This window comes from Prionailurus viverrinus, chromosome C1 (assembly GCF_022837055.1).
Source record: "Prionailurus viverrinus isolate Anna chromosome C1, UM_Priviv_1.0, whole genome shotgun sequence".
Lineage (NCBI taxonomy): Eukaryota > Metazoa > Chordata > Mammalia > Carnivora > Felidae > Prionailurus > Prionailurus viverrinus.
The window spans coordinates 189,535,126-189,605,072 of record NC_062568.1 but is presented as its reverse complement, the minus strand read 5'-3'; the positions used below and the strand labels follow the sequence as shown (position 1 = coordinate 189,605,072).

General features: G+C 48.0%; 3 protein-coding genes, 2 non-coding genes and 1 pseudogene across 7 annotated transcripts in view; 3 read left to right on the top strand and 3 right to left on the bottom strand.

Annotated features, from left to right (window-relative positions):
* Positions 1-3,204, top strand: part of HPCA (hippocalcin) — a 5,764-nt gene extending 2,560 nt beyond the window's left edge. The window contains exons 2-4 of the mRNA XM_047873732.1: positions 2,112-2,217; positions 2,339-2,450; positions 3,127-3,204. Of these exons, the coding sequence (XP_047729688.1) occupies positions 2,112-2,217; positions 2,339-2,436 (204 nt within the window). The 3' untranslated portion in view covers positions 2,437-2,450; positions 3,127-3,204. The remainder of the gene's footprint in view (positions 1-2,111; positions 2,218-2,338; positions 2,451-3,126) is intronic.
* A 46-nt stretch (positions 3,205-3,250) lies between these two features.
* TMEM54 (transmembrane protein 54) lies at positions 3,251-9,388 on the bottom strand. Its single transcript, XM_047873731.1, has 6 exons — positions 9,203-9,388; positions 6,433-6,626; positions 4,574-4,633; positions 4,242-4,430; positions 3,960-4,094; positions 3,251-3,538 (listed from the first exon to the last, which is right to left on the bottom strand). Exons 1-6 carry the CDS (start codon positions 9,216-9,218, stop codon positions 3,464-3,466), a joined length of 669 nt encoding a protein of 222 aa, XP_047729687.1. The 5' UTR covers positions 9,219-9,388; the 3' UTR covers positions 3,251-3,463.
* Positions 9,389-20,912: 11,524 nt separating this feature from the next.
* Positions 20,913-21,074, top strand: LOC125174317 (U1 spliceosomal RNA). The gene has a single exon (XR_007155426.1). It is a non-coding gene; the product is annotated as a U1 spliceosomal RNA (small nuclear RNA).
* A 12,645-nt stretch (positions 21,075-33,719) lies between these two features.
* On the bottom strand, positions 33,720-55,644 carry RNF19B (ring finger protein 19B). 3 transcript variants are annotated; one of them, XM_047871381.1, is made up of 11 exons: positions 55,236-55,639; positions 55,070-55,159; positions 53,670-54,776; positions 43,912-44,117; positions 42,376-42,520; positions 40,777-40,939; positions 40,215-40,329; positions 39,018-39,158; positions 37,853-38,060; positions 35,363-35,494; positions 33,720-34,553 (listed from the first exon to the last, which is right to left on the bottom strand). In XM_047871381.1, the coding sequence occupies exons 3-11, from the start codon at positions 54,299-54,301 to the stop codon at positions 34,091-34,093; spliced, it is 2,205 nt and encodes a 734-aa protein (XP_047727337.1). In that variant the 5' UTR covers positions 54,302-54,776; positions 55,070-55,159; positions 55,236-55,639; the 3' UTR covers positions 33,720-34,090. The 3 variants fall into 3 exon arrangements, with proteins under 3 accessions (XP_047727337.1, XP_047727338.1, XP_047727339.1); XM_047871382.1 differs by having other exon boundaries at positions 42,376-42,517; positions 55,236-55,638; XM_047871383.1 differs by having other exon boundaries at positions 34,470-34,603; positions 42,376-42,517; positions 55,236-55,644.
* A 3,431-nt stretch (positions 55,645-59,075) lies between these two features.
* On the bottom strand, positions 59,076-59,182 carry LOC125174186 (U6 spliceosomal RNA). Its single transcript, XR_007155314.1, has one exon. It is a non-coding gene; the product is annotated as a U6 spliceosomal RNA (small nuclear RNA).
* A 5,265-nt stretch (positions 59,183-64,447) lies between these two features.
* Positions 64,448-65,354, top strand: LOC125171774 (epidermal growth factor-like protein 7; annotated as a pseudogene).
* Positions 65,355-69,947: the final 4,593 nt, after the last annotated feature.

The following is a 69,947-nucleotide window of genomic DNA, read 5'->3' as shown; positions in this document are numbered from 1 at the left end:
TCTGGTGGGAGAGAAGTCTGCACTGACTAGCTAAATGTGGTATCTGGAGTCTAGGGGACTGAAAGGCAGGGAAGGCCTGAGGATGTGGTGGATGAGTAATGATTATGAGCTGCTGTTTGCTGACCACTTACTCCAGCCAGCTACTATTCTAACTACAACAGTGTCTCATTCAATCGTCTGGACAATCCTAATGAGGGAGAAATGAGGAAACAGGTTCACAGAGGTTAAGGACTTGTCCAAGGCTGCACATAAGGATTTGTCCAAGGCTTCCACATTAGTGGAACCAGGATGCCACTCCAAGTCCATCTTACTTCAAAATCCCTGCTGGTCATCACTACCCACAAGCATCTATCCCACAACTCTGAAGGAGTGGATTCTAATTCAGTCTCTGCCGTCAATTCCCTTTCCAAGCCTCCATTTCTTATCTGGAAAATGGGGGTCACGATACCTGCTTTTCAGGGCCGTTGTGAGGTTAAGAAATAATGCATGTAAAGTACCTGGCACACGGCAGGAGCCTGATAAGTGGTAGCTAGTACTATTATTCCAGGAAGAGGCTGTATATTTTGGGAAACCTGAAAGGCATGGAGGGGTTGGTTGTGGCAGGGTCACTCACCAGGGGAGGCCTGATGATGGAGAGGTCAGCAGGGACCAAAGGAGAAGTACCTTGAGTGACCAGGGCTGAATGGTTTGGACTTGGTACAGAGGGCAGTGGGAGGCACCAAAGCCTTTTAAGCCGTGGAGTCCCTGCCAGATGCCAGGCACTGTGCTAAGTTCTGAGGATATGGGTACTAGCTAGATATCCATGATCTTTAGCTGTATGCTGGAAACTAGGTGCAATCCTACAAAATTACTTTCAGAGAGGTGTCCCCAAAGGAAGAGCCCAGGAGGCTCTGGGCCAGCATATGGACCTTGACCCAGGCAGGATCAGAGAAGGCCTCCCTAAGAAAGCGCTATGTAAGTGGAGTCCCAAAGAAGAGTGGGAGGCAGCAGAAGGAGCGTGGGGCAGCATCCAGAAGGAGCTGGGTGCACGGTGGGCCTGGAGGGAAGCCTGTGTGTGATGGGAGCGAGGCGGCGGCCCACTGGGCTGGGGACGTGGCGGTGGAGATCTGTGTTTGGAAAGCTTTCAGAGGCAGCGTGGGGGACAGATGCGAGGGAAAGAGGCCGGAAGAGACCAGTACGGAGGCCGGATCTGGATCTGAGGCAAGGGAAGTTTATGGGATGGGAGAAGGGAGGCTTCTTGGCAGAGGTGTCAGTTGCAAAGAGCTGGAACATCGGGGGGGATCCGTCTGGTCCTTGAGTTCTGGGGCGCCAGGACCCAGTCTATCCCACAGGCCAAGCCCTATGTGCTCTGCCTACATTTAGCACAAATATCCTCCTTCGTGTTGCCTCCAGAGATCCTGCACGTGGCAGCTGCAGTTCTGGGCACAACTGAGCGCATGCTGTCCCCGCCTCTGGCAGATGCTCATTTGCGTTTATTTGCATAATGCCCCCGCCCTCTCTGGGCCCTGCGGCCTCGAGCCCTACAGCCCTTAGTGCGGCTCTGCGCCCCCTGCCGGCCACACAGGCGCCGCAGCCCAATGTCACCTCCTTCGTCCAGCGCCCCCTGTAGGCGGCCGAGCGCGGGCTGCCCAGGGCCCCGAAGTTTCAGAAAAGCAGCCCTAAGCCGGTACTCATCCTGGAGCCCGCAGCACCCCGCACCAGCTCCTAAGCCCGATGTTCTAGCCCCTTCGCTATCTGGGTCCCGATATCCTCCAACCTCTCTCCTGGCCCACTGCACTCAGCCACCCCCAAATTCTCGGCGCCCACTCAGCTTCCTGCTGCAGGTCCTTTGTACGTGCAGATTGCTCTGCCAGCAATGCCTTTCCCACCTGGCGCTCCAAGGGAACTTGGTCAGGGCCCGCTCCAATAGCCCCCTCTTCTGGGAAGCCTCTCCAGGCACTCCTTCCTAAACTAACCCCCCTTCCCGTTCCCCCACGCCTCCGTGACCATCTCTCCACCTCACCCAAGCGGGGGCAGCAATCTTCTGCGTGTGTGGAGGCCGTTTTGGATGCTGGGAGTGGGGGGCTCGGGCAGGCTCCTCTCACTCCCTGCCTCCCCCTCCCGCCCCTCAGGCCATTTACAAGATGGTTTCGTCCGTGATGAAGATGCCGGAGGACGAGTCGACCCCAGAAAAGAGGACCGAGAAAATCTTCCGCCAAATGGACACAAACAACGACGGTGAGGGGGCAGGGATGGGGCGGGGCGGGTGCCACTCCCCCTTCCTCTCCCGCGGCTCTGCTCGGCCTCCTCTCGCCGCGCGGCCGCCTTCTCCAGCATCACTGCTCCCCTCGCCCCGCAGGCAAGCTGTCCCTGGAGGAGTTCATCCGCGGGGCCAAAAGCGACCCGTCCATCGTGCGTCTGCTGCAGTGCGACCCCAGCAGCGCCTCCCAGTTCTGAACGACAGGACCCAGGTTCCCCCTCCTCCCTGCCTTCACTGGCCCTCTCCCGGCTTCCTTTCCTTGTGTCTATCCAGGCTGGGGGTCAGGCTGGTCGCACCCCCCCACCCCCTTGCCCACACCCCCCACCCCCAGGGCCTGCACTCTGGGGTCTATGGAGAAGGCAACCCTACAGCAAGCAAGCGGTTAGCACCCTCAGTCCAAAAGGCAATATCTCCCTTAGGCAATGATTGAGACGCAGGCTCTGGCTGGGTCTGCCCTCCCTTACCCAGAGGGAACTTCAGCCATTCTCCCCCGCCCCCACCCGCACCCCGACTCACACGCAGCCTCGAGCTCCTCCCCCAATCACCGGGCAAGCTCCCCCACCCCGCCCTTGTAGCTCTCAGCCTGGGTGGAGGGCGGAATCATGCCCAGGTGAGGAGGCTGTCTTCATTTGGATAGGAGGAAGGATTCCGGAGGTGTGGGGGTTTGAGGAAAAAGCTTCCTTGAGTCGTCCTTTCCTGCAGGAGGGCCTCGACCCTTCCTGCTCCACAGCTCTTGTTGGCCTGGAGGCCACGATGCAAAAGGAACCCCCCCCCCCCCCCCAGTTCCAGGCTCCCAGCTGTGGGTCCGTCCCATGAACCCCCACCTGCCTTTCAGCACCGGATGAACACAGACCCACCGATCCCTCTGTATATTTTTCCTCTCTCAGAAAGACACACACACAGGCCCACGGATGGGCAGACACATCCAGAGCCCCAACCACAGCATCCTGTGTGGGAAAGAAGCACAGGGCCCCCGGCCGAGTCCCCTCCCCTGCTGCATGCATCCACGTGGAGCATCTCTGTTCTTTTTAATAACTTCAGAATAAAGTCTCATTTCAGTGCAGTGGGCTGGGTAGCTGAGGGAAGGGGTTGAAAGCCCCACCCGGGCCCCTGAGTGACCAGTGAAACCTCTCGGGTCTGTTCCAGGAATCCTGACCTGGTCACAGTGCAGACTTGGTTGCAGGGGGCCCCAGTGGTCACGGGGCCTGGACGGGCCGCCAGCTCTCAGAGGGTCAGCGGCTCAGAGCTGGTGCAGCTCAGCAGGTCATGGCCCTCCACGGGCTCTGGGCTCTCCTGCATCTGCAGAGACACAAGAGGCTGCCGGGGACTGGGTCTGCTCCTATAGGACACCCAGGGGAGGGGATGAGGGGAGGGCTGGGAAGATCTCTGGGGCAAAAGAACCTCACTACCCCCCCCCCCTGCAAGAGCCAGACCATACCTTTGGGGTGCCCCCAGATTGAACCCAGATACTCCTCCCTCTCCCTCAAGACTCATCCTGGGCCTTGGGGGAGCCAGGTTTCAGCTGTGTGACTTAGCTGGGAGATCTGACCTCTCTAAGCCTCCGAGCTTCTCCCTTTCATCCTGGAGGAAAAACTACTGCTCCAGTTCTCAAGGCAGGGGCCCCATGCAGAGGGTAGGGGCAGATCAGCCTGGGCTTCCCAGCAAGGGCTCCCAGGAAATATGGGGAGTCGGGGCTGATGGAGGGGGTGGCGGGCCTTACCATGTGGTGGCTGCTTTTCCCCCACCAGGGCCTCAGTTCCAGCAGCTGGTGGGCGAGCTGGGCACAGCGCACAGCAAACACGCTCTCTGCCACGCAGAACACTAGCGAGATGCCCCAGAGGCACAGGCTGGAGCTCTGCAGGGGGGGCACAAGGGGCAGGATGCAGGGTGGGTCTCCAAGAACCCTTCCCACCTCTGATGAGCCCCTGGGTGTCACCACCCATCCCCCCACTCCTCCAGCCCTGCCCTACCCCCTCCTGCAATCCCAGGCCTGAGCACTCACGTAAATGCGTGTGGGGTCGAAGGGACAGTCAGGCACCAGTACGAGCAGTCCGGGGCTTCCAAAAGTGCAGGCAGCCAGCAGCGCCCGGCCTTGGGTGGCAAAGGTCATGGCGATGGAGGCCAAGAGGCCCAGGGCACAGGTCAGAGAAAGAAGGGCACAGGCCGTGCTCGAACTAAACACTGTCCAGCGCTGGATGGGGGAGGCCACCGGTCAACGGATGTCAGACTTGGTCCCAAGGGGTCAGCCTCACTCCCTCCGGGCAAGCTAGGCCCTTTGGGGTGGCTGCTGCCCCCACCCGACCCCTACAGCCCCTCCCAGGAGGAGCCACATACCAGGGGGGTGCTGGGGAGGTAGCGTGACAACACGATGGCTGCAACGCCTGAGGTGATGACCTGTGGGGAAGGAGAGCAGGCAGGTGTCAGGGGCAGCTCCGGGGAAAGATTCCACCGAGGCCAACTCTAGCCCTCCAAGCCCCCGGCCCCTCATCTCCGCTCAGCTTTGGCCTCACTACCTCCATCTGCACAGAGGCACTGCCTCCTCACGGTCCAGCCCCGAAGAGATGTTTCTAATATCCGGTAACTCCCTGCCTACAACCTTCCGTGACTCCCCACTGCCTGTAGGTGTTTAACTCAAACAGGGACCTGTGTAGCCCAGGGCCACAGGGCCATGTCACAGGCTATACATGACATGTCTCTCTGGAGTGGAAAAGATTTGGGGGTAAACTAAGTAAACTCAACTGGCAAGGAACTAAGCACAAAATTGTTATTTTAACAAGTCAGAATGCTTCATGGAGGAGAATTCAATGGGCTGAGCCCATGGGAGGCAGGTGGTCTGATGGCCACCCAGCAATGGCTTTACTTCACTGAACAGCCCCAAGTAAGTGCCCCAAGCTCTCTGGGCTAAGCCCCAGTCTGCAGGATGAGCTCACAGAAAGGACACTAGCTTTGGCGTCAGACACAAACGGTTTCAGATCCAGCCTGGCGTCTTTGTATCGACAGGAGGTTGGGTGAATCCTCAGTGTTGGTTTCCCCCTCTGGAAAGCGGGGGTAACAGACGCCCCCTGTTGCCAGATGCAGTTGAGGATTAACGGAGGAAATGAGGGCAAAGCTGAAGGGGTCCAGCCCAGAGCCCATCCCCGGTGGATCTCCTAACCCTGAGCTCACTGCTCTCCCGGAGTTCCTTACAAGGCTGGTGAGAGGAACACTGGGGTCACTGGGGAACCCCAGGGGTCACTCCAGGGGACACTCCACACGTCTGCACAGCCCGGCCCGTCCCACTGACTGAGGCTTCTCCCGCTTGCTGGGGCATGTGATCTCCATTCACCTAAGTCTTGACGCCAGCGGGCTGTTCGAGCTTCACTTTGTAGAGGAGAGACTAGGCTTAGAGAGAGGAAGAAGTCCCTCAGCCGGGAGGTGGCAGAGATGGAACTCAAGGCTTTGATGGATGGATGTTGCCCCAAAGCTGCAGCCACCTCTGCTAACAGGTGGGAAAGAGCTCTGTGACCTTCAGAATGCCAGGCCCCTTCATTCGTGGATTCCTCAAACAGGTACTGACGCCTAGTCATAGCCACGGCCACCATTAATTGAGCACCTACCATAGACCGTGCCTAATGCTAAGTTCCTGCCAAATTTGTTTTTTCGGTGTCCCCAGAATAGATCTTAGCCATTCCCACCTCCACACCTTTGCATCTGCCATTCTCTCTGTCTCTGGAATGTCATCCCAGCTTCCTCTCCTACTTGCTGGCCCCAGCGTGCCTCCTATGTGGGCTATGGTAATTGCAGCCTATCTTTGAACTCCTACTCATCCGTCAATATCCAGCTCAGGGGCCTCCAGCTCTGTGAACACTCCTGGACCCTCCCAAGCTCAGCTGATGCTCCTTCCTTTTGTCCAGCACTGCCTTGGTTACTTCCTTGTCATCATAATAATCCCAGTTCGCAAGCGTGAGCACTAACCATGCGCCAGATACCATGACACGCACTTTACGTGGATCTCATTACGTGGATCACTTTACGTGATCTCATGCATACTCACGGGGACCCTCTCAGGTGGACAATGCTACCATCCCCATGTAATAGACAAGGCAGCTGAGGCAGGGAGAGGTTGAGAGACCAGAGGCTCGGGGCTCTCTCCTTGCCCACCCCAAGCCCCCTCCAGCTCCCTCTCGCCAGTCACCCTCCCCGCCTGGCCATACCACGATGGCGGACGTGACAGAGAGGATGTTGACCACGCAGTACTGCAGAGCCACGGCATCGCGTGGGGCAACCACGTAGCGCAGCACAGTGCCGTGCAGAAGAGCGGCTGCAATGAAGCTCACATGGCCCAGCACTACCAGCACCAGCCCTGTCTTCATCAGCACCTTCCGGAAGTCCCCCACACTCAGGCCACCTGTGGGGGACAGCCAGGTCAGGGCCATGGTGCGGCTCAGCCTCTGGCAGAGGAGAAGGCTGAGGCCCTGGCAGGATTAGTGGACACTGGGTGCTAAGTCTGTTTCCGGAGGGCTTGGGGTCAGTGACTTGTCTTCTCTGAGCCTCAGTTTCCTCATTTGGAAAAGGGGTTCACAACACCTTCGTGAGAGTCTTTGGGGCTCTAAGGCTGGAAAAGCACACAGGTGGTACTTAATAAAGGGCAGGAGTTCTTGTCAGTGCTCAAGGTTATGCGTGACAGGGCCACAACTTGAACCCAGGTCTCTAGCTCTAGGTCCATGATCTTTCCATGAAGCTCCCCATTCACTGATTTATTCATTCAGGAGTTTGTTACTCAAATGCTCAGAGTGCCTGCTCTGTGCCAGGCCCTAAGGTACCACGGCGAGTTTGACAGTCACTGTCTAGGCCCCAAAGAGCCCCTAGTGCACTGGGCAGGGATCAGATCCTGCTCGGGATTCAGTTTGGTGGGTAGAGCCTAGCACATAGTAGTCAACTCACAATTGCTGAACTGACTTGGGGCAAGAAACTCAAGCCTCTGAGGATCCATCTCCTCATCTTGAAAATGGGAAGAGGGGTACCTGGCTGGCTCAGTCCAAAGAGCATATGACTCTTAACCCTGGGGTCGTGAGTTTGAGCCCCACGTTGGGTGTAGAGATTACCTAAATAAATAATTAATTTAAAAAAAATAATGAAATGGGAAGAATAACCCTTGTCTCCCAGTGGAGGAGGGTCCCAGGAGGAGACAGATGGGAAGGTAGGTGGGGCATACCCTGGGGGTGCTGGGAGAAGCAAGCTCTTGGTGCAGGGAGACTGGACAGGGACAGGGCAAGTGGGGGAGGCTGGGACCAAAAGAACATCAGAGACTCCTCTGCAGATTCTGAGTGGCCAAGTGGCTACGCAGCCCCTGTCTGCACACCTCACTGGGAGGGATCTCTCCTCCTTGGGCAGCTCAGGCTGTTCCATATCTGCTCTTTGGAATGTCCCCTATGGGTCCTGGCTTGGCCCCAGAGGACACACACTATGCCTCCTGGCCCTGTCAGCCCCCTCATTCCAGCCAGCTCTGGGAAACTGGCCAGGCCTCTAAACTAAGTTCTAGGAAGTCCCTTCCTACACCTCAGTCTCCTCATCTGTGACAGAAAGGGTTGGATCCTATTTCATATATGGGAGCCCTGTAGCTAAAAGAAATGAAAGAAAGAAGGAAAGAGAGCGAGAGCGAGAGCGAGAGTGAGAGAGAGAGAGAAAGAGAAAGGGACAGGGAGGGAGGGAGGATGGGAGGCAGGACGAGAGAGAAAGGAAGGACGAGAGAAAGGGAGGGAGGAAGGAAGGAAGGAAAAGAAAGGAAAGAAAGAGGAAGGTAAGAAGGAGGAAAAAGAAAGACAGAAGAAAGAAAGGAAAAAGAAAGACAGAAGAAAGAAAAGAAAAAGAAAGAAAGAAAGAAGGAAGGAAGGAAGGAAGGAAGAGGGAGGGAGGAAGGAATCACTAGGGTGGATATTCTTGGGGGCCCTGTGCCAAGAAGCAGTCCCTGGGAGCAGCAGGGTAGGGCCGCTGTCATAGCCCTTCTGTGTGACCTTGTGGTATATAAACTCGGGAGGGGCCAGCGCAGCTGGTCGCTGAGACACTTGGGGCCCTGCAGGACCCTCTGGAGCAGGACTGGGTCTCAGAGCAGAGGGCAAGTGATGGCTGGATGGGACCTTGGAACTGGGATGGCCTCATGAAGATTAACTGCTAGTCAAACAGGAAGCTTTGTCCCAAGGGCCTGACCCACCTCGCCCCATCCACCCACCTGCCTGGCAGCCCAGACACCACCTGGCTCAGGGTTGGGCTTACGAACAACAACCTCCTAGGACCAAGACTTGGTCAAACTGGAGGGACAGGGCCAGTGTGGGGCTGTGCCTGGAGCCCCGGACAGAGTGTCAGGGCAGTCCTGACCTCTCCTGTCTAAGTGATCATTCTTAGAGCACTTAGCAATGTGGTTGGCACTTCACTCTCAGGAGCCAACTTCATTCCCACAGCAGTCCTGGGAGGTGGTGCTACCACCCCCATTTTACAGATGAGGAAACTGAGGTTCATGAGGTCTCTTGGCCAGAAAGCGGGGAGTCCCCGGGTCTGTCTGATGCCCAAGAGCAGCATCAATCACTGTGCCCAAGGAGTGAGGGGAGGAGACACACCAGTCCCGCTCTGTCTGGATCCTGTTGGAGGAGTGGAAGGTTGGAGGTGGGAGGCTTTTGCGAGGCTGAGGAGGCGAAAGGGCAGGGAGCCTCTGGCTCAGGGCTCCCCGGGCCCTGGGTCTCCCTCCCTCTGCTCTCCTTCTGGGCCAAGCGCGCGCTGCTCTCTCCAGCGACTCTCCTCCCGCCTGGGGGTTCCCTCCTCCGCCGGAAAGGAAAGTGGGGACGGAGGGCCGAGGCGCTACCCCACCTCGAGAGGATACCAGCGGCCCTCCTCCCTCCACCGCATTGCTGGGGAAACTGAGGCCGAGAGCGGAAAGTGACCCTCAGAGAAGGCGGCGGGGGCCTCGCGGGCCGTCCCGCCGCGGCTCACCCAGGCGCAGACACATCTCGGCTCCCGCGCGGGCTCTCCGCGGCCGCTTCAGCGGGGCTCCGGGTGCCGCGGCCGGCCGCGGGGCCCCGCTCCCATCCCGGTCCGCAGCCTGGGCGCCCGCCCGCGCCGCGTCTGGGTCCCGGGCTCGCCGGCGCCCGGCCGGCCTCCCTTCCCGTCACCCCCCGGGCGGCCCAGCCCCGGGCGGGCCCTGGAGGCTCGTTTGCATCCCGGGCCGGTCCGACCGGCTGGGCAGCCCTTCCCCGCCTGCCCGCCCGGCTGAGTCACGGCGCTGGCCCCACCCACCCGCCTGCCCGCCTGCCTCGGCGATCCCAGCCCTCCCCAGTGGTCCCATTGCACAGATGGCCACTGAGGCTCCGAGGCGCAGCCGTCGTCCAGATGGGGGCCTTACGCGTGTTGGCTGTGGCTGCCGTGACCTGGTGGGCGCCTGGTCTGGCAGCCCCAGGGTGAAGGTTGGGAATCTACTTCTTTCTAGAAGATGGGTGGTGCAGGAGCACTACGTGGGAGACCAGAGTCTGTTTCCTGACTTACTGTAGGACCTCAGGCAAATCACTTTCCCTCTCTGGGCCTTAGTTTTACAGGGCAAAGAATGGGCTCTGTCCTGGGAGTCTTTGGTCCTCCAGGCTGAGCAAGGCACTTTATTCCCCTGTCTTGGAGGTCTCTGTTCTCTCATTGGAAAATCAGGGATAATAAATCCTCTATGCTGGTGATGAGACAGAATGAGATACAAAAATGAGATAAGAAAACACTTTGAAAATTCTCTAGAGTACCTTCAAAGACAGAGTGTAGACCCAGCGGGATCACGCAGTAGGAGCTTCACATATCCTGGCTACTGGTTACTGAGCCTCTTTAAAGTGCCAGGATGGACCCCTGCCCTCCTGTGTTTTGTCCTCAGCATCTGGAAGTGGACTTGCCCAAGAGCACCCAGCTGGACGTGGTAGAGTTAGTGGGAACCCAGATTCCCGCCCGGGTCTCCATGCCCACGTTTCCCGTTGTGGCCGAGCTGGGGCTGCCTCCCAGGGCTTTCTCAGACCTCAGAGCAGGCCTCTGGGAAGCACTTACGTGGCATCTGGGCAGTGGCACTTCATCGTCCGCACCCCCCACTGCACTGGTCAGTGGCCTTAAGCGCAGGAGCTGGCTTGGTACTTCCGACACCAGATGTCCACTGAACGTGTGCCTTTCTGCACGCCTGTTACTGGTGGCAGCTGTGCGCCCTGTGTGTCTGACACCTGGGTCAACACGCAGAGCCTCTGGAGTCTGGAGGACGTTAACACCAAAGGAGGGAGTGGAGCCGTCTGAAACTGGGTCCGGGAAGCCCCTGGGGGTCTCGGCAGGCTGCCCTGATAATCCCTCAGCAGACATGCTTCCCAGTTACCTGCTGTCTGACGGGGGAGCGGTGCACGGCAGAGACGGAGTGGGGAGAAAGACTTGCAACGTGGAAGGCAAGTTGCGGGGGGGGGGAGGTAGGGGGGGACAGTTCATGAAGCCACTGGGCTGATGCTCCCCCAGGCTGGCATTTGAATTTTTATGTCCATGGAGACAACCTTTCAGTAGGGCAGTTGGGCAGGAGTTATCCACATGGTAAATGGTCAGACACTTGTACCTGTGACCCAGCAATTCAATTCCAAGGTCTTTACCTTACACACCAAAAAGTGCAAAGATATGTGGGCGTCGTTATGGACAAGCTGTTCCTAATAGCAAGCGGTAACACCAAAGTGATAACCAAGAGAGGTGTGGCTCCCACGGAGAGGGAGGGAAGGATTTTTGCTTTTTGTTTTATACGTGGCTATATTGTAGAAGTCTCACAGTGAGCATTTATTCATGTCTTGCTTTCGTTACAAAGACAGAAAGAAAAGGACCCCTTGTCACCACCACGCTACCCCACTCCACCAACAACTTTCTGATGACAAAAGGCCACCTACCTCCCAGGGGCCGCCCTGGAGGGCACATGTGGTCACGTGTGTGAGTGCATTTGGCTTCCCATCAGTGTCAGGTGGTTCCCCTGACACAGCCCATCTGGGCCTTCTTGGAATTAGGCTGGGGGCCTGGACCTCTTAAATGCCTCTGCTTTCAGATGCATAGATGAGGATTCTCTCTTTTTATTCTTGGAATAATACTGAGTTAAAGATTATTATCCTGTTTTAAAGATGAGAAATTTGAGGCCCAGGCAGGTGAAAGGCTTTTCAAAAATCACACAGCGTGGGGGCGCCTGGGTGGCTCAGTTGGTTAAGCATCCCACTTCAACTCGGCCCAGGTCACGAACTCACGGTTCTCAGTGATCTCAATGATCTCATCGTTCGTGGGTTCTCAGGTCATGATCTCATCGTTCGTGAGTTCGAGGCCCATGTTGGGCTCTGTGCTGACAGCTCAGAGCCTGGAGCCTGCTTTGGATTCTGTGTCTCCTGCTCTCTCTGCCCTCCCCCGCTTGTGCTCTGTCTCTCTAAAAATAAATAAGCATTAAAAAAAAAAAAAAAAGATCACACAGCGTGTATCAGTGGTATGGGGCTGAGACCTGTGTATTTGTAAAGGCTGCTCCTGAGTGAAGGAGGGGACTGTGGGGATGGGGCAAAGGGGAAGGGGAGCCCTAGCCTCCAGGGATGGGCCTGGCACCCTCCCAGGAGGGTAAACTGCCTGTCTGTTTCTTCCCAGATAATTTCCCAGCCATGGCCCAGCCTTAGCTCCCTGGTTATTTCCATTTCTCTTCCTTATTGCCAAGTGGTCAAAGTCCAAGCCACCCAGTGTCCCTTGCCTCTTCCCCACCCTTCTGCACACTGGCCTGGGCTTCCGGGAAGAAATCTAGGCAAAGCTCCAGTCCCTTACCCTCTACCAACACACTGTGACACACTGGCAGCTTACTGCCATTCACCGGACCTCAGTTTCCCTGTCTGTCAAATGGGGATAATGATTACTTTCTCTGCCTCCTAGATCTCTATAGTATAAATAACTTGAGAGACATGAGAGTGGGTAGAAACCTGGCCAGAGAAATGCAAGCAGTAATCCCCCTCTTCCTGGAACATTTAACAACCAGGTATGGCCCAGTGCACTTCAACTGAAGGCTGGGTCTTCCCAGGGCATGGCCTCCCGGCTGGGCTGCTCAGCTGAAGAGAGGGTTCAGGCCTCTTTGATTATTCGAACACGTCCTCCATGTAAATAAAACAATCATGCACAAACCCTACCATATTCTGGGGTGCCTAGGTGGCTCAGTCTGCCGAGCGACCGACCCTTGATTTCGGCTCAGGTCAGGGTTGTGGGATCGAGCCCTGCATGGAGCCCCTTGTAGGGCTCCACACTGAGCATGGAGCCTGCTTAGGATTGTCTCTCTCCCTCTGCCCCTCTTTTCTGCTTGCGCACGCTGTCTCTAATATAAGAATAAATAAAAATTAAAAAAAAAACCAAAACCCTGGGGCGCCTGGGTAGTGCAGTTGGTTAAGCATCCAACTCTTGATCTCAGCTCAGATCACGATCTCACAGTTTGTGAGTTTGAGCCCCGTATTGGGCTCTGTGCTGATGGTGCGGAGCCTGCTTGGGACTCTTTTCTTCTCTCTGCCCCTCCCTGCTTGTTTTCTCTCTCTGTCTCTGTCTCTCTGTGTGTGTCTCTCTCTCCATCTCTCAAAATAAATAAATAAACTTAAAAAAATTAAGCCCCCCCACCATATTCTATTTTAGGAGTGTATATACATATGCATAAAACAACAACAACAAAAAACAAACAAAAGATCATGCTTGTCTGAGAGGAGAAGGTACTTAAAGGGGACCTTGGGATGTTTACAATTACAAATTCTAGATGCTGTGAAAGGGGACCTTTGTCATTTGTATTTTTTCCTATCTTTTACTTTTCTAAAAACATTTCAGGGGCGGGGCGCCTGGGTGGCTCGGTCGGTTGAGCGTCCGACTTCAGCTCAGGTCACGATCTCGGGTCTGTGAGTTCAAGCCCCACGTCGGGCTCTGGGCTGATGGCTCAGAGCCCGGAGCCTGCTTCAGATTCTGTCTCCCTCTCTCTCTCTTTCCACCCCCCCCCCACTTGCACTCTGTCTCTCTCTCAGTCTCAAAAATAAATAAACATTAAAAAAATTTAAAAATTTTTCATTGTAGGAAACTTGGAGGAAATAACAGGAAAGTATAAAGAAGAAATCAGAGCTACCCATAATCCTCCCTGCCCTCACGGACAACCCCACTCACACTTTGGAGGGTCTTTTCCTGTGTACATGTATCATTTTCTCCCTTCCTGAAACTCCTGCCCTCTGGCTCTACTTTGCCACCCTTCTCATCACCCTGATCTGTTGCCCTCCCTGTCACCCCCCACCATCCATCAAGGACTTCAGAATTTCTGTCAGGCAGTCTGTCCTAATGTCCTCTTGATCCATGCAAATAACCCTCCAATACCCTTCCTTGATCCCCTTGGTGACCTTCATCATGACCCTGCCATCCTCTCTAGGGCCACACCTTGGATGTTCCCCTCTGGAACGCCAGCCTCAAGGGTTCCCACAAGGCCCCCTCCTGCAGAATGCCTGTCTTCCGACTCCTGGTGCCTCATCCCCTGACTTCACAGAGGCCACTGGCCCATTCTGTTTCCTTCTGTTCAGTCAGCCTCTCCTGGCCGCTGGCCCAGCAAGCCTACACCCCAAGGCTGAGCGTCTGAAGGCCAGTGATCCAGGTGAGGAATGCAAAGTGGAGGACTTGAGCTTGAGGAGGAGAGGGGGATTTGAGACATGTGATTGGTGTGCACCATTCCAAACCCTCTCTCCTCCTCTCTCCTCCTCCCAGGCGTTCCTCCAGCTCCACACATGGACCCCACTCCATCCCTCATCCCCCCCCTCCGCTAATCCTCCCTGTCAGCCTGTAAACACACCCTTGTCTCTTGGATCCTAAGATGACACCCCCGCCCCTTGACTCCCTTTGCATTTCTAGCTACTTCTTTTTCACTCCTTTTTCCCTTCCCCTCCAAACTTCTGGAGTGAATCGTCCTTCTGTGCTGCCCATCTTCTCAACTACTGCGTCCTCCCCATCCGCGGCAATGTGTTTCAGCCCTCTCCCGGAAGAGCCCTGTCTGGGTCACCAGGGACTTCTAACTCAGCTGGATCCAATGGAAGCATTTCCGCAAGGCTGGTTAGTCACCCCCCTGCACTCACAGAGCACACTCCTTGTTCCTGGTTGTTCCTTCTCGGTCTCCTTTGTGGACTTTTTTTTTTTTTTTTCCGCTTATTTTAATTCCAGTATAGTTAATATACAGTGTTATGTTCGTTTCGGAAGCACAATATCATGATTCAGCAATTCTATACGTTCCTCAGTGTTCATCAAGATAAGTGTACTCTTAATCCCTTCACCTATTTCACTCAGCCTCCCCCACTCACTCCCCTCTGGCAGCCACCAGTTTGTTCTGGAAGGTTAAGAGTCTGTGTTTTGGTCTGTCTCTTTCTTCCTTTGTTGCTTTGTTTTGTTTCTTCTCGAGTGACATCATCTCTGACTGGCTTATTTCGCTTAGCGTTGTACTCTCTAGTTCCATCCATGCTGTTGCAAATGGTTCTTTGTGGACTTTTTGTGATCCGCTCTACCTTTAGATATTGGTAATCTTTTTTGTATCTTTTCTGCTTCCTTTATTGTTCCCGTTGGTTGGCTACTGTTGTCTCATGGCTCTCCTTTTATATGACAGTTCTCAAATCACCATCCCCAGACTACCTCCCCTGAGCATCGGACTCAAATATCCGGTCTCCTGACTTTCCCACCGGTCATCTCAAGCTGGACAAGTACCAGCTCATCATTTCCTCTTTTCTCCCAAACTGCTCCTTGTATATTTTCTGTTGGTGGCATCACCATGTACCCAAGTCAAAAACCTGGGAGTCATTTTTTTTTACTCTTTCCTCTCTTCTTTTTATTTTTCTTTTTTTTTTCTTTTTAATATTTATTTATTTTTGAGAGTGAGCAGAGGAGGGGTAGAGAGAGGGGGACAGAGGATCCAAAGCAGGCTCTGTGCTGACAGCAGAGAGCCTGATGTGGGGCTAGAACCCATGAACCATGAGATCATGACCTGAGCCGAAGTTGGAGGCTTAACTGACTGAGCCACCCAGGCGCCTGCCTCACTTCCCTCTCTTTCTATACAGAGTCAATCATCAAGTCCTGCCAAGTTACATCCTAAGCGATTCTGTAACAAGTGCTTTCCTCTTTGTCCCTGCTACTATTGCCCTTGTTCATATAACATCTCTCACCCCCAGCTGTTTTTCCACACACCACTTGGGTACTCTTCCTAAAGTATAAATCCGATTATGTCATGGGGCGCCTGGGCGGCTCAGTCTGTTGGGCTTCCGACTTCAGCTCAGGTCATGATGTCACGGTCTGTGAGTTCAAACCCCACGTCAGGCTCTGTGCTGACAGCTCAGAGCCTGGAGCCTGCTTCGGAATCTGTGTCTCCCTCTCTCTCTGTCCCTCCCCCGCTTACACTCTGTCTCTGTGTCTCTAAGAAATAAATAAACGTTAAAAAAAATCAGATTATGCCACTCTTCTGCTTAAAATCAGCAATCTAAAAGAAAATTCAAAAGACATAAATAAATGGGGGGGGGGCACCTGAGTGGCTCAGTTGATTGAGCGTCCGACTTTGGCTCAGGTCATGATCTCACAGTTGGTGAGTTCAGGCCCCACATCAGGCTCTCTGCTGTCATTGTGGAGCCCACCTCGGATCCTCTGTCTCCCTCTCTCTCTGCACCTCCCCTGCTCATGCTCTTTCTTTCTCAAAGATAAATAAACATTAAAAAAAAAAAAAGACATAAATACATGGAAAGCCATCCTGGGCTCATGGATTGTAAGACTTAATATTGTTAGGATGGAATTCTCCCCAATTGATCTGCAGATTTATTGCAACCTCTATCAAAATCCAAGCTTCCCCCACTTTTGTTTTGTAGAAATTGACAAGATGATCCTAAAATTCATATGGAAATGCAAAAGATCCAAAATAGCCAAAACAATCTTGAAAAAGAAACAAGTTGGAGGACACACACATTCCAATTTCAAAATTTACTCCAAAGCTACAGTAATCAAGACAATGTGATACTGGGCATAAGGATAGACATATACGTCAATGGAATAGATTTGAGAATAAGAGCATATAAAGAAACCAGAAATAAACTAGAACTAAAAATACATACGTGGTCAATTGATCTTTGACAAGGGTACCAAGGTGATTTAAAGAAGAAAGATAGGGCGCCTGAGTGGCTCAGTTGGTTGAGCGTCTGACTTTGGCTCAGGTCATGATCTCACAGTTTGTGCGGCTGAGCCCAGAGTGGGGCTCTGTGCTGATATCAAGGAGCCTGCCTGGGATTCTCTTTCTCCCTCTCTCTCTCTGCCCCTCCCCAGCTCACATGCTCTCTCTCTCTCAAAATAAATAAATAAACTTAAAAAAGGAAGAAGAAAGAGTAGAGGCACTTGGCTGGCTCAGTCAGTAGAGCACATACCTCTTGATATTGGGTTTGGGAGTTCAAGCCCCATGCTGGGTGTGGAGCTTAATTTAAATAAATAACCATGGTAAATTTAAATAAACCAACCATTGACTTGGAGAAAATATTTGTGAAGCATATATATATATATATATATACATATATATATATTTGTGAAGCATGTTGTGAAGCATAAGGGTCTAGTATCCAGAATAGACAAAGAACTATTACGCACATGAAGATGCCCAATCTCATTAGTCAGTAGGGATATGCAAATAAAAACCATAATAAGATGCTACTTCATCCCCACTAGGATAGCTGGCTATAACCAAAAAGACAGACATAACAAGTGTTGAGGATGTGGAGAAATTGGAACCCTCATTCACCACTGGTGGGAATGCAAAATGGCGCAGCCACTTTAGAAAAGTTTGGCAGTTCCTCAAAAAGCGAAACAGAGAGGTACCGTACAACCGAGCTTTTCATTCCTAGGTATGTACCCAAGAGAACTGAAGATACATATTCACACAAAAATTTGTACATGAATGTTCAGAGCAACTTTATTCGTAATTACCTCACCACATCCAAAACAGGAATCCATGCTCTCTGCCTTCTTCCTTGTTACCGTAAATAAAGTCTCCCAGGGTCTTTTTTTTTTTTTTTTATTTCTTTCTTAGAGAGGGAGAGTGTGAATGGGGAGAGGGGCAGAGGGAGAGAGAGAATCCCAAGCAGGCTCCATGCTCATTGCAGAGTCTGATGCGGGGCTCAGTCTCATGACCCCGGGACCATGACCCAAGCCGAAATCGAGAGTCAGGAATTCAACCGACTGAGTCACCCAGCCGCCCCCTCTTGGGTCTTTCTAAGAGAACTTCTCTCCTTATCAAGGGCTTTGCTTCTGCAGTTATATCCTTTCTTTCCTGCAACATCTAGCACTTCTTCACCAGTCAACACCCAGACATATCTCCACATCTGTGTATCTCCATCTTAAAACAATACAAAACACACACACACACACACACACACACACACACACACTGCCCCCAGACTCATTTCTCTGCCTCCCTTCCTCCTTCCTCAAATCTCATCATTTGGCAAAAGCTTCTATCTGCAGCCTCAATGATTCTTTACCTTCATGGGATGCCCATCTCTTGACTGACCCTTCATGATAGCATGCCTGAAAATTTGGGCAAAGACCTCTTCTCTCTGTCTGCACCCTCTTTTTCAATGATCTCAGCCAGTCCCTTGGCTTCTCTATTATCAAGATGTCAATGGCCCCTGTGTGTATCTCCAGCTCTGAGCCCTCACTATGTGCCAAGCTTTTGTGCCCAGCTGCCTGCTTGTCATCTCTACTTGAATGCCTAACGCCCGTCTAAACTTAGTGGACTCAGGAAGAGCTCTTGGTTCCTCTCCCCTCGATTCATTCTTCCCCTAGTCTCTCTCATCTCAGTAAACAGCACCGTCATCTACCTACACGTTCAAGCCCAAAGCACAAAAGCCTTTCCTGATTCCTCCCTTTTACTCGTTCTCCATATTCTACCCATCTGCAAGCCCTGTTGCTCTGTCTCCAAACTATGTATCATGTCAAACGGCTTCTCTCCATCTCCGCTGTCCCTCCCTTCATCCAGCAGCCTCCCAACTGGCCTCTCTACTTCCACCCCTACAACCCACTTTCTACACAGCAACCATTTACTTTCAAAAAATGTAAGTCAGGTCATATAAAAACTCCCTTTCATGGCCTACGTAGGGCTTCACTGTGGCCTGCAACGCCCAGCACGCCCTGGCTCCCCTCTACCTCTCCAGCATCATATCCTATCACTCTCCCCTCAATTTCTACCCATCAGCCACACTGCTCTTCCTTCCTTTCTTTCGATCCACCAAATTAGTTCAAAAAAAAAAATTTTTTTTTCAACGTTTATCTTTGGGACAGAGAGAGACAGAGCATGAATGGGGGAGGGGCAGAGAGAGAGGGAGACACAGAATCAGAAACAGGCTCCAGGCTCTGAGCCGTCAGCCCAGAGCCTGACGCGGGGCTCGAACTCACGGACCGCGAGATCGTGACCTGGCTGAAGTCGGACGCTTAACCGACTGCGCCACCCAGGCGCCCCCCAAAAAATTTTTTTAAACATTTATTTATTTTTGAGAGACAGAGAAACAGAGCACAAGTGGGGGAGGGGCAGAGAGAGAGAGAGAGAGACGGAGATAGAATGTGAAGCAGGCTCCAGGCTCTGAGCTGTCAGCACAGAGCCCCATGCGGGGCTCAAACTCACCAACCGTAAGATCATGACCTGAGCCAAAGTCGGACGCTAAACCGACTGAGCCACCCAGGCGCCCCTAATCATCCTATTTTCTTTGCTTCTCCTTTTTTCAGTTTTATTGAGAAATAATTGACATACATCACCATATAGGGTGTAGGGTGTACAGTTTTATTTTCTTCGAAGCATTTCTCTCTAGGTGAAATAATCTTATTGATTTATTTCTTTATTAATTTTCAGTTCTTTCTACAAGAATGTGGGCCCTATGAGAGCAGAGGCCTTAAGTATCTCGTATATAGCTCACCACTCAACGCCCAGCGCCTGGAACAGTCTCAGGGACACAGTAGGTGCTTGGTGCATATTTGTTAATGGATAAATAAAGCATCAAATCAGCGCTCCTCAAAGCGTGGTCTACAAACTCCTGAGCATCCCCCAAATCTTTTCAGAGGCTCTGTGAAGTCAGAGCTATTTTCGTAATAAATACTAAGATGTTATGTTGCCTTTTTGGTGGTGGGAAAGCGATGGCAGATACAGCAGCTGGCCCCTTAAGATAAAGCGAGGCGAGGCTCCAGGCTGTATTTGTAATCACTGTATTCCTCACTGCTGTGGGTGCTCAGCAAAGGAAACAAATACAGCAGTTTCAAGAATGACTTGATGAGGGTCCCCTGGGTGGCTCAGTTGGTTAAGCGGCTGACTCTTGATTTCGGCTCAGGCCATGATCTCTTGGTTTGTGAGCCCCAGTCCCACGCTGGGCTCCGTGCTGACAGTGTTGAGCCTGCTTGGGATTCTCTCTCCTTCTCTCTCCTCCCCTTCTCCTTGTTCATGCTCTCTTTCTCTCTCTCCCTCCCTCAAAATAAGTGAATAAACTTAAAGAAAAATTTCAAAGACTGACTTGATGAAACAGTACAAATTATTAACTTTATTAAATCTCTACCCTTGACTATACTTCTTTAAAAAAATTTTTTTTAATGTTTTTATTTTTGAAGGAGAGACAGACAGAGCATGAGTGGGGGAGGAGCAGAGAGAGGGAGACACAGAATCCAAAGCAAGCTCCAGGCTCCGAGCTGTCAGCACAGAGCCCAACGCGGGGCTCGAACTCACGAACTGTGAGATCATGACCTGAGCCGAAGTCGGACACTTAACCGACTGAGCTACCCAGGTGCCCCATTGACTATACTTCTTTTAAATATTTTGACAGGGTGGGAAGAATTCTGCTATATGCCTAAGTGCCATGGTTGTCTCAGGAAGAGCACTTGTGGAATTGTTTTGAGTTGCAAGTTGAACACCATTTTTACCGGGAAGAAGGATTGAAAGACCATGGTTATGCAAATGTAGGGGTTTTTTTTCTCATTTTTTTATTTTTGCAGACATTTTCTCTAAAATGAAAGAAGTGAGCCTATTGACTCAAGGGGGAAATTGACCATATTTGCTGCTAATAATAAAATTTCAGCTTTTGAGTGAAAATTAGCCTTTTGGAATGTTTGTATCCACCACTGTGAGTTTAGTAGCTTCCCAATACTTAAGGACTTAAAACAAATTTTTTTAAATGTTTATTTTTGAGAGAGACAGAGACAGAGCAGGGGAGAGGCAGAGAGAGAGGGAGACATGGAATCCAAAGCAGTCTCCAGGCTCCGAGCTGTCAGCACAGAGCCCGATGCGGGGCTCGAACTCACAAGCAGTGAGATCATGACCTGAGCTGAGGTCGGACGCTTAACCGACTGAACCACCCAGGCGCCCCTACTTAAGGACTTCTGATGAGATCAATGGTGACATTAATGAATATAATTTCTTTTACATTGTATAATAACATGTGTCGACATTTAGAAGATCTCCATGCTCAGTGAACCCTATTTTCCAAGTGTTACAAAATCAGTCACGGATAAAAGATGCATTCAAAGTGCATGATAGACCAATGTATTTTAACTTAACGAAAAATTGGTTTCAGATTCCACACTGAAACTAAATTTTGCAAGTCTTCATTTGTTAAGTTTTGGTATAGTATCAAAGAGGAATATCCACATACTTACCAGGCGAGGGAAAACCGTGATCATAAAGGTGCTTTTCTGGGCAAGGCCCATCCATTGCACTTCTCGGGGTGCCAATCTCTTCAATTTCCCCAAATGCGGGAGACTCGGTTGTGTAATTTAAGGCAGTGGGGGACGGCGTTCACTTTCTTCTCTTAAAAAAAGGAAAAGAGGAATATCACAGTTATCTGAAAAAGCTTTTAAAATAATCCTCCTTGGGGTGCCTGGGTGGCTCAGTTGTTTAAGCATCGGACTTGGGCTCGGGTCGTGATCTCCCAGTTTATGAGCTCGAGCCCGCGTCGGGCTCTGTGCTGACAGCTCAGAGCCTGGAGCCTGGTTCGGATTCTGTGTTTCCCTCTCTCTCTGCCCCTCCTCCACTCCTGCTCTGTCTCTCTCAAAAAAATAAATACATAAACATTTTAAATAAAGAAATAAAATAACCCTCCTTTTTCCATTTTTATATCTGTGTGAGGCTGAATTTTGTTCCTATACCGCAACTAAAACAAATCTCAACAGATTGAGTAAAGGAGCAAAGAAGCAGTTATAGGGATCTAGCCGCCTTTTATTAAGCCAGACATTTAAAGAGATGCGCAAAACTGTCAAACAATGTCATTCTTCCCGCTAATTTTTTTTTTTGATTTGGAAAATGTCGTTATTTTTCATTGAAAAGGGTGTTATTTGTGTTAACTTTAGTGGGTTCATCATTTTTACTTAAAAATATGTTTTTAAACTTTTTGTAATGTTTATTTTTGAGAGAGAGAGCATGCACGCACGAGCAGGAGAGGGGCGGGGGGTGGGGGGGATCCGAAGAGAGCTCTGTGCTAACAGCTCAAACTCACAAACGGTGAGATCATGAGCTGAGCCAAAGTCAGACTCAACAGACTGAGTCCCTCAGGCGCGCTTATTTTTTAAACTCTTAATTTGACTTCGAATATGGCAAATATCGATCATGTGACCCATATGAACAAAAACCCTTTCAGGTCTTCAGTTTTTCAGAGTGTGAAGGGATCTTGCGAGCAAAAAATTTAGGAGACGCCACTACAGATAAACACTGAAGTTAATCAGCCCCATACGTAATACCTTGGTGCACAGGCGGAGGGAACACAAGATAATTATAAACACCCCTATTTGGAAAAGGAGAGGAGGCAAAACAGCACCCAATGGTCTGCAGGGTGTATGGAATGTGTATTGCATCCTGGAGGTGGAGAACAGCAAGGATGCCCTGCCTTGGGAGAGTGAAGCTGGTCTGTCTGCTCTGCCGTGTTGGCTGGTCTCCCCTATTTGTTGTAACTTTCAGGCCACATCTTAGAAGGATTGTGAAGATGTCCTGTTCGTATTGTTTGGAACTGAGACAATGCCCTAGGGGTTGATCAGTTGCAAGCTTTCTTGTGCCAGGATTTGTTTTGTGTGGGGTTTTTTTTGCAAAACCACTCCCTTAAAAGATGCAGAAGGTTTCTGACTATTCATATTTGGATAACTCTAGGGGTTAATAACCAAGTCAGAAGAATTGTGAATTATGGTCTCTGAATCTAGACCGGTGGGGGGGGGGGGGGTGTCTCTCAGCTGTGGGACCTCCCAGTGCTCAGCCTAGGGTTTCCATCCTCACTGCTTTGGAGCAACTCTGACCACTAGGCTCTATCCCAGTGGAAAGCTCTTTGCATAGGCTAAGTCTCCTGTTAGTGGGGACGGGCAGGAAGGGCTTGGGTGGGGCTGTGTTTCCTGCCTTCCTGCCTTTGTTTCCACTCAAAAAACTTTTTTTTTTCAAAGTTTATTTTTGAGAGAGAGAGACAGAACGTGAACAGGGGAGGGGCAAAGAGAGAGGGAGACACAGAATTCGAAGCAGTCTCCAGGCTCTGAGCTGTCAGCACAGAGCCCGATGCAGGGCTCAAATTCATGACCTGACCTGAAGGCGGCCGCTTAAGTGACAGAGCCACCCAGGCGCCCCTGTTTCCGCTCACTTTAACTTTGACATGAAGAGATGAGCTTTTTCAATCCTGCAAAGCACGTGACCTTCAGACTGTGTCAGCTCGGACTGCTGGCTCCAGGAAGTCTCTCTTGGCAAAGCTGTAGGCACACAAGGTCAGGGGCCAGGCTGCCCGGCTTCAAGCGATCATTGCAGCTCCCTGTCTAGCTTTGTGACGTTGGGTGAATGGTGCTGTGTCTCGATTCTTCCAATGTAAAATCGGGAATAACAACAGTACCTACTTCTTTGTGTTATTGTGAAGGGTCAGTGGATCAATATGGGTAAAGCTCTTAGAGCCCAGCACAGGATGAGTGCTTCAGAAATATTAGCTTTTTGGGGCACCCGGGTGGCTCAGTCAGTTGAGCGTCCAACGTCGGTTCAGGTCATAGTCTCGTGGTTTGTGAGTTCGAGCCCCACATTGGGCTCTGCACTGGTGATGTGGAACCTGCTTGGGATTCTCTCTCTCTCTCTCTCTCTCTCTCTCTCTCTCTCCCCCCCCCCCGCCCCTCTGCCCCTTCCCCATCTGCACATGCTCTCTCTCTCTCAAAGTAAATAAACTTAACATTTTTTAAAAAAAGAAACATTAGTTTTTATTATTCATTATTCTGTCTGCAAAATTTGTGTCTTTGACTCCGAACTAAAGGCTTGGGAAAACAGCCAAAACAGACAACCTTCTGACATATTTCTACCAAGTCCCTGAGCTCCTACCTGTGTTAGGTACATGGTCTGAGCTCCAAGAGACCCTGGCTGTACACCTGCATGGCAGGGAGTGCCGACCTCCCAGCCAGGGATGGGGAGATCCTCACTCTCTGTACCCTACCTCCCCCCTGCCAATGCCGTGTGTTAGGAATCACGACCAGTAACACCCCACTTCCTGTATTAGTCAGAAACTCTTCAGTTACAGATGACAGAATCTTAACAGAAGCGGGCTTTGGATAGGGAGAAAGAATTTGTTGGATTACGGCATGGGAAATTTCAGGGACTTCAGGCACGGTTAGATCCTGGCCCTAAAATGATGTCATCTGGTGGCTTCAAATGGTGTCCCTGTCTCTTGCCCTCCGCTTCTCAGCTCTGCCTTCTGCTGTGTGGCTTCAGTGTCAGGAAGTCTGTCCACATAGTGGAAGAGCCACACTCACTTATGTCCTTCCAGCTTAGGAACCTCAGGAGAAAGCAGCCTCTAGTTCTCCGAAATTCCAGAAAAGTTTGGGATTGCCTTGAATTTCTCCAGCTCTAGCTGTGTTCCTTAGCCTTGTAACATAACACCCTGAGTGACGTCGTGTGTGACTTCAGAGGACTGGAACCACCCAGCCGGGGAGGGGAGGAAGGATTGGTATTTATCAACCATCTGTTCTGTTGGGAGGCATTGTACGCCTTCTCCTAGCAAAGATTAGCCCCTTTGGGAAGGACACTAAATCTCGCGGCTGTCTTCATGTGCCTCCAAGCTGCGAGGGGAGGGCCCCTTCTTGTGTCCACAGCCAACCCTTCTGCCTGCCCTTGATTTCGTCCCTCTGGCTTCTAGAGATGGAGCACTGTTAAATCGCTTCCTCCCTCTCCGTATTTTCTCCCGAGGGTCCAGACGTGCATGAGTCTCTCCTACTACAAAAAACAAATCTCCCCTTCTTAGGAGAGATCTGTCTACCGTCTCTACCTCCTCACCATCCACTCACACCTCAACTACATGAACTCCATTTTCTACTGCGGCTGTCTTCCGAGATGGCTCGCTCTCAAGTCAGCAATCGCTTCTCATGTGACGAACTCACTTCTCGGCCAGCTTGACCTCACATGTCCGCTAACCGTGCTTTCCTTCCCGAAATTCTTGGGAATTTCTTCCGCTTGGCTTCTGCTGTCTTGCTCGTTCCTGGGTTCCCCTCGCCCCTTTTCTGGTTGCTCCTTTCTCTGCACGTGTCGGTGAAAGGTTTACGAGAAGAGAAAGCCAACTCTCCGGTCATTCACATCTGTGGTTTCAAATGCCATTTTGTCATTGGTGATTTCCCAGCTCCACGGCCCGTGTCTGTCTGTGTCTGCCCAGGCACAGGGTCCGAGCAGAGCCCTTGTCCACATATAGCGAGCAACGGATGAATTTCCTCCAGGGGAGGTGCCCGAGGAACGACAAAGCAGCATCTGCATCTAGAACTACACCCCAAGCCACTCACAAAGGCAGATGCACAGAAGTAAAGTTAAGCAGCATCTCCAGCACAGGCTAAGAGGTGGGGCAGTGGCCCTGCCCTTGCTGGATCCTTCTGGCAACACCACAAGCCTCAGAGTTCAACTGCACAGCGCCGGCAGCCTCCTCTGGTCCCTGCACCCATGAAGCCCTTTCTCTCTCATACTGCATGTGACACGGCCATGTCAGAGTGGAAAGACTGTGAGGTCTGGAATTCCAGATCTGGGTCTGTGGCTTGCTTCTTCCTCCTCCGTATGTTTTTTTGTTTATTTTTGAGAACGAGAACACAAGTAGGGAGGGGCAGTGAGAGGGAGAGAGACCGAATCCCAAGCAGGCTCCACGCTGACAGCAGCGAGCCCGATGCGGGGCTTGAACTCACAAACCACGAGATCGTGACCTGAGCAGAAGTCAGACGCTCAACCAACTGACCACTCAGGCACCCCCCCTGCTTTTTTTTTTTTTTTTTAATCTGGCTGTGACCCCCCCCCCCCCCCCCAGAAAACCAGTGGCCATGTTTGGGTATGCTCACGAGCCTCTTCAGGTGTGCAAGGAAGCGCCGTGCTCGGATGACTGACAGTAATGGGGGCAGTGGAAAGGGCAGTGAGGAAGTACGGTGGGCAGGGAAGCCATCCCGGCAGCCCACGCAGGTCCCTGGGGAACAGGAACGATGATGTGGTGACGAGCTCTGGGTGTGCTTCTAATGCTTCTGTCTCCCATGTCTGGCAGCCTCGTCTCACACAGGCAGTTGGCCTCCAGCACATCTAGGTTGTTCACAGCGGCACTTGGCTTGGGCCCAAATCCTGTGTCCAATCAGCTGCAGGAAGGTCGGCAGGGCTGGCTTCATCGGATTTACATGACCTAGATCGCAGTGATTCCATGAGGCAAGACCAGCTCAGGTCCACGGGCCTTGGGAGGAGGCTGAGGGAACCGCGGGCTCTCGGCTTCATGGAGAGTGTGTTGTCCTTATCATGTCTCAATTCCCTTCTTCATTTGACAAATGAAGGGGTTGGGTCATTGATCTTCAAAGGTGTTTCCAATTCAGACTTTCCAGGAGTTTATTATTATTATAGCTTGATTGCCCACCAGCTCTAGCAAAATGGCATGTCACGAACAGGCCCATTGGCCTTAGCTTACTTAGCTCACTTGATGAGAGGCGGTGTGCAGACAATGAATAAGGCATTCAGTAAGTTCATGGATGATGGTGATGATGATAAATGAAAATATTAGCTAATACATAAAGCACTTACTACAGTCTGGGCACTATTCTCAGTATTCATGTAATCCTCACAGTCCCAAATGATGAAGCTGAGACAGAGAGGTTAAATCATTTGCCCAAAGTCATAAGCTACTTAAAAGGTAGAGTTAGAAATTCCCATCCAGCCGTTCTGGCTCTGGAGTCTATCCTCTTAACCACCATGCTTGTGAGAGTACAAGCAAATTTAGAATAACGGGGAGGGCGGGCGGCTGGGTGACTCAGTCGGTTAAGTGTCCGACTTCGGCTCAGGTCTGATCTCACTGTTCGTGAGTTCGAGCCCAGCATCAGGCACTGTGCTGATAGCTCGGAGCCTGGAGCCTGCTTCAGATGCTGCGTCTCCCTCTCTCTCTGACCCTCTCCCGCTCACATTCTGTGTGTGTGTGTGTGTCTCTCTCTCTCAAAAATAAACAAACATTAAAAAAACTTTTTTTAGAATAATGAGAAGGAGGGATGTCTTTGGTTTTGTAATAATTTAATTTCAAGTTTGTGAATATTTTAGGCTTGACATTCATGGAAACAAGCCAGATCTTGATTTTCCACTGAGGAAAATCCCCGTGTCCTCTGTGATGGGAGGTTGCTGATCTGCTACGAAATGTGCAGCTCGTCTCCCCAGACGACGGAGCAGGGCTCAGTAGTAAGCCAATACCAGCTTCTAAAAAGAATAGGCCTTGCCAAAATCGCACAACTTGACTCCAACATCGTTAGGCCCTGCACCGTGATTCTCTTAGGGAAGTTTGCTGGCGTGTATGTATACACTATCCTCATTTGCCAAGGGGCTTTGCCCACCATTGGATCCGCTGAATCATAAAACCCACGCTGCTTACACTGCAGCCTATACCAACTGGGGAGCATCTTTTCTTCTTGGCCCATTGGAGTTGGTAGCCGTGTGAGATACTTGGCAAACAGGTCAGCGCAGCATAACCAAACGTGGCCTATTACCTCCAATATCAAAAGAGATCAAATTCTCAGGGTTTCTGAGTGGTGGCAGGCGTGCAGTGAGTGCAATAGCTTATCTTTCACTGTAGACATCCTGCCATGCTCCACACTATTGCTCTGGTTTCCTAAAAACTTCATGGAGGAGGAAGTGCCCTTAATCCCCACGGGGATTATCTCCCAGCCTCTAGAACACATGTGCTTTACCGAGGCATTTAGACACCTGCTACTTCCTATTCAGCCCAGACACATGATTTCATCCCTTGTAGAGCGGTGTTCTGGGAAACGAGATGACTTAAGTGCCTGCAGATTGGATTTCAACAGAGCTGGTGAGGTGATACGACCCAGATGTAGGACAGTAAGATGTACTGTTGGCCCTGAGAAGTGAAAAGTATTCTACTTTTGACGTTTTCTGCTCCTAGGGCTAGAAGAGAAGAAAGCATCTTCCAGGTCAACAGTTGCATGGCTGCAGGTGCTGGGGCAGGTGCTGACTTGCTTCATGGAGATTACATCTGAAATAACAGCTGCAAGTCCTGTACAGGGCAAACAAATAATTTTAAATGGGGATGAGATAGAGATCAATCAGCACTCCTGGATTTCTCAGTCTTTGACGCGGCAGCAGTATCTGTCATGCCCTCAGGGGCGCACTACTGCTCTTGAATTATTCTGGTAGGGAGGGACGGTTCCAGGGGCTTTTACTCTTCTCACCACAATAGCTTTAACTGTACAGGTCATTGTGAAAGATTCTGCCAGTTGCCAAGTATGTCTACAACAACTGTGACCACTCGAACTGGGAAGTAACCACAGGACGAATATGTGAGATAGACCCGGGCCAACATTCCTTTTAAATGGCTTGTTCCCCGGGGCGCCTGGGTGGCTGAGTCAGTTAAGTGTCTGGGTCTTGATTTTGACTCAGGTCATGGTCTCATGGTTTGTGAGGTCAAGCCCCACGTCCGGCTCTGTGCTGTCAAGCACAGAGCCTGCTTGAGATTCTCTTTCTCTCTGCCTCTCTCTCTCTCTCTCTCTCTCTCAAAATAGACATTAAAAAATTCTTTGATCCCCATATATTCGTTTGCTAGATATGTTATAACAAGTACCACAAACTAGGTGGTTTAAACAACACAATTTTATTGGGCTAGAAGTCTGAGATCAAGGTGTGGGCAGGCTTGGCTCCTCTGAGCGCTGAGGGAGAATCTCTTCCAGGCCTCTCCCCTAGTTTCTGGTGGTTTGCTGGCAATCTTCGCAGTTCCTTTGCTTCTGTTCTGCTGCATCATCCCGATCTCTGGCTTCATCTTCACATGACGTTCTGTTTTTGGGTCTCCGTGTCCAAATTCTTCCTTTTCACGCGACACACATCATATCGGATTAGGGGCCTACCTCCTCCAGTATGACCTCATTTTATGCAATTATATCTGCAACAGCCCTATTTCCAATAAGATCACATTCTGAGGTATGAGAGGTTAGGGTTCCAACACATACATTTTGGAGGACACCCCTCCAAACCTTTGATACCCCACAAACCTCAATTCTAACTAGTGGAACACAGACCTTTTTGGGGATTACTGTTAGCATAGAGCTAGTTTCTAAGTATTCCCTAAAGGCCTGGGTATTTCCATTCCCCTAAGCACAGGAACATAGATAAGTGGCTTAAGATTCCCTTGGGGAACACTGAAAGATTTGCAATTACAGTAATGGTTATATTGTTGGGTGCTACCTCCAGGGTACTCCGCACCCCTTTATTCAAGGACCTTGGGCCCGAGAATTTAGTGAGAGTTCGTAACTTTCCATTTTGGTGACTCAAAACAGGTCTCTTTTTGCCAGATCTGGAGTCTTGATTTGGGTTATACCAACCAAATAGGACCTTGGAAGGTTCTATTTCATCACTCCGGCTCTGTTGCCTTGGTACTGCCCCTTGGCTCCTCCACTCCGGGACCCCATCATTCCTACTGACGTCAGGGATTCCATTTCAACGGCAGCATCTCTTAGCTTCATTCCCAGCCTATGGAGGATATAAACTACAGCACTCTCCAAGATAAGGTGTTCCTCTTATCTACATACTTTCCAATTCCTTGGTGAAAGGAACATCCTCTGAGCAATTCTAGAGGGCAAAATTAGATTAAGTCACACATATGACAAATCTGCATCAACATTTCTATCTTCATGTTTTTGGATTTATCTTCTGCTATGCTAAGGAGTTTTAGGAGTTTCAATTTGAATGTACACCGTGTGCAGTCCAGGTTTCATCTAACCAACCAGCTAAGAGCCACTCGTAGCTGCTAAAGCCAATATACTGAATCCAGAATCTCTAGAATTTCCATATCCATAAATTCAACCCAAATGAAATAAAATTTTGTTCTTTTCTTCCTGGTCTAATTTAAACCTTTAAAACCCAGGTTTCTGCTGATTCAAATGAACCAAGTCTTACCATTCTTCTGTAAGACTTCCCTCGGATCAGACTTTGTTTGCCTTCCAGAAGCACATCGGGATCTAACTCTAGTTACAGATCTGGTGGCAACATGGGGTAGTGGGTTGGACATGAGTATTGGCATTCCCTTTCAAGGCAACTAGCCAAGGTCTCCAAGTAAGACAGGACCAGCCATATTAGTGAGGGGAAGAAAGGCTGTTTCTGCTGGTAAGAGACACTAAGTGGAATCTGGATCAGAACACTGGGACTTACCTAAATCCACTCAAATGTCCCCATTTCTCGTTTCAGGGTCCCATTCTCTCCCAAACAAGGTTCTAATTTTCACATGAGAGACATGGTAAGGCTATGAATTTAACTCAGGCTGTAATTCTGTAACCCAGAATCTCCTTCTGATTTTCATGTACATCGGCCTTACAGTTGCGAGAGACAAAATTCTTCTGGGGCTCTCCTATACATGCCTGGAGCTGAAAATGTAAAGTTCTGGGGTCTTTGGGTTTTTCGCTTTTTTTCTCCTTCACTTCTTTAGCATCGCCGCCACCATCTAGGCCCTCATTTCTTACATGATGGTCCGTAGTGGCAGCCATTTGATCTGCCGACGTCCTCCAAGAGACTTTTCGTTTCAACCGAAACACAAATGTACGTAATCGTTGTCTACTTTTTTCCAATGGCAATTTATCCTCATTCCCTTCAAATCCAACAGTCATAACTAATCTAAGAGTGCCATCTTTGAGGGCCTACTGCCTATAACCACTTTCGGAAACAAACAGTTATTGGAGTTTAGTAGTTGCAAGACACAAAACCCTTCTACCTATTTTAAGTAGCAAAGGATTCAACGCAAGTAAATTCGGTGCTTGCAAGAACTGGAAAGCCTGAGCAGTGGGCTCTAGACTGGATCTCCAGGTCTACCCTGGTAGCATTCCCTCTGCCACCATCAAGATGAGGAATCATCAGGCCACCACAGGCTGACTACAAGAACACACATCACTGTTCTTTATGATCGGGAAGCCCTTCAACACTCACAAAACTACGGGCGGATATTGGGTACCACTGAAGAGAAACCCAAGGTCTTTAGATCCTTGCAGTAGCAACAAAGTAGCTGAAGATGGCCCCACAATCACTTCTTCCTTCCACATCTTATTTATACATTTAATTGGCAAAATTTAAATTATATTCAGAACCTTGGTTTAAGGAAGTTTAAAACCCATCGCTTTTAGCTTTCCAGCCTCTGGGTACAAGAAAGTGTATTAGAGGGGCGCCTGGGTGGTGCAGTCGGTTAAGCGTCCGACTTCAGCCAGGTCACGATCTCGTGGTCCGTGAGTTCGAGCCCCGCGTCAGGCCCTGGGCTGATGGCTCAGAGCCTGGAGCCTGTTTCTGATTCTGTGTCTCCCTCTCTCTCTGCCCCTCCCCCGTTCATGCTCTGTCTCTCTCTGTCCCAAAAATAAATAAAACGTTGAAAAAAAAAAAGTGTATTAGAAAGGGTCAGAATGAAGGAGTACGCATTTACCATATCCACGAGTTTCTTTACATGACCCCATTCAAGTGGGACTGGTGACACACCCTCTCCCAGTTTTAGCCCATTTGAAAGCTGACTGCAAGCATCCCATCTGTCTGGCTTCGAAGATTACCTCTCTTCCTGGACTCAGAGAAACTTACAATTTCCTGGTCTTCAGAGTTGTTTTGCTGATCTGTACAATCTCACCCCCAGCCATCTCTTCAACCTCCTTGGTCCACATATTCCAGCCAAATAGGTCTCTAAGCTGTGTGTGTGTGTTTTAAACAGGCTAAGGATGCTCCACCAAAGGGCCTTTGTGTTTTGTTCCCAATGCCTGCTATGTTCTTCCCCTAGATAGAAAGAACCATTTGGTTCTTTCTCACTCCCCTTAGGATTCTGATCAAATGTTCATGAAAGACGCCTATACTACCATCTGAAGTGGCTCCATCTACCACTCTCTTTACTCTCTCTACTCTGTTTTCTCCAGTGCACTTATCCTCATCCAGATCATCTATTTTATCGTCTTTCCCCCACTAGAGTGTACGTTCCACGGGGACAACAATTTTGTGTTTTCTTCGTTGTTGCATGCTACACTTGAAATGTAGTAGGCGGGGCGCCTGGGTGGCGCAGTCGGTTAAGCGTCCGACTTCAGCCAGGTCACCATCTCGCGGTCCGTGAGTTCGAGCCCCGTGTCGGGCCCTGGGCTGATGGCTCAGAGCCTGGAGCCTGTTTCTGATTCTGTGTCTCCCTCTCTCTCTGCCCCTCCCCCGTTCATGCTCTGTCTCTCTCTGTCCCAAAAATAAATAAACGTTGAAAAAAAGAAATGTAGTAGGCATTTCAAAACGAACGAATGCTGTACAAAGAAGTAGTTAAACTTTCCCCATTTTCTAAAGGAAGAACCAACTTTTCCAACGCATTACTCATGTTCTCCTCCAGGTGGTGCCGAAGGGCCTTTTCATCAGCTAACGTCTAGGCTATACAAAGTAGTGTTGCAAAGGATTAGAATAAGCTTAGTTTTTCATAGCCTCTGGCCTAGAGTTCTGGGCTTTTCTTAGATGACCCCCATAATCTCCCTTAACTTATTTATTCTTATTTCTGCAGGAGAAAAAAACATGGGTCTTTACCAAAAGCATTTCAGTACACCATGTCAATCTTTGCGACCCCATAATTAACGATTATTTTCCCCATTTTGGTTGAGTGACAGCAGACTCAAGAGGCAACTGTCCAAGTGTCACAGCAGGAAGAAGTGGAGCTTAGGTAAGAACACAGGTCTGGCTGCCAATTCTTGCCCCTCCCAAAGACTTCTTCGAGTTTATCAAAGTTAACTGCTGTCCTGGTAAGGCTTCAAGAGAACTGCAATCTTGAGCTGATAATTTGCATTTCACAGATTTGCAGACTGTTTGCCCCCTTTTCCAACAGTTTCCCTTTTTCACACAAGCACACCCTCCAGGGCACTTTCTTCCAGAGACTCAAAGTCCGCTAAGAGCATTTCCCATCTCAGGTGCAGGGAAATGTGCTCAGTCTGGCTGCAGTGCCCAAGAGATAAGAGTCTTCCAAGTTGTCTGTTGTCCAGACTCATCATCCTCATTGTGGTAAAGCACAGGCCAGGAAGACAAGAAGCAGGTGCATCTGTGGAAGGAAACAGAAAGCCATCTGGTCCTTAGGGAAAGGGTGTTTTCGATTCTTCCTCTGGGCCCAGGGCTAAGGTGCTAAAGAAGTTCCTTAAATATTGTGGAAGAGTTGGGGAAATTAAGAGCATGAGAGAAAAACTGACTCACAGGTCACAAAGTAAGTTACTGCCAGGTTTAGAATCTTACATCAGGTTTCATGAATCTTTTAGTTTTGCTGCTACACTATGTATGAGCTCTCATTTCTAAGGCCAAAACCCCAAGTAGTACTAACATAGCTCAATTCTGACAAATTTATAAGAGCAGATAAAATCAAATGTTGAGATTTTGATGGCATGTCTCCTATCTCCTTTCATTACGAGTTTCAGTCACATTCCTTAGTCCCTCTTACTCAAACTACATTGGCAAAACTAGGAAAGCCTTTGGGAACGGGGAATGTGTACCCGGGAATGTAACAAACAGTCGGGGTTATTGCTCGGTGATTATGCAAAACCAGTACCTTTCCTCCTCCAGTAAGAATACTCGGTCCCCAGCCTGTAACCTCCCATCATTCACTGGGACTCTCTGAAGAGTCACTGGCACAGCCACCCCTTCTCTCCTCTGAAGCACATTCCTACTGGCGGCTACAGTGCGGAAAAGAAGTAAAGCTTGAACAGGAAAACTGCAGGCTGCCTCCAGAGGACAAATGAGGTTCATTTTAATCTACAGCTTCTCCATACAGCTGACTCAGCTAATTCTGCAGTCTGACCCTGGAGTCCCAAACAAGCCAAGCTTCGCTTCCTGTCAGGCTCGGAGTCGTTGGTGTATAGGGGCTCCACTGCGGTCTAACTAGAACACAATGCTTCTTCCCTGGGATTAGGAAAACTCCCATCCTGAGACTGGTCTATTCAATCAAACACTTGGCTCTGTAGGACTGTCCCAAGCCAAGGAAAATGAGAGGAGTTGAATTACGACAGAAATCTTTATTAAAATGTGTTTCTTTCAGTAATATGTTAGCATACGTACAATATACACACATACATCTGTACACTCTTTGACACACCTCACGGATTGCCACTTTCAGTTTAACCAATAAATTAAAACTAAAACAAGGAGGGAAGGGGTTGGGGGGTGGGACGAAGGGCAAAAATTTCCATGTTTTACCTGGTAAGAAATAGCAAATTTCTCAGAATTTCCCTGGGGAAAACCTGTGACCAGAGAATATTTGAAATAAAATACATAAATTCCCGCCCACCCCCCTCCCCCACAAAAAAAAAAATTCCAAAAGATGCAGTTACAAGTGTGCTTCTCAGAACAGGAGCATTCATTCCACTTCATACTCTGCCTTCTGCACCTTCTGGCTTCAAGACAGTCTTCCCCTCGGCTGGGGCAGAGAGGTTCATATGGGCACTTGGGCTCGGTGCACCTTGGGCTCTGGGAGTGGAGGGGCAGGCTGCCGTCTGGGAGCGAGGGGAGCCACACTCATCTGAGGTGATGTCCGGCACATCGTCCGACTGCGTGTCCGAGCTCTCCAGGTCACTGCGGATGCTCTCAGGCTGGGCCAGGCTGATGTCCCAAGGTTTGCCGGCCAGGCAGTCTTTCTGTTCACAGCTTTGGTGTTTGCAGGGGGGGTCCTCTTCGTTGCCGACACTGCCGCCACCGCCACCACCTTCTTCTTCATTCTCTGCCATCTGGGCGTGAACGTGGAGTGAGTCCTCTGTGCTGCTTCCACTCACCAGCTGGTAGTGGCTTGGTTTGGCTTCAATGTCCACTTGGATCTCCATATTGTTGCATTCTCTGTGGAGACAAAATCCACTTTGCTGAGTCACGTACGGGTCATGCTATACCTGTTGGTACAAGCAGTTTGTGGGTTGAGAATTAGAAAGTCCGAAACACAGGCAGTCAGGAGACGAGAGCTCACTTTTGGCAAACGTAAAAATTTAACCTAACTCTCAAGTGAGATGGTGAAGAACTAGATCTCTTTCGATGATTAAAAACACATACGCACCTCTGCCAATTTCTTTATACAACTACAAAAGAGCTTTCAAAATTCAGCTAAGGGTCGGACCCTCACACTATCTTACTCAAAACATGAAAGTGAAAGGAGATTCATAGTGTTTTGCTATTGTGTCACAATTGGAAGGAACCAGAACCCCTCCAGCAGGGGGTGCTGCAATCACACCATGTCAGTTACACTAGTTCCTCAAAAATAAAGAGAAATAGGCAACGGGAGTCACATCAAGCAATGAGCAACATGAGAGCAGAAACCACAGACCCACAGACATCAGTGAACAGCAACCGAGCTCCTTAAGTTTCATGTGAATAATTATACAATAGCCAAAAAAGACCCAAAAAAGGGGAGGGGGAGGGAAGGAAGAAAAGGGAGAAAGAAAGAAATCTCTAAATATCAAGTGCTAACAAGAAGAATCAATCAAGAGATCTCAGACACTCCTATACCAAGAACCTGCCGGGTGAACTCAAAGGGCACACACGATATATCCCATCCGATAGCACACACAGCCCTAACAGGAGGCGTTGAGATTCTGAAGGCTTATACCCAACTACAAACTCCAACCTCTCCTGGGCATCTCTGACTGTTCACATACCTGTCCTGTGGGTTGTAGGAACTGATTATGGAACCGGCCATAGCACGAGTGCTTGCGTTGTCACTAATTGCACCAAGACTGGCTGTGTCTTTAGGGAAAATTTCCTTTTGGACATCGGCTTGAACTTCTAACCTGTGTAAAGAGGGGACGTTCACGTTAATATGAGACCTCGGTATTCTGAGACAGTCTGCTTCCTGGCACACATCTCTTCTATTATTCTCTTGCAAACTGAGTTGATCTGATCTTCTCCAATTGTCAAATAGCTCAGATAGATGCCCACATATTTTCTCTCTAGAATACCTATTGAAATCGTCCCCTCCTTTCTATCCCCATTGCTACTACTTAACTTTAGGTGCTCAACATCTCCTCCTTGGAAAACTGCAGTTGGGTTCTCTCTCCAGCAGCCCTAAGTCCAAGTCCAACACCTTCCAGATCAGTGCCAATGTGGACAAAGACCCGATCACTCTAACAGTCCTCTCTTGGTTCTCTACTGCCAACAGGCATTTAAAGTCTTCCTGATCTGCCTCCAAGCTCTCTCTCCAGTTTCATCTCTCATCACAGTCCTAAATCATAATCACTCTGAATTCTTTCTTTCCTTACACACCTATATACATTGTATACTCCATGACTTTGCACATACCATTCCCTCACTCTGGAAGTTTCCTTTCTTTATGTGACAAACTCATATTCAGTCCTTAACAACAACGGAGGTATCATCTCCCCTCATTCTTCCAGCAAACCAGTCATTTCCTGTTAAGTGCTCCCATAGCACCTACATACTTATTAAATCAATTCGTGCATCTCTCCTCCAATCATCTGTGAGCTCCGAAAAAAGGAGAGACCACATCTCATTTATATTACGTCTTGCACATGGGAACTCAAACACTTAGCTATCAAATTACCTCCAGGCGATGAGACTGAAGGACACAGAGGATCCGATCTCCCACAAGAGCAGCAAGCTTCCCCGATTGTGTCTCAAAGCTGAGAAGCCATAACAATTTCCCTTCTTGGCTGTAACACCAGTTTGCAGTTCACCTTAAGTATTTCCTCTTAATAGGTTTCACAGTCAAACCCACCTGACTCATGCACTTCCTATAAAAAGGCTTTCACAGAACTGGAACAGCTAGACTGGTTAAGCAGCAGTTTCAGCAAGTCAGTCTCCAATTATGTCTGTCTGCTTCTTTACAAGGGTGATGGTTTTAAGAAAGCCCAGCAGTGAATTCTCTGGCATGTGGGGGCAGGATCCCCTAACAAGAGACGGCCAGAGTCATGAGATACAGACAGGTCAGCAGCAGCCTTCAGCTGCACATTTGAGCAACCACCATCCTGCTGCCTATGCCTTGCTCTGTAGCTCCAGCCTCAGATGCCCTCAAGCATGTGCCACGGCCCAAGAGAATGAGGCGTCAGATCACAGACTTGGGTTCTAGTTTTGGCTCTTCCACAGATTCAGAGAATTGGAAGAGACTTTTCACAAACACCATCCATTAGGTGCTTCCCAGATGCCAGCTTGTACAGTGACTGTGCTAGAATCACCTGGGGAGCCTTTTCCAAACATAGATCCCCAGGTTCCACTCCAGGAGATTCAATTTATTCATTTTGGGATAGGGCCCTGAAGTCTATTTTTAAGAGGCTCCCAGGTGACTGACAGGTACTCAGGTGTGGGATCCAATCCATCTGTCATCTGTTGCTTGACTCCTTAGCCAAAAGGCCTAATAGCCAAATGGCCATCTGGTCTTACTTTAAATAGTTCCAGGGATAGGCAGCTCAGTATTTTCAAGGTTATCCAATCCAATCCTTCTTTGGATTTTTATATAGATTTTCCCTATAATCTCTATAATGAAACAAAATTAGTTTCCCTCTAACTTCTGCTAAGTTGCCTTAATCTACCTCTTGGCATGAGTCAGAATCCCTTCTTCCAACTCAAGGTCCTTCAGCTATCTGAATATGTTCTGGTTTATCTCACTGGTAAAATAACTGAGCAGGTCAAAACATTTTTAGTCATAAAGTTTTACATCGTCTCAACACATGTTCATAGAATTGATTTTCCTTATCTATCAAATAGGAGTAAGAAGGTAATAAGGATCACAACGCCAATAAGCCAACAACATACAGCATGAATGCTGTTCAACTGAAAGTCAGTGACGAGCCTAATGGGGAGTGCACTTTAGTGATTGCCACAAAAACGTGTGCTTTCCCTTCCAGAAGCAGGCAGCTTAATGTAGTAGAGGAAGATCTGAAGTCAGGATTACTCTTTACGAGGAGTCGCTATGGTGCAGTGGGAAGAACACCAAACTTTCTGTAATTCACTTAACATTTCTGAGCCCATTTCCTCATTGTGAAGTTAAAAACACAAAACCCCCCGGCTCCACTGGTGATTACATCAAATGAGATGATACAGGAGATGTGCCCAGCACAGAGAAATGACTCAAAACAGGTATTTTACTTCTTATGATTCCAACTGGTTCTGTCAGAAATTATCTATCTGCTTACCTGCTATATTTTCCCTTGCCACTGGAAAGAATGCCACCACTCAGCGTGCCCCCTGAGAGGGCTGCAAAGCTGGCTGTTTCGCTGTATGGACCCTGCATAACACTAAGTCCATCTGTAGGGCTTCCGCTGGTGCTCAATACACTAGTCAGACCTTCAATGCTGCTCTCCCCAATGCTGGGGTTCTTAAGGGCTCTCCAGGCATCTGCCACTGGGGAAGGAACGAAATATCTCAATTGAAGATAACACAGCATCAAGACAGAGTCTGTTATTTTCCTGTAATGACTCTTCAGAGTGGAGAGCATTCATGTAGAAGAATACTCGTATGTCCACTTAATGAACAGCTACTACATGCAGCCACTACATGTCAAATGCTTGAACATATGTTAATATTTAATCTTCCCAATAACTCGGCAATAACAGGCCCAATTTCAGCTGAGGAAGTGAAATCTTAGAAGTAAATGACTTGTCCCATTCATGGCTGGTCACACAAAACTACACTTCGGATTCTAAGTCCACTATTATACCACAGAGGCCATCTAATCAAACATGAAGATTTCAAAATACGTTCAGGTCACGTGCTGATACTAGTAGGAAGCTTAAAAAACTTGTGAGACTCTCTGTGCCCTAGCTTAGTTAATACGGTAAAGCAAAAACATCAAAGTAGAAGTTGGGGGGGTGGGGAGGCGGGGAAGAAGTCGAAAGACTTGCTCTAGTCCCAGCTCTGCAGAAGCTCTTAAACCCATTTAACAGATGTTGAGACAAAAGCTTAAAGAAGTTCCCATTAAATGCGGATGATAATAGCCCTTGCCTTCCCTATTCAGAGAGCTGCTATAAAAACCAGATGAGATAATAACTGTGTAAAGTCCTCTGAAAATTATAAAGTACTATGCAGGTATAAGACTTTATTATAATCACTACTATTACCAGCATACTTGGAGTTACTTGGAATCCTACTAGTTTGTACCTGCCACACAGAGCCAAGTACCAGAGGAATTAACCTAATAACTCTGGAACAAAGAAATGAAAAGCTAAAAATACTTTACCCCCTACAAAGCTCATTACCCAAAGTAATCCAATGACAATCTCTCTGTAAAATGTACAGAATTCTACTGATTTTTATCTTCCGTCCCATAAATTTAAAGGGAAATTAAAATTCTCCCTTTACCTGTGATTGGACCATCATCTTCATCAAACTCAATTTTCACCCCCTTTCCATTGGCTGTGCTAACTCCACAGCCACCTCCACGACAGAGAGAAATGGGCACAACCCCATAGACATAAGCCAGCATAATGGGGACACCAATACCTGGGGGAGGAGAAGGAAACAAGTCAGCAGGCCATCAGGTTTCAACCGCCCTAAATTTTCCTTTCCAGCCTGAGCACAGACAAACCATTTTATAAAGGGCCACAGAAAGACAGAAGATGGCTTATCCTAAAGAGGTAGGTGGGACTAAGAGACGATGACTGGACTTGGAATTAGGCCTGGATTAGAATCCTGGCTCCAATTTACTAGCTGTATAACCTCGGACATATCTTCCCAGGGTTGTCAATGACCACAAGAAAAGTATGTACAGTGCCCAGCACAGTGAGTACACGTTGCTTTCATTTTCCCTCTTCTACTCACTGCTGACATGCTAATCCAAGAAACAATCAATAATAAAACATTAAATAAGTGGGGGCTTAGAATCCCCACGCCTGCAGAGTGTTAATTCCAAAATCTTACTGCTGTGAGAGGCAGAATGGCTTAGTTAAGAGCATAGGCTCTGAAGTCAGACTGCCTTGATTCATGTCCCAGCTAAGTGACCTTGAGCAAATTACTGCACCTTTCTATTACAATTGTGCTGCTGTGAGGATCAAATGAATTAATACATGCAAAACACTCAGAACTGCTCCTGGCACATGGAGAGCCGTAATAAATGTTACTTATAATAGTCTTATTCTAGAACAAACCCTCATGCCTCTTAAAATACTATGAGGCATTAAGCAAATCAAAATAAAAGTAATTTTATTTTGTGGGTTCCCTGGCAAGTGGAGAGGAAAGGTGAAAAACTAGGCCTTAAAGTGATATCCTTTAATTCAAACTTTTCTATGTGCCAGATGGAGTTCTAGGCACTAATTTAAGAATGAAAGATCCCAAAGTGTGACAATTTAGTGCAGCTGATAATCACAATGATAGTGCCTAAAAGAGTTAACTCCCAAGGTGGGTTTCGCATAGAATGTAGGAGCCTCCGAGGTGAAGCATCTGGCCAGCTGGCTAAACTGCTATAGTTGGAAAGCGAGAGGTATGGGGGGGGGGGGGGGGAGGGGTGCTAAAGAAAAGAGAGGGAGGGAAGGAGAAGAGTTGTGGTCTCGGCTAGCTTACCCACACTAACTGCAGCAATGACTGGGGATGCAATGACTGACAAAGTCACTCCTCCTGTGATAGCCAAATTCCTCTTGTGTTTGGAGGTTTTCCTTCCCTCATATCTGCTGTGAATCTAAGAAGAAGAAATAAAATTCAGGTCAGCAGGTTAGGATATCAATCTTTTTGCTAGGGTGAAAAAAGACAAGTGAATATTCTATCTGTATTAAAATATATCCCCCACCCACCAAGAGGCCATCTTACTCCAATTTGAACCTAACTCAGACCAGGGTGACATAAAGTAATACAGAAAAAGTTAATCCAAGAAGAGACAAAATAACTCAGAGGAGTGAGGAAAAGTATTTCACCTTTAAGTCACCGAGACAAACCAGGCCCAGGATGCTAATAAGAACTTCCAGATCTCTCGGGGTTTATGAAAATCCATTTAAGAAATTAAGGTTATTTTTATCCAAGAACCAGCTGGTTTTCAGGAAGCTCTGAAATATAAGCTCCTCCCTATTTCCTTCAAACCTTTACCAGCAAACCTGGGGATGGAACATACATAGAACTCAGCATGTCTTACCTTCCTGCCAACATAAACAGGAATGCCGATGACCATGGCAGGAATGGCAATGCCAGCAATGAGGGATATCCCCACTGGAGCACCAATCAGTGTGCCCAGCTGCCAAAGAATTTTCTTCTTACGGCTCCACGGCTTCTTGCCCCAGAATGTGCAGCCAGAGGGGCTGCAGAGGAAACATGCTGAAGTTAATGGTAATATTACAAATGCAGCTATTGTCACCAGAGGGCTTACTAAGAGCAAGAGCCTTCTTTTTCAACAGGAATGATTAATAGTTACAAGAGGTTACAGGAAATGAATATATCATATGAGGGGGAGCAAAAGACAAGGTCAGATTACTAGAGCTCTGGGCCCTTTACTTTTTGTAAAGGTACGCTTCCAGCCTTGAAACCTCTTTCCTTTCTTTTCTGTTGAACTCTGTCCTCCTTAACCTATCAACACTGATTCCGCTTCCTTGACTGATATACTACTTGGGATCCTGAACAACCTACACACTCGATATCGCATCCAAAAGCACTGTGCCCGGCAGCTAATAAACACTGATTTGCATAGTTTTCTTGGCATCTGTCCTACCCATATCCAATAGATAGTGTAAACTATGTTCCTGGGAAAGGACATAAAAAGACTTTGTCACACCCTTTATGTCAGTTTCATATTGCGAGTTTGGCTACTTTTATACCCAATCCTTATGTGTTCAACCATTTTCGCTCACTCCCTTTGTCCCATCTTCTTGACTAGACAGGATAAGCAATTTTGAAAGTAGGGATCATGTCTTACACACTCATGTCACTGATAATCGGTATAGTGTCAGTACTCAATGCCTGCCATATTGGAAATGAAAATGCTTCATGCACACAATCAATGTTAAGTTGGTAAATATTAACCCCTTCAGGACAATATTTTAATATTCAACCTGAATCCTTTAGAATCCTTTAGGAAGTCATTACATGCAAGAAACTGTAAAAAGGTAAGTCCGACCTTAATAAACTTACGCAGTTTAGCAAAATTAGACTTGTATATGAAGCAAAAGTAGTGATGTTTATTAACAAACATTTAACGAATGCCAATATAGAAGAATGAGGCAGAAAAAGCTGGGGAAGGCATCATAGACAAAACGGCATTTAAGTGACCTCTGAAAGGTGAATAAAAACTGAACAGGTTGAGATAAAAAGAGGTTGCTGGGAGGGCGATGTGATCAGAAAGCATTCTGAGCAGAGGCAAGAACATAAACAATTATGAAAGAACATGAACAATAAGACAGCATAGAGCAGACACAGGGAACAGCAAGCCCAGGTTACCTGTAATATATAGCATGTATAAAAGCAACATGGAAAAAGCGAGAAAATTAGATGATGACCAAATTGTGGAAAGACTTAAAGCCATGCTAGGGAAACTGAACTCTATCTGGAAGGTAATGAAAACAGTCCCTGGAAGTTGCTGAACTCGAAAAAAACACGGTCACAGGAGTGCTTCAGAAGAACTTTTTATAGCTTCCTTACTCTGTAATGCGAGGACAGACAACTATGTCTCTTTGACCTCTGTTTTCCCCTCAATCAGTAAAAGAACAAGATTATAAAGCAATGGACACATTTGCCTTCTCACCTGAGGTAATGCAAGTCTGAGATCTCTTTCATACAAAGCCAACAGAATTCACAGCCACACACTGCACAGGTCATATGATTACAGCTCCCATCATTCATCTTGATAATGTAAGCACTACATCGTGGGCATGGCTTGATGTCATCTGCTAAGAGGGGAAGGAAAATCGGGTAGAAAAATATCCCTAGTTAAACCTAGTTTGATTTATTATTCCTAGGAATATATATAAAAAATGAGGAGGCAGTCAAAAACTCTCAACTAAGAATTCCAAATTGTGCAACCCACTTCACTGGAAGGCTGGCTATGTCTAGACCTCAGGAATTTTCATAAAATGGATCCTGTCTCATATTGAGCTGCCTATCCCCCAAACTGGCATCTTACACAGCACTTAAGCCACACTCTGAGCAAGAATACTTCCCAAGAGAGAAAGATCGTTCCAAGAAAAATGGAATTTCATCAGCCAATAGGCTGGCAGAATTCAAAGCAGAGTCCTGCAGGAGGAACAGTCTGCAAAAAAACTTTAGCTCAAGAAACTCGTTTCTCAGTCTCAGTATCATTGTGATTTGCTGTTAACACAACCCACAGACCCTTCCCATGATACTTTCAAATTCAAAACCTAAATATAAGTGGGTATGCTATGTAGCACACACCTAGTAATTTTCACAGCAAGCTAGGAACTATCCTATTAAAATGACAATTTAGGAGATTATGCTGTGCCAGGAAAAAGTAAATGGTAAAATCTTTCCTACCAGCCTCTCCCAAATGACATCAGTGAAATAAAATACATTTATAAAAGGCAATAAACTCAGTGAAATTTTTAAGTAGGTTTACTCTGACTTGCCAAGGTTCCTCCTTTTAAGGTTAATCATTAATCCATACTAATATTATTTCCTTTCCTTAACTCTGTACCCTACTTCCAAAAGCAGTGGTGCATTTAAAGCTGGTAGGAAAATAATAGAAGTTTAATACTAATTAAATGTCTTCCTGCTTACAATGAAGGTTTTGAAAAAGTCCTTAGCAGAGGGACCTAATTACTTTCCAATATGAGACATATTACTAAGAAGGTAGAAACTAGAGGGGCTCCTGGGTGGCTCAGTCGGTTGAGCGTCCGACTTCAGCTCAGGTCATGATCTTGTGGTTTGTGGTTTCGAGCCCCGCGTCGGGCTCTGTGCTGACAGCTCAGAGCCTGGAGCCTGTTTCCGATTCTGTGTCTCCTTCTCTCTCTGCCCCTCTCCCACTTGTGTTCTGTCTCTCTGTCTCTCAAAAATAAATAAATGTAAAAAAAAAAAAATTAGAAGGTAGAAACTAGAGAATTCAATTTTGTTGCATTCCAATTTTACCAATTTATAGGTTGGAAAACCTATAGTTATTAGAGAGAGAAGCTACATATCAAATACAACGTTGAAGGTATTACCAAATATGTTCTGCTCTCTGATCCCAGGAAACACTTGGTTATACATTAAGATAATCTCTCCTAGCTTTAGGCTCATGTTATGAAATATCAAATAAAGAGAAAAATGAGAAAATGCCAACTTATACCTGGTCCAGATTCTTGCCCATAACTGAGACCTGACGTGTGCTTGGTCCGTACTCGCAAAGTCTGTGCCCTCTGCTGACGGGCCATATCGCATGTCTGATTTGGATGCCATATTTGCTTGCAGTGGTAGCAGAACTCCGTTTGGCAGCCTTCCCTCTCACAGGTCAGCTTTGGGCAGCTGGCACAGCCATAGGCAATAACAGCATAACTGGGTGAGGACACAGGAAGAGAGATCAGTAAGGTAAGAAAGATCGGAACAAGACAGACATTATTCATCAGTGTCAGTGGGGTAACACTGACACTCCTTGTCACTACACATGATACAGAGAGAAAAGAGTACACATATCACACATAACATACAGACACAAGCATGCCGAACAAACTGTAAAACATATTCTGTGTGAGAAAGTAAATTTCTTCTTGAGATTCTAAAAAAACACAAATCACTTATTTGTGAAAAAACAGGGGAAAATACCATAGGTAGCCTGAATTCTAGCACATATTCAGTCACAGTTCAAGCTGCTTTAAAAGCAGTTTCCCACAGCAAGTTTCATAAATTACAGGGTACAAAACTATATCCTTTTGATGGTTTACTATATTTAGAGAGATTAGAATTTGTTTACATTAAAGGACAGAACATTTGTAAAACAAGCTATAGCAAAAACTAAAGTATACTTTTTTATTTTTAAGTTCCACAGTGAAGCTGGTCTGACCACACACAGCCTGAGACAAGAGCCACAGATGGATTATGACCAGCTTCTCCTATTGAAGCTCATTTTATCTTTCAAACTTTTTTTTTTTTTTTTTTACTCAAATCTATACCTTGAAATATCTACTTCCTTGACAGGCTCCAGAGTCCAAGAATATCATTCTTCTACCTTACTAATTAATACAGAATAAGGTTATTATCTCCCTCTCCTTCCTTCTCTCTTCTGATACACATTCTTAGTAAAGACGGGCAATTCAGAATCTATCTGCACCAACATCAACTGTTTCTTATAATTCATGTTTATTTTCCAAGAATTCTCTCTCACAATCCAAAATATTAATAACTATTAGCACTTTTGACTAGTTCTAAATATGTCAACTAAATGTTCAGATTACCCTAACAAGTGAATGCTTGTTTAAAATAAAAAAAAAAAAATTAAGTAATTTAAAGAAACAAAGAAGGGAAAATAGCAGTTGTGAAAGTTCAAACAATTTTTTAACAGGTCAATGACTGTAGGCTTAGGTGTTGCCATTGGGCTTTGCTGTCCCCTATTCCACTTTCTCTTCCAATTGCCAAAGACCTTAAACAACTTTTATGGAAGGCTAATAAAAGTTTTCTTGGGTTTCTTCTACTGTTTATTTGAATGTACATTAGATGTTCATAACAGCAACTCAAGTTCTCAGGTTTATTATAGATTCTGCAAGTTGATTTGAGAATGACATTGAAGGTATCGATGACATATCATCTATGTTACATAATATAGTCTGTATTAAATCTCTTCTCAGAAACAGCAAAGGGGTCAATGTATGAATGCAAATGATTCATATCCTGTAGGAGTTCTGAGCAAATTGACCCCACCTCGCCGCAAAATAACTACTACAGATAAACAATGTTTCTCCTGAAGAAAGTGACTTCCTTACTATTCTGGGTTATAGGAAAGGTACTGGATGGCCTCTGAAAAGTAGTCAACTTCTGATGATACAAATTACAGTCAGGAAGCCTTGATCATTTCCTGATCCATTCCTACCTCACATGGTGGGAGTAAATATTTATTAACAGAATCTTTTATTTTTTCTTTAAAGAACATTTGACAAGATTGATAATGTCAATTTTGGGTGTAGACTTTGGTTCTAAGGAAGTAAAATAACCCCAAATACTCACGAACACACAGCAATCTATTACCATGACACAGAATTACTCAGGGCACGAGACTTGGCATTCCTGTTTTTGGGCGCCTGGTCTGGGCTCCTTGTCCCTGACTCATACTGCATGACACTGAGCTAATTTAAATCTCCAAGCCTTAACCTCTACCCCAAAAATGGAGGTATAGGTGCTTGCCACATTTAAGTGGAACTACACATACTCTAAAACTGCATTTGAGATCTTGCCCTGAAAGGTATGGTATAAAAACACAGCACATTTTATCCTACTTCATAGCCTTTGCATAATCTACTCCTTCTGCCTAGAAATGTTCTTTCCTTTCTTCTTCTTGCCCTGGCAAATACTTTATCCATTTAAGAACCGGCTCAAATTTCATCTCCCTATAAAATCCACTTAATCTCTCTAGGCGGCTGGTTGCCTACTTTATGTCTATGTATGATTATTTCATATTACTTATCACATTATGTTCTAATTATTTGTGTATACATATGCTTCCCCAACCAGACTAGACTCAAGGAAAAGTATCATCCTTTTTTTTTTTTTAATCTTCAGGGTATAGTATACTGGTTCATGCTTAAAATGCTTGTGTTCAACGAATGATAGAGACCCTCTCCTGCTTAAGTTCTTTACTTTTCCCAGGCCATTCTAACTCTTCTCATGGACCATTACTCTGTCCTAAAGCAATCTTTAAACTTTATCCACATATCTACTGGTTTATTATATGCCAGGTACTATAACTTAGTCCTAAAACTTTGTCTAAGCCCATTTTAGGAGTAAACTCCTAAATTCTGAATAGGGTAATCTTCTTCCACAGGTAGTTGAAAAAAACTTCATCCTTGAGACCAAATCCACCTTGATGATCTTGTTCTTTCTCTTCCATATCCCACACTGGAGTCTCTCTCCCACCCTGCTCTTAGATTAACCAAGCACTCAGGCTTGCTAATTAGAAGCTAAATGGGGGGTGGGGAGGGAGAAGCAGCAGCTAAATAGGTGTTGGAAATTACATGCTGCTAAGAAAACAGACGTGTCCTTCTCCCTCCCCTTAATTTCATACAAATTTACCAATTTTATTCACTTCCTAAGTCTTCAGAAATATGTGTGACAGGCTAGACCACAGTATTACCTAACTTCAGCCCTGGAGAAAAAAAAATCCCATTATTATTTGATTACGTTCCACATACCCTAGTAGTTAAAGAAATGTGTTCCTGGGGCGCCTGGGTGGCGCAGTCGGTTAAGCATCTGACTTCAGCTCAGGTCATGATCTCGCAGTCCGTGAGTGCGAGCCCCGCGTCAGGCTCTGGGCTGACGGCTCAGAGCCTGGAGCCTGTTTCCAATTCTGTGTCTCCCTCTCTCTCTGCCCCTCCCCTGTTCATGCTCTGTCTCTCTCTGTCCCCAAAATAAATGTTAAAAAAAAAAATGGAAAAAAAAAAAAAAAAGAAATGTGTTCCTATATTATGTCTACACTTTGTAGCTCCAGGCCATGTAACTTCATTTACAAATGGACCCTGAGCATGTGTAAGGGTAGCAGATATGCACCAAGTTGTCATGAGCTGTACTCTTACTATCTCTCCCCCCTCTATTCCCACCCCCTTGGTTCAAACTCATGTCACCTCTTGGCCAGACAACTCTAAGAGTCTACTATCTAGTCTCCTTATTCTCCACTCCAATCCAAATTCCAATTCCAGAAAGTTATCTATCATGATGTTACTCTTTTACTTAAAATCCTTCAACGAAAAAGAAAAAAAGTCTTTCAAACCTAAACTTTGCATGGCTTAGATAGGGCTATCAACTTGAATCCAGTCTATATTTTCAGACTGATCTCTAGTTACTTTCCAGATCATGCTCTCCATATTGTGCATCCAGAGGCTGACCAAACTAGCCTCCAGACTTAGCATTGCATTTTTATACCTCTATGTATTTGCTCATAACCCTCTGATTTAAGATGCTTTTTTCTCTACTTGCATCTTTATTTGCCTTGTAGGAATTACTACTCATACTCTTCAAGGCCCAGATCAAATATTACCTGCTCTGCAAAGTCTTTTTTTTAATAAAGATTTTTTAATGTTTATATACTTTTGAGAGAGAGAGAGCACAAGCAGGGGAGGGGCAGAGAGAGAGGAAGACAGAGGATCTGAAGCAGGTTTCATGCCATCAACACAGAGCCTGATGTGGGGCTCAAACCCATGAACTGTAAGATCGTGACCTGAGCCAAAGTCAGATGCTTAACTGAGTCAGCCACCTAGGCAACCCTTTCTTGACACCCTCATACAAAACCTTTCATCTATCCTCTAAGAGGATTTGTATTTTCTTTAGGATGTGTTACACTGCATTTTCTTTCTTTCTTCTTCCTTTCTTCCTTTTCCCTTTCTTTCTCTCTACCTACCTACCTACTTACCTATCATCTCTTCTAACAGGCCAAACTCCCTATCAAGAGGACCATGTCTAAGTCCTTTTTGTAATACCCAATATTTACTTAAGGTTCAACACTTTATAATTCTCAAAAGTGTCTACTTAATGATCATCTGTCCTCTTCTTACCCTCCCCCTCATTATCTGCTTCTCTTCCAAAAACTGTGCTATTCATTATCTTTATCTATCTTCAACTATCTAAATTCAATATCCCATTCTTCTGAGATCTAACTGAAAAATTTTGTTCACAGTGTTGTGGAAAAAGTTGGAATACAGATATCCTAGTCTAGAGGAGCTCTTAATCTATTCAGAGTGCAAGATTCATTGTTAAATAAGGACACTAACAGAAGACAGAATAGCTGTTAAAGGAGTTGGAACACTGCAAATAGGGAAAGTTTCAGTTAAAGATGCCATCGAAAAAACAAAAACATGTTTCCTGTTGGTCTAAGTTTGGGGAAATTACACCAGATTGAAAATTACACTGTTTATTAGCAATAGCAAAATTTACAGTGTATATTAGCATGTTTAAAGGGTCCAGAAAGCTCAGAAATGTTTTTTTTTTTTTTTTTTTTTTTTGCTCAAGCTGGTATTTCCCAAGCTTATTTGGTCACAAAACGTTTTCCTTTCCAGTAATATGTATAATATACATTGGAAAATACTGTTGTAGGTGAAAAACGGAAAATAACATGAAAAGATGGTAGAAGACTATCATGGGGCTTGCATTATAAGGGTAGATCATATAAATAATCACTTCTTAAAGACATAAGAAGTCATCTTATATGTCAGGTATGAACAGGTTTTTTGTTTTTTTTTTTAAGTTTATTTATTTTGAGAGAGACAGAGATAGTGTGACTGGGAGGGGGGCAGAGAGAAAGGGAGATGGAGAATCCCAAGTAGGCTCTGTGCTGCCAGCACAGAGCCCAATTTCGGGCTCAAACCCATGAAACCTTGAGATCATGACCTGAGTCGAAACCGAGAGTCAGATACTTAACCGACTGAGCCACCCAGGCGCCCCAGGTATGAACAGTTCTAAGCAGGGGAGTGATCTAAGATGTTCCACTTTAGAATGAGTACTTTGGCAAATATGGGAAAGATATGTGGAGCTGGAGGATGATGCAGATGGACAATCGAGGGATGGGGGGCTTAAGAGGCTTAAGAGACTTAAGAGTTGTGAAATAGAAGGTACAGACATCAATTAAGAGAAAACGTCCAGATCAACTTTATCTCAATTTTTTACATGTCATACCAGAAAGAAAGACACACACACACACACACACACACACACACACACACACACACACCCCAAAAGAGAGAGATAAAAGATGTCCAGGAAGGTTGCAGAGAGGAAAAGAAAATCCTCCCTCATTGACTGAGAATTTTGTCTTGCTCATACGTGTGCTAGAGATGAACAGAAGGTTCCTATTTACAGGATGGTCCAGTCCAGTTCTCCAGGAAGACCAACAGCTGATACTACCTGTTGGGGTCACGTAGGAGGGGGGACTGAGAGAGAACCAGCAATGAGAGGCTGGAGTGGTGGACCTGCCCAAAGAATTTAGGTCAAGACAGCCTTATCTACTATTCATTCGTACAGAAGGTCTGCTGTTGTACACCAGGAATTTTCTTTGCCTCCTCTGCTCACCCCTCAGTCTTCCGGAGATTCTGAAAGGGTTTGAAGACTGGCAACACAGTACTTGACAGGAAAACATTATATATTTACATGAGGTGGGGGTTTCTGAAAAGACCTCATGCTTAAGCAGAGACTCTAAGCAGTTATAATCAACTGCACCACTTATTAGCACTGAGACATTGAAGCCCACACTTAAACTTCTCTGGGCTGGTTTCTCCTCTATAAAATAAATTTACCATAAAGAACTATAAAAAGATCAGTTATTTGTATTTTCAGTTACTTTTACCTATTAGAAAGTATGTTTTAAATGTACTTGGTAATGCTGTACTTAATAATATTAAATAATAATGTAAATGTTTCCCCACTGAAACTGGTCCTCTTATTTATGATTAAAATAAAATCATATTCAAGTATGGGAAAAGAAAAATTCATGACTCTTTGCTCTGCTCTACAAATACCTTGTAAACAAATAATTTTTAAGGTTTATTTATTTAAGTAATCTCCACAACCCACAAGGGGCTCGAACTCATGACCCCAAGAGTCAAACGCTCTTCAGACTGAAGTCAGCCAGGCGCCCCGTAAACAAATAATCTTTTAATATACAGTGTTCTCATTATCATAATCACAGTGAACCTAACGATCAGAACTCTGTAAGATCAATTACATGCCTCCTGGGGCGCCTGGGTGGCTCAGTCGGTTAAGCGTCCGACTTCGGCTCAGGTCATGATCTCACGGTCCGTGAGTTCGAGCCCCGCGTCGGGCTCTGGGCTGATGGCCCAGAGCCTGAAGCCTGCTTCAGATTCTGTGTCTCCCTCTCTCTCTGGCCCTCCCCCATTCATGCTCTGTCTCTCTCTGTCTCAAAAATAAATAAACATTAAAAAAAAATTAAAAAAAAAAATTACATGCCTCCTTCAAATACACACACATATACACACACAGAGCAAAGGGAGGACTTGATAAATCTGGCTGCAAGAAGTTGATTTATGAATAAAGGTGGTCAGGTTCAAGAAGAGAACTGGGGATTATGCTTCTCTAACTGCTCATCCAGAATTTTAACAGACATAGAAGAATAGAACCATTTGATTGAAACAAAACAAAATAAGCTATTTTTCTCCTGGCATTAAAAAGAGGTGGTGGGGCACCTGGGTGGCTCAGTCAGTTAAGTGGCTGCCTGACTCTTGATTTCGGCTCAGGTCATGATCTCACCGTTTGTGAGTTCAAGCCCTGCATTGGGCTCTGTGCTCACAGCACAGAGCCTGCTTTGGATCCTCTGTCTCCCTCCTTCTGCCCCTTTCCCGCTGATGCTCTCTCTCTCTCAAAAATAAACGTTAAAAAAAATTTTTTTTAATAAATTAAAATAAAAAGAGGTGGCAAAATCATTGGCCACATCCCCAGGGAACTCAGACACTTGTTTGGGAAGTGACAGAATTTTAAAGTTACTCTCTATTTATCTAACACCTCCAACTGCACACCTCAAAACACTTTGTAAACATTAATTAATAAGCCTCTCAAGTCAGGAAAGGATTAGGCCTATTTCAGATAAGAAAAAACAGATAAGTGGCTCTTCACAAAAAGAATCAGAAAAGAAACTAGATTCTAGCATCCTTGGCTCTTTCAATGTTGTCCTTAGGCTACAACATTTGACAAAATGATCCAAACAGTAGCATCCCCAATAATGCCAACAATCTCATGCTTTTAAAAAGAAAAAGCTAAGAGGAAAGAATATTGGCCTTGGTTGGAGTTAAGTGTTTCAAGCTTGGTTCCACCACCCACTAGTTATATGACCCTCAACAAGTCACTCAATTTATTTAAATTTCATTTTTCTCATCTGTAAAACTAGATCAAATCTATCTTACAATGTTGTAAGAATCAAATTCAATTATGTATGCCTGGCACATGTATACTCAGCTGCCAGCTTGCTTGCTTTCTCCAAACTCTACCTTCTTTAAACCCACACATAACACACTTAAAAATATAGTTATATAATTTTTATAATTCTCTTAACTAATTAAAAAAACTCTGGATGATACTAATCCAATACTTGGCTGAAATAAGAAATGGTCTTAATTCCTTAATAGCTTTCAGTAAAGGCTTACAGTTTACCATCAAGATGGTAAGTGAATTCCTGTCCATTTTTATTGATGTGAGCAAAGACAGTGACTGATTTCATAGAAAAACAAAAAGGGAGTTTTTCCAGAAAGATAATCAGTGATGCCACATTTCTCAGTTAAAATTCAGGGAAAGACATTTCAAAAAAGTAGTTTAATATACTATTCCAAAATTAACCATGCAATGTTCTCCTAATGTTCTTTTAGTTCAGAAAATAGATCAACAGTAGGTATGATGCCCGCATATCATATGTATATTAACCTCTAAAGGCCATTAAGATCACCAGACCACCAGAAATAAGAGCCTACAAGGTTCCCTCTGACACTTATTAATTGAAAGCGAAAGTGATCTACCATAGACAAACACCATACCTCTGACTACAACCCTTCAAAGTAATTTAGAAACTCCATCTCAGTGAGGTTAAATAACACACCCATCTCTAAACAAGTCTGGCAAAATAGAAAGAAGTTAACTCTTCTAGACACTCTTAAGACAGCTTCTTTCAAAGGAGACAAATAGCATCGGGGAAATCTTAAAACAGCCTTGATATACAGGCTACAATTAAAAGCCCTTCTTAACTCCTTTGAAGCAAAGGACCATGCAGCTTTTTACTGGCATTACATTCTCACACTGCAAGGAGTCCCTAGCATCTTTCTGCCCCCAAAGCATAATACACAAGAATAAAATGATCTGCCCAAGGTCACAGAATTGGTAAATGGCACTGTCTGACTCCCAACCACTTAGATAAGCTCTTCTTTGCTGCATGCAACCATTCATGGTTTGTACTGACAGTAACACACAGATTTTTTTTCAAGGGGGGGGGTGGTCTCCACTGAATACTTTAGATAGCAAAATCTGCTGGAATTCTGTCCCTGTAAAGACTGCATATTTTCTCACTGACCTTAACAATTCAGGATATACGGTGCATGAAAAAGACTGTCATCAAGAACTCACGATCAGAGGGGCCGGGTAACACATTTTCTCCTACCGTATCAACCTCTGGGCATCCTTCTTCTCAGTGCCCCGTTGCTTCTCTGGACAAAGAAAGGGCCCGTCCACCCCTCACTCTGCCCGAGGCAGCAGTGTAAAACCACAGCGGGCCTCCCAACAGCTTAGCACAGAAGGCACACGATGCCCCGGGTGCCCCAGAGCTGCCCGTGAGCTGTCTTTTCCCCCTTAGTGCCATTTCCATCACCTCCATTCCAACTTTCAGCCGCGGTGGTCAGAACACACCTTCTCCTGCAATGCTGCTAAGTCTGCCCATGGCCAAAGGGACACACCCCTCCGACTGCTGCGAGCCCCTCAGAATGATATTCTCATTCCATCCTTTGCCAGTCATTCCCTCCCAGCCCTCTTTAAGACAGGCCCCCTACACCTCTGGACAGAGGGGCGTTCACCCGACCTAAAAGCCTCTCCAGGCCTCCTGACTTGATGGACAGCTCCCTTGCCCTCGAGGACCGCTCAGCCCCCACCTCGAGCCCTCGGGTAGGGCGGGTGGTGGGTGCCTTCCCCCACCGGTCTGGGCTTGCCGATGGGGGCCGGTTACCAACCCGCCGCACTTGCCGCCTTCTCCTTCCTCCCGCTGTTCATCCCTCTCCGCTCCCTCGGTGCTGGGCCACACACGCGCACCCTGGGCGCCGCCGACCGCTTCTCCGGGCCGGCCACACGCGGGGTGGGGTCCGGTCCCCGGGCCCGGGTCCCCCTCCGCCGCAGCCCCTGCCCGGGCGGCCACGCCCCCGCGCTCACCCGCAGTCCGGGGCCGGGCACCAGCGGCAGTCGGGGTCCGAGGCCAGGTAGCGGCGCAGCATGAACTCCTCGTACTTGTGCATGAGCGGCGGGTCGGCGAGCAGCAGGCGGATGTCGTGCGGGTTGAGTCGCTCGCTGCACTCGGGGCAGCTGATGGGCACCCGGCTCTCGCTGATCTCCAGGCGCAGGTAGTGGCGGAGGCAGTCCCGGCACGAGCGGTGCGGGCAGCTGAGGAGACGAGGGGCCCGCTCGGGCGGCAGCCGCACCAGGCAGAGCGGGCACTCCACCTCCTCCGGGCCGGGGCCGCCGCCCTCCGCCGCCTCCTCATCGTCGAACCCGGGCCCGGCCGCCGCCGCGGCCTCCGCCTCCGCCTCGGCGGCCGGCTCGGCGGGCAGCGCCTCGGGCGGCGGGGCCTGGGCCGCGGCCGGGACCGGGGCGGGCGGCGGCGGCGCGGCCGGGGGCGGCGGCTCGGCCTGCGGCTTGGCCCGGGCGCGGCGGCCGCGGGCCGAGGCGGAGAAGACACTGTGGAAGGTGAGGCGCCGGCGCCGGCCGCCGCTGCGGCACTTGGGGTCGGGCGCGGCCGCGTGTAGAGATGTAGAGCGCGGCGACTCGGAGTCCTTCTCGGAGCCCATGGCCCCCAGAGGCCCAGGAGCGAGGGGCGCCCAGCGCCACCACTGCTCCCGCCTCAGCGCCCCCTCAACCGGCGCGGCGACCGCCGCCGCCTTGGCCGCCCTCCCCGAGCTAGAAGCCGAGCGGCCGCGTCGAAGTGATTATAAAGCCTCCGCCCCGCGCGCCGCTGCCCACTGCGCAGGCGCTTCGCTGAGACACCTCACAACCCGCACCGCCCCCCCCCGGAGGGGGGGGGGGCGCTGGGCGGGGCCGAGTGGGGTGGGGCCCGGCGCGCTGGGGCGGAGCTCCGCTTCCTCCCGGTCATGGGGTTCGGGGCAGCCATCTTGAGGAGCCACACATGCAACTGCTTTTCCCGGTCCCGTTCCCCAGTTCTGTACCCCCTACCGCCTTCATCCTCGAGATGGGAGTTTTCGGTTTGCCTTTCCTCGCGGATAGGCTGACTGCCACTTCCAGCAAAAGATACTTAGGTTACTTCACCTGTAAAACCCGGACAGGGGTGGATCAGGTGGTGATTCCCAACTGGTCCACCGCGCAACAATTCTTCTGTCGTTTAAGTTAACAGCATTAATTAATAAAGAATATAGTCATTCATGAAGCATCTACAAAGTGGAAGCATTACTAGATAAGACAGACAGGGTGTCCTGTCCGCAAGGGATTTGCAGAATAAAGTCCGAATTCCTTAATCTAGCATTCAGTGCTCTCTGTGAGCTAATAAACTGTATTCCTAGGCCCACCTCCCATCCTATCCTCCTGGTAGCTTGGTTACTTACAATTGCGGAAGGAGGCCCAGCTTTTCTTTCCCCCTGGAGGTGTCTGTCCTCTGCTGTACGCAGGCTTCCTGGTGGGATGTGAGCATGCAACTACGACAGCGACAGGAACGATCAGTTAGGATGAGGTTCAGTCGCAAATGACAAAAGAAAAAAAATAATAACTTACGATAGAAATTGATTTCTTTCTTCACAAAAAAGAAGTCCAAAGGTAGGCAGTTTTGAGCTGCTCTGCTACACTCAGCGCTTGGTTTGCAATCTTAAGTTTACCTCATTGTGCTCCACCTTTGGAAGCATGCAGGAGAGAGGGGGAAAAGTGCACCCTTTTCTTTTTAAGAGACTGCGCTGGAAGTCCCACGCATTTTTGCTGGCATCTCATTGGCCAAAATAATGAGCTACGATGAGAAATGTCGCCTTTTAACTAGGCGCAATGTGCCCGGCTAAAAATAGAGGCTCTGTGATTGATAGAGAATGGTAGAATGAATACTGGAAGGTACCAGCTGTCTTTCTCATGGGTGGCATTTACAACCACGAGAAAGGTCCCCAGGAATAAGCCCTAAGAAACTTCAAAGTTTTGAGGTAAAACAGTGGAAGAGGAGCCAGCAAAGGAAACTGAGAAGCAGGGACTGTGAGAGGAGAAAAAACAGACAGGTGTGATGTCACAGACACCAAGATGAAATGTTGCGATTGTCAATTGTGACAACTGCTGCTGAGAAGTCAGGAAAGAAGAGAGAAGTGACCAATACCGTAAGGAGGGGGCATGTTTCTCCTCAAGTAAGGAGGTTTGCTACTGGATGGCTAAAACAACAATTAATTTCTATATCTTCGTCAGAATAGGCTAGGCTCTGCTATGGTAACAAAGAACCCGAATGGCTCAACAGCTTAACCCAACAAAGGTTTATTTTTGTCACTCATGCAAAGCCTGATATGGCTCAAGGTGCTCTCCAGCCTACCGATCCTCTACTCCACTGGGTAACTCAGAGATCCAGGTCACTTCTACAACCTCAATACAAGGCTTTCAGGATTGCCTCAATAAGGGAAAGGTTGCTACATAGAAGGTAATGTACTGGCAATAAAAGACTTCAGCCTGGAAATGACACTCATTACTTCCATTCAGTCTATTAACCAGACCTTGTCACACAAGCCGAATCTAACGGCAAGGGAGGCTGGGAATTGTAGGGGGGGAAGCCATGGACTATTTAGTAAGCCATATTATCAAAGTCACAGCTCCCTAGAGTTGTTTTTTACTCTGTCCTCAGTGCCAAATGTCCTGATCAGTGGCAGGGTCCCTTCAAGGAGGTGTGTACCTGTGGTGGGGATGAAGGGTAGAGAAGAGGCTGCCTTGTTCCTTGGGTCAGATTGTGTCCGAAGGAGACAGGGACTCCTGATTCCAGGCAGACCCAGACGGCTTTTAGTTGTTTCTCCCCACACAGCTGTCAGAATCCAAGCTTGCTGAAAAGCTCAACACTGACTGTTTGCTTGTCTTGGCACTGGCGTCCAAACAAACTCTGCCTCAGCTCAAAGCTGCCACCATCAGTGCTTTGGCAGAAAGCTGACCTCTCATAAATGCCATTGAACTTTGCAATGGCCCCATTCCTTTCCTACTGGGTTTTCTTCCCTCCTGGATCCATCACCCTTGAATCGAGGGACTAAAGCAATTCCTCCTACTTTTTTTTTTTTTTCTTGTGTCTCCACTTGGTGGAGACTGAGTAGTGACTCAGGGGGATGGCACGAGAGAAAGAAGGATTCTTACTCATTTTTCACTCATTCAGTAAACATTTATGATTCCTTGTGCTAGGCTGTTTGTCAGGCACTAGGATCATGGAGATGAAAAACAGAGCCTAATGAGGGTTGCAGACAGGAAAGCAGGTCATTGGGATACTAGGTGACAAAGACATGGACAGGCCAGAGGAGGGCAATGGCAAGCCTTGCTCGGAGTAGTCAGGGATGGCTTTCCGAGGAAGAGCCCTTTGAGCTGGGTCTCAAATGAGGAGTAGAGTAGGGAGTCGACACTTGTCAGTAGGGGAAAGGGCAGAGGGAGTCTGGAGGAAAGGCATAGGAGTACAAACACAGGATCAGTCTGACAAGTGTGGACAGCAGCGTGTGACAAGAGTGGAGAATGTCCGAAAGGATGCGAGAGAGAAGAGAGAATGGAAAGCCTCTGTGTTATGACTCCATGGGATGCAAGGAAGAGAAACCCAACATGAACTAGCTGATGCTAAAAGAGGAGGTTGACTCAGGCAATCCTTTGAGACAAGTACTACAGCAAAGGGGCCCAAGGACCCACTGCAGCCAGGGAACCACCTGCACTCCTCCATCATTCATCTTTGCTTCTCTGCCTGGAAGCTCCTCCCCCTCCTCTTCCTCTTCCTCCTCCTTGTAACTGTGGTAAAGTATACATTACATAAAATCTACCATTTTTACCAATTTTTTAGTGTTTCTTTTTGAGAGAGAGAGAGCGAACGAGCATGGTGGAGGGGAAGAGAGAGAGAGGGAGACAGAGGATCTGAAGGGGGCTTCAAGATGACAGCAGAGAGCCCGATGCGGGGCTCGGACTCTCAAACCGTGAGATCATGACCTGAGCCAAAGTCGGACACTTAATGGACTAAGCCACCGAGCTGCCCTGCATTTTTACCAGTTTTATGTGTGCAGTTAGTGACATTAACTATATTCACGTTGTTTGTGCAACTTTTGTTACCATGCATCTCCAGAACTTTTTTATCTCTCAAACTGAAACCCTGTACCTATTAAACAGTAACCCTCTCATCTCCCTACTGTGGCTTTTCAGACCACTTTCCTCTCTAGGCTGGAACTGTGCCCAACAGCAATCTCCAGCTCATGCCTTCTAGCTCCCTCACCAGAGAGATGAGAAATTCTCTTCCCTTTGTTCCAAATCCCCAAAATCCCGCAGGAGGATTCTGACTGACCAGGCTTGGTCACATGCTCACTCACACCCTTGATCGTAGGGAATGGGATGCCATGATTGATGGTTCCCACCTGGAGCATATGTTAGCCCAGGGGAAGAGCAATTCTTGTTTTCCGAAGAAGGGAGGGGCCAAAAGTGACCAGGTGAAATATGAAACGTTCACCAGAGATAGGTTGGGGCCAGGTCACCAGGAGCCTTGAACACCAGGCTGAGGACCTCAGCTTTTATTCTGTTATGCAGCGGGGCATTGTGGGAACATTTTGATCAAGGAGAGCGATATGTACAATGAGGTTGGTCTGCGAAATCAGCTCTTTCTTGAGCCTCTATTTTTGACCTTTCTCTTGCCTTTCAAGGTTGCTCTGAAAGGTAATTTTTATTCAGATGTCACCTGAATACCAACTGGGCCCCAGCTCCTTCCCCTGGCCTCAGAAGTGACCCCTACTTCTTATGACCCCTACTTTTGACAGTCCAATCTGGGTCACCTCCTGTCTCCTGGGTTTCCTGGCCTCTCCATTCCCCTAGACGTTCTCCTGCCCCTGACCTGTCCTCCAACCCCCCAAGTCCAGTTCACCTCTAAAATGTTTCTAGAACCTCTCTTGGCTTCAGGCCTCATTATTTCTCTTGCCTGGACTTTGGCCCCAGCTCCTCAGTTGGACTCTTTTGTAAAGCCACCAACTCATGCCATTCCCTTCTACAGTTCCCACTGTCAGCCTCATCTCCTTCCATGCCTCTTAGAATTGAGCTATTTGACCTTTTTTTCCTAAGTAATCTCTACACTCAACATGGGGCTGGAACTCACAACCTGGAGAGCAACAGCCACAGGCTCTACCGACTGAGCCGGCCAAGCGCCCCTTAAAAATATGGGAGGCTTGGGGCGCCTGGGTGGCGCAGTCGGTTAAGCGTCCGACTTCAGCCAGGTCACGATCTCGCGGACCGTGAGTTCGAGCCCCGCGTCAGGCTCTGGGCTGATGGCTCAGAGCCTGGAGCCTGTTTCCGATTCTGTGTCTCCCTCTCTCTCTGCCCCTCCCCCGTTCATGCTCTGTCTCTCTCTGTCCCAAAAATAAATAAAAACGTTGAAAAAAAAAAAATATGGGAGGCTTCATGAATTTGTATGACATCCTTGTGCAAGCGGCCATCTAATCTTCTCTGTGCCATTCCAATTTTAGTATATATGCTGCCAAAACGAGCACCATTTGGCCTTCTTGATGCTATCTAGGCATGCCCAGAATTACCAAGTTTTGCTTCCTTTGCAGATGCTGGTCCCTCTGCCTCTTAAGCCCTTCCTGTCTCTCTTCACTTGGTGTAATGGCATGCATACTTCCAGGCTCATTTCCATGGTCACAGCCCCCCTTTCTACAGTCAGCCCCACCACCCTCCCACCTTTGTGTCCCCAGGGCACGGTGTAGATAACTCTAGTATCACACCTATTACTAGGATGACCATATAATTTACTGTCCAAGCCCAGGACACTTTGAGAACGAACGGGGACACTATTATTTTTTCTTATTTAATGTTTATTCATTTTTGAGAGAGAGAGTGCGTGCACTCAGGGGCAGGGAGGGTCAGAGAGAGAGGGGAACAGAGGACCCGAATCAGACTCTGTGCTGACAGCAGAGAGCCTGATGTGGGGCTTGAACTCACAAACCACGAGACCATGACCTGAGCCAAAGTCAGATACTTAGCCAACCGAGCCTCCCAGGATCCTCAGGAATGCTATTATTATTATTATTTTTTAATGTTTAATTATTTTTGAGAGAGACAGAGCGTGAGTGGGGGAGGGGCAGAGAGGAAGACAGAGAATCTGAAGCAGCCTCCGGGCTCTGAGATTTTAGCACAGAGCCTGACGTGGGGCTCCAACTCAAGAACCATGAGATCATGACCTGAGCCAAAGTCAGAAGCTCAACCAACTGAGCCACCCACGTGCCCCCAGGAACGCTATTATTAATTAACTGCCCTGGTTCAACGGGGGTCAGCTGGTCTCTTTCAGGAAAAGTAGGAGGTAGAGTCGCCCACCCATACCTGACATTGTTGTAAAACCTGGCACTTAACGTTTTCATTTGTCTTGTTCTTGTCTCTTAGATAGTATTATTATCCCCCATTTTTAAGATGAAAGGATGGAGCCTTTGAGAGAGAGGAGACTTGTGGTCACATAGCCAGAAGGAGACAGAGCTGGCCTGGGAAGCCAGATCATTAGATTCCAAACCCTGGACTCTTCTGACTCTAGAGGTCATTATATACCACCACACCTGACCCCTCCAATACCAGAGTCTTATTGTTGTTTAGGTTGGTCATGTGTGGTCCCCCTAGATGAAAGATAGAAATGGTGTCTTACTCATCTTGTGCACTGGCCTAACATAGAGAAGGCCCCAGGGCACGTTTGTTACACAGATGACTTCTTGAGGATAGAACTGTGTGTCTCACCTTAAATTCTGTTGTCCCTTCCACGGCTAGTACCTAGCACGGGACTTGCCGTGCATCTATTCATTTAATAAAAATTTATGAAGCACCTAGTATGTGCCGGTACTGTGTTGGTGATACAGTGATGAGCAAAACGACAAGGTCCTTGTTCTCATGGAGCTTACTGTTCAACAGCAATCACACAAATAAACATACAGTATAAACTGGGATAAATAAATAAGGGAAAATACCCGGTTCTGAGGTTTAAGAAATATTTTGGAGGTAAATTTAATAGGTTTCGGTCATAAATTTGATGGGGGATAGCAAGATGGACATGGCTATTGGGTTTTTGCTTAAAACAGATGGCGAAACAAAGAAGGAGCAGTTCGGGAGAGACTGCGGTCGGTTTGGATGTGCGGGACTTGAGGTGTCTGTGGGATTTCTAAATTTTTTGTTTAATGTTTCCTTATTATTTTTGAGAGAGAGACAAAGCGTGAGCAGGGGAGGAGCAGAGAGAGAGGAAGACACAGAATCCAAAGCAGGCTCCAGGCTCTGGGCTGTCAGCACAGAGCTTGACGCGGGGATCGAATTCACGAACCCCGAGACCATGACCTGAGCCCAAGTCGGAGGCTCAACCAACTGAGCAACCCAGGCACCCCCTTTAAAAAAAATTTTTTTTAATGTTTATTTATTATTTTAGAGAGAGAGAGAGAGACAAAGCGTGAGCAGGGGAGGAGCAGAGAGAAAGAGTGTCTGTGGGATTTCTATTTGAATCTTCCCCACTTCCAGCCAGGTTAACTGATTCGCCCAAAGCTGCAACATTGTGGCAAGTAACACAAACCTGCTTCAGCCAGTCCTCGCAAAGCTGGCCTCCAGGTAGCACGGTAGGAAAAGGGACAGATCGGGGAAGGCAGGAGAGACGCAGAGAAGGGATGTGTTCACTGAGACAATAATCAGACCTCCCAAGCTGCAGTGAGGATCTCGGCGAGAAGCCAGGGACCTGGCAGCGGTTAACAGGACAGAGAGCCCGGGCCCCGCCCTACCCTGCTCGGCGCTGGGCCAGAGCATCCCCTGCGAGCCCGGACACGGAGGAGGGGCTGCTCCGTGCCTGGAAATCCGAGCAGCCGGGCAGGCAGGGCTGCGGAACCGCCAATCGGGCTGCGCCTGGTGGCGGCGCCACGTGACCGGCCTCCTTCCCCCCCCCCCCCCCCCCCCCTTATCCGGCCTTCCAGGGAAGACGGGCATCCCCGCCACCCCGCCGCCCCCGCCCCTCGCGTGCCGCAGCGGCGCGGGAGGGGGCAGAGGCGAGGGGCCGGGATTCCGCCGCCGCAGTCTGCTGCGGCGCAGGGGAGCGGGGGGGGGGGGGGGGGGGGGGGGGGATAGACTAACGCGTTGCGGCCGCGGCGCCTGCAGTGTTTTGCGTCAAGGTCAGGCGTACCCGTTCCCGCACAAGGCTGTCTCCAGAGTCCCTCCCTTGCCATCGTCCCAGCCATTCCCACCGCCGCTCCTGGCCGCAGCGTCCCGGGCCCCCCTGGATCACGGCCTCAGCCTCTCGCTGGGCTTTCTGGGGGGACATTCAGAGGGATGGGAGGGTTTCAGTCCATCCCGTTCATGAGCTGCCCAGCCCCTTTTCTCATATGCACACCCCATGCCGTGTCCCTGCTCTAAACCCCACGCTGGCTCCCAGTGTCCTGTAAGAGAGCATTAAGGCCCTACAGAACCAAGCCCCAGTTTAACCCTTTACAGCCCCCTAGCCCAGAGACCCAGTTCCTCCGGACCCCTTGCCCTTCCAGGAACAGTCACCGATTGCATACTTAAGTGACTACTGTTGCCGTATCTTCTGCCTAGGGTCCCCTTTGCGAACCTAGCACATTTATGGACCCAATTTGATTGTAATAACGCAGTGGAGGGTGGAAACTGGTGCCGAAATGCCCTTTAACAAAGGTCACAAAGTTGAAAGCCTACAGGGATCAAGCAGGAGAAATAAGGCCAGTGGGTGACAGCACAAGAAAAACCTGTCTAAAGGGCAGAGACTCTGCTCTCCATTCAGGCCAACATGCTCCTTGGGAGGAATGTGGGTCCTACGATGACAGATATTACGAGTTTTCATGAAATGCCACAAATCCAGATTTTCATGTGTAATCTTTGAATTTTTAAGTGTTGATTTGATTTCTTAAGAACATCCCTGCGGGCCAGTTGCAGCTCATAGATCCTCAGCATGTGACTTCCTGTCCTAGAGAAGAGGATGGCTTTGGTTGGGAAAACACTCTGAAAAACTGTTGAGGGTGAAAGTTTGTTCTTGAAGCTCTGAGACACAGCTGCTGTGGAGGCAACAAGAAAGTGGACTAGGATTTGAATTTTTTCCTAAAACGACACTGGATGTTTTAAGCTACCGAGCACTCAAGAGAATCTACCAGAAACTGGAGGACTGGGTCTTGAAAATGGGGGAGGCAGGTCTGCAGCCAGCAGCTAGCCAGGGTCACCCACCCACCACCATCAACTACCAGGAATGATTGCAAACATTTTTTCCCTTCCTGTGGGGGCTATGAGAAGGTGGGAAAGGTACCCTGTGGTGCTTTACTCATGGGGGTGTAGTGGGTGGCTGGGTGAGGGAGAGATAGGAGGGAGAGGCAACCCTTCCAACCTCTATGGCTTCCCACCGTGGGATAATGCCCGGAATGGAAATTGGAGAGCTCCTTAGGAAGAGGGAATTGGAGACAATAGCCAAACTATGGCAGCTGTCCCAAGGCTGAAGGGCTGGGGACAATGGAAAAGGAAGCAGAAGAGAAGGCTGAGGCCATCTAGGGAACCAAGTTATTTTTAGTTCACCCTGAGGTTTTTTGTAACTATGATGTGATACCCTTCTCTGTCTCCCATCCCTGGAAACCTTCAAAAAAGCCTCCTATACTCACTGAGGCTGCCTAGATTGGGGTGTTGTGGAAATAGTGGAGGGGGCCAAGTTTTACATCTATTTTGGTATAATGTTGACCAAAGACAGTACAGGCTGAAGCAGGCGCCGGGTCAGGAGAGATCAAGTGTCCCAGGAATTTGCAGTAATCTTGAAGAGGGTTTTGCAGTGGGTGCTTGGGCTCATCTTGTGAGGATCTCAAGGGGTCAGGCGGCCCCTGGCTCACCTCTAGGTTGCGATAATGAAGAACCAGCTACAATTCACCGAGTTCTTGCTTGTGCCCCTGTGCCACACATATGCATTATGTCTGTTATCTCTGCAGTGATTGTGTGAGAGAGTCATACTCTCCTATATGAGGCATTCCTCATAGTCCCTATTTTACAGATGAAGAAATCAAGGCCCAGAGAAGTGAAGGGACTTGCCCAAAGCCACAGAGATTTAAAAAAAAAAAAAAAAAGTGGACTGGATCTGCTCTCCAACTGATTGCCCCCCCCCCCAAAGAAATTGTCCTCTTGTCTGGGGTTTTCATGGGCAGCACTTGCCGCGCAGAGTTATAAGTACCATTTTGCCTTGCATGCCTGTCCTCTCGACTCATCTGTGAGGGGACAGGAGCCATGCTGCTAATTGACGTGCCTGGCACACAGTGGGTACTGAATACATAGTAAGTCAGTTCATTTAAGGAAGGTCAAAAGCAGTGCCCTCAAGCCTCAAATCCCTGTGTCCTTGAGCCAGTCATACACCCTCTCTAGGCCTAGATGCCTTCTGTGGAATAGGAATTATATACAGACCTCACAGGATTATTGGTGGATTTACATGACACCAAGTCATAGAATTTCTGGAAATTGCCATACAACCGGCAGCTGTTGCTGCTGCTAATGATGATGATGGTGGTGGTGACTGAGGAAGGAGCAGGGAAGGAAACCAAGATCCGGAAGTTCCAGCACTGCATCAGCTCAGACGAGAAATTCTCAGGAGGGCCTGCCGGTGTGCAATTTCCAAGACTGCTGTGTCTTTATACGTTCATCATTGTTGGCAGACCTACTATGTGCCAATGCTTGGTCTCATTTCAATAAACACTCTGGTTTTCAGTGTGCTCTCGGCTGGAGCAGCTGCCCTGAGGAGAAGGCCATCCCACCTGCAAACATGGGGCATGTGTGACTCCAGGGAGCTACTTCTGCTGTGGTTCCCGGTGCTGGCAGTGGGTGGCACTGAGCATGTCTACCGGCCTGGCCACAGGGTGTGTGCCATCGGGGCTCCCAAGGGCCCCGAGTCGAGACTTTTGTGTAGCGAATGTACCAACCCTTCCTCACCACCTGTGACAGTTCTGAGCCTGCAGCACCTACAGGACTGCCTAAGGCCGCGGCCCTGGGCCAGCCTCCGCCAGCCTTCGCCATGCCTGCTGCCCTGGCTGGAAGAGGACCAGCAGTCTCCCCAGGGCCCGTGGAGCAGCAATATGCCAGCCACTGTGGCAGAACGGGGGGAACTGAGTCCAGCCAGGCTGCTGTCACCGCTCTGCAGGATGGCAGGGCGACACCTGCCAGACAGACGTGGATGAATGCAGTGCTGGAGGGGGCACCTGTCCCCCGTGATGTGTCAACACCGTGGGTAGTTACTGCTGCCAGTGTCGGGAAGGGCACGGCCCATCAGCAGATGGTGTGCTCTGTTTGCCCAAGAGAGGGACCCCCAGGGTAGCCCCGAACCCCACAACAGGAATGGACAGTGCGGTAGAGGAGGAGGTGCGGTGGCTTCGGTCAAGGGTGGATGTGCTGGAGCAGAAGCTGTAGCTGTTGCTGGCCCCACTGTACAGCCTAGCCTTGAGGGCCCTGGAGCACAGGCGGCCTGACCCCAGCAGCTTCCTGGCTCACCCCTTCCAGCAGCTGGACCGCATCGACCCTCTGAGTGAGCAGATCTCCTTCCTAGAGGAGCAGATGGGGTTCTCTTCCCGCAAGAAGGAGCTAGGACAGGCTTGGCCCAGGTCCCCGGCTTTGGCTACTGACAGCCCATGCCCACTGTGCTGGCCGGCACCCCTGCTCCCCCACCAGTGGGCCCATGGCTGAGGGAAGGTATGAAGGTCCCGTCGGGGGGCACCTCTGATCTGTGTCAGAATAAAATGACGGCTCAGGGGAAAATAAAGCTCTGTGTTATTAAGAACAGATACTCAGTTATTTTCATTTTACAAGTGAGAAAATGAGGTTAGAGAGATGATGTGACTTTCCCAAAGGGAGCACAGCTGGAAAGTGGCAGAGGCAGGATTTGAACTTGGATCTGTGTGGCTCCAACAGTCTTTCCTCTGTTCACCAGAACATTTATCAAGCATCAACTAGGTGCTGTGCCTCCTGCAGGGGCAGGGGATACAGGTCAAGTTGGGGAGGCAGACAACTCAGCAGACACTCACAATTCAGCATGATCATCTCTCTGCTGGGGGGATGGAGGTGATAGAAGAGGGGCTGTTGCCTTAGCCTTGCCTTTCTCTGGCCCATGGACCTCTGAGGCACAAACTTGCCAAACCTCTAAATCCCTCCACCCTAAAGTGAGGAGGAGGCACACCTTCATCCCTCTTCTCTGGGTAGAGGGGATTGTTGCAGTGGGGACCAGACAATAATCAACAGCCCTGTCCAAAAGAAATCCCCCCACAACCAGCCTCTCCTCTGTCTCTGTATTTCTGTGTCTGTGTCTGTTTCAGTTTCTCTCTCTCTCTCTCTCTCTAACACAAACACACTCCATGGTGACAAGAGGTAGGTGATGGGTTAATTCGGGTAGAACCAGTTTCTCCATCCTTCTGGCATGCCCTGTCTGGTGGTCCTTGGCACTTGTTGCCTCCGCTCTAAATGCAAAGTGATAGGAAACTTGCATTTAAAACCCCGTGATACATGTATTAAAAAGAAATCAGGAAGAAAAGTCGCCCAACCATCGATAGTGATTATCTCTGGGTAAAGTTACATGTAATCTCTATTTTCTTCTTTTTACTTATTTGCTTAAAACTTTTTTTTTTTTTTTTTTTTGCCATGGACTATTTGTGTAATCAGTAAAAATAAAAATAAAATTATCCTCCATTTTAACAATTCTGTGTGGCCTCACAGGTGTGGGAGAGGGTCTATTAGAAGCAATCTGACAAGGGGTTTTGCCCTGAGCACAGCCAGAGCTGAACAAGACAGCATAGAGGGCAGAGGGGAAGAAGTGAGAGGTCATCGAGGATTAAAAACAAGAACCACTGTTCCTGAGAGCTTGCTCTGAGCCTAGGTCCTTCCTGGCTCTTGATGTGCATAGCTCATTTAACTCTCAAAGCCAGATTAGGAGTTAAGCTGTCGTTTCACAGCTGAGGAAACCAAGGATCCATTTTATATGAAAAGAAACCAAGATTCAGAGAGGTTCCATTCCTTGCCCAGGGACACACGGCTAGAAAGTGATAGAGGCAGGATTTGAACACAGATCTGTGTATTTTTAATTCTGGACTTAGAGGCCACTGCAGGCCCTCCCAATGGCATAGTGCTTTCATATTCCCAGCGCTTCACACGCGCACACACACACACACACTCACATGTGCTCCCACATCCATGCTAGTACTGTGCAGAGAAGCAGGTGAATTGAAGATCATTGTCCCATTTTCCATGTGAGAAAATTAAGGACAGAGAGGGGGCTTGCTCATTGTAGTCAGCTGAGAAGTGGGTGCACTCCTAGAAGCCAGGCCTTCTTTCTCTTTTCTGGCAGTCCTCCTCCTCCTACTACCTTTTGCCAATTGCGGAGGCTTCCTTCTGGAAACAAATGACTCAAGGTAAATTGCTGACTGAACTTCCCCTTTCTTAAAACACAGGAAGCCTATGTTGTTTGCACTTGTGGGAGAACAATTTCAGGTCAGTTACAAAGTGGGTGGGGCCACATAGAGGATTGGGTCCTGCAGGGGCCTGGCTCCCTGCTACCTGAGCTGGCAAGAGATGTGGGGGGGGTTTCTTTCCTGGGGCTCATGTCAGTGTGTCTGCCAAAATTAGGTCTGAAGTTCCACCCCCAAAAGCTGACTGAACTATTATGGAATTTAGAAAAATGAGCCCAGTGGGTGCCTGAGTGACTCAGTTAGGTGTCGGACCTGGGCTCAGGTCATGATCTCATGGTTGGAGCCCTGTATGGGGCTCTCTGCTGTCAGCATGGAGCCCACTTCAGATCCTCTGTTCCCCTCTCTCTCTCTGCCCCTCCCCTGCTCTCTCCCTAAAAAATAAATAAACATTAAAAAAAAAAAAAAGAAAAAGGAAAATGACCCAGGAGGAGAGGGGAGCTTTAATAATAATAATAATAATAATAATAATGGTGATTATGATGATAGCTCAGGTTCATGGTACATTGAGCTTTGTACCAGGCACTCTGCTAAGTGACTGACACATGTGAACCCACTTGAGCCTCATAACAGCCCTAGAAAGAAGATTCTATAGCTTTGGAACAAAAACCAAAACAAACAAAAAAATTCTATTCAAATCACAGCCATGCTGCTTACCAGCTGCGTGACCTCGGGGGTGTTATTTACATTCATTCAACAAATATTTTTGAGCACCTACACTCACTACACTATGCGCCACACACCATTCAGTGAACGGAAGAAGGATCCCTGCTCTCTTAGTGCTTATATTCTACAAGGGGAAGCAGATAAACTGTAAACACAGTTAAGTTTTGTTAGAACGTATAAGGGCTAAGTACCGTTAGCATAAGTGCAGATGGGTGTAGGGGTGGAGAGGCGATCCAATGTTAAACAGTGGTGTCAGGGACCTCACCGAGAAGATGGTATTTATGTAAAGTGTTAAGGAGGTGAGGGAGTTAGCCATGTAGGTAACCAGGGACAATCTTTTCTAAGCAGAAGCCACGGCCGACGCAAAAGCTCTAAGCGTGCCTGGTGGTTTCAAAGAGCACCATGAAGGCCAACATGGCTGGAAGAGAAGGAGCCAGGGAGAGAGTCCTCATACCCCCAATAATGCCCCAGTCATTCTTCCTCATACCATGCTTTGTGTGTCCTTCGTCTCTCTTTTTTTTTTTTTTTTAATTTTTTTCAACATTTATTTATTTTTGGGACAGAGAGAGACAGAGCATGAACGGGGGAGGGGCAGAGAGAGAGGGAGACACAGAATCGGAAACAGGCTCCAGGCTCTGAGCCATCAGCCCAGAGCCTGACGCGGGGCTCGAACCCACAGACCGTGAGATCGTGACCTGGCTGAAGTTGGACGCTCAACCGACTGCGCCACCCAGGCGCCCCCTTCGTCTCTTTTTTAAAAGTGTATTTATTTTGAGAGAGAGAGAGAGAGCACAAGTGGGGGGCGAGGGAGCGGCAGAGCGAGAGGGAGAGAGAGAATCTCAAGTAGGCTTCGCACTGTCATCCTGGAGCCCGACCTGGGGCTCGAACTCACAAACTGTGAGATCATGACCTGAGCTAAAACAAAGAGATGCTTAACTGACTGAGGCACCCCCATCATCTCTCTTATCATAATTTGTGATTGTTTTATTTATTTGGGCATTTGCCTACTTCTTGTTTCCTCACTAGCGCTAAGCTCCTTATAAGCAGAGGACGTGTTAGTCTTGTTCAGTGCTCATCACAGAGAACATAGAAAGTGCTTAATTCTAGTTGAGTTAATGAGTTAAATCCATTCATCCATCCATCTAGTCATATTTATGATAGAAGCTCCCCATCACGTATAACACTATTTCTCGGGATACCTCACTCTGAGTTCCAGTTCAGAACAGTAGGGCAGAGGTAATAGTTAAGAGCATAGGCTCTGGAGCTGGGCCGCATGGCCATTCCAGGTTTCACTACTTACTAGCTGGGTGATCTCAGGCAAGTTAGGGAAGTCTCTCTGTGCCTCAGTTTCCAAACCTGGAAACTGGCATCATAATAGTATCTCTCCCCAAGACTTGTAAGCAGTACCAGGTGTTTAGTGCTCATATATGTGTTGGATATTGGTGTTCTCCTTCTTTCCTCCTGTACCAGATCCCCAAAGGAGAGTGAGAAGCGCACGGGGTGCCCGCAGCATCCCTCGTGCATGCTGCCATATCTGTGCTGTCTCTACTGAAGCAGCATTCAGTGGAGTAGCATTCAAGCAATGGTTCCTTGCTGTATAGCCTCCCAGAGTGATTCTCTGGCCCTTTTCTGCCTGACAGTCTCGAGTGGACTCTTGTTTATAATCGAGCAAGCTAACTGCTACAGATATCAATATTGAGTACCTACTTCTATGCCTGGTACTTTACCTTTCTTATTTCATTCACTCCTTATACAGACCTGAGAGGTAGTTATTAATAATCCTATTTTGCAGATGAGAGAACCAACTCAGAGAGGTGAAGTGACTTGACTAAGGTTGCGTAGCCAGGGCTCACGTGGGACTCCACACTGCTCTCTCTCCACATTGCTCTGGCACGATTTTCTCCTCCAGCACTTGCTGCTGTCTGTGAAGACAGCCCACAGCTCAGCTCTGCCTAGACAGAAGGAATGATGGGAGTCTGTCCCTAAGCCAGAAAGATAGACAGGTCTGGGCTGCCTGGGAGGAGTCCCAGTACCTGGAGGGGGACTATTTCTTGCCTGGGTCTGTGCTTCAACAGGAGAAGCCCTCCTCCCTGTTGCCCTGAAAGCCAGAAACATTTGGTCTCTGAGGTCTGAGCCCAACTGTCACTGGGTGGCCTGA

Coding starts and splice junctions, on each gene's coding strand:
- RNF19B (XM_047871381.1), bottom strand. CDS start 54,301: ATGGGCTCCGAGAAGGACTCCGAGTCGCCGCGCTCTACATCTCTACAC. Junction 40,330..40,776: donor CTGTTTATGTTGGCAGGAAG/GTAAGACATGCT, acceptor TCTTCTTCTTAG/ATTCACAGCAGATATGAGGG. Junction 39,159..40,214: donor CATTGCTGCAGTTAGTGTGG/GTAAGCTAGCCG, acceptor CTCCTCCCCCAG/GTATTGGTGTCCCCATTATG.
- TMEM54 (XM_047873731.1), bottom strand. Junction 4,431..4,573: donor ACCTCCCCAGCACCCCCCTG/GTATGTGGCTCC, acceptor TCCCCCATCCAG/CGCTGGACAGTGTTTAGTTC. Junction 3,539..3,959: donor GGAAAAGCAGCCACCACATG/GTAAGGCCCGCC, acceptor GTGTCTCTGCAG/ATGCAGGAGAGCCCAGAGCC.